The sequence below is a fragment of the Bidens hawaiensis genome, unplaced genomic scaffold, assembly GCF_021521415.1.
Source record: "Bidens hawaiensis isolate Kalapana, Puna unplaced genomic scaffold, B.hawaiensis_p1.1 tig00002186_1, whole genome shotgun sequence".
NCBI lineage: Eukaryota > Viridiplantae > Streptophyta > Magnoliopsida > Asterales > Asteraceae > Bidens > Bidens hawaiensis.
The window spans coordinates 2,785,286-2,857,374 of NW_027491117.1; the positions used below are offsets into that span (position 1 = coordinate 2,785,286).

At 36.5% G+C, this 72,089-nt stretch overlaps 5 protein-coding genes and 1 pseudogene across 6 annotated transcripts; 4 read left to right on the forward strand and 2 right to left on the reverse strand.

Annotated features, from left to right (window-relative positions):
* Positions 1-3,750: 3,750 nt before the first annotated feature.
* LOC143610520 (uncharacterized) lies at positions 3,751-7,790 on the reverse strand. Of its 2 annotated transcripts, none has more exons than XM_077084983.1 (7): positions 7,268-7,789; positions 7,032-7,197; positions 6,896-6,946; positions 6,632-6,814; positions 6,418-6,511; positions 4,491-5,104; positions 3,751-4,060 (listed from the first exon to the last, which is right to left on the reverse strand). In XM_077084983.1, the coding sequence occupies exons 1-7, from the start codon at positions 7,729-7,731 to the stop codon at positions 3,755-3,757; spliced, it is 1,878 nt and encodes a 625-aa protein (XP_076941098.1). In that variant the 5' UTR covers positions 7,732-7,789; the 3' UTR covers positions 3,751-3,754. The 2 variants fall into 2 exon arrangements, with proteins under 2 accessions (XP_076941098.1, XP_076941104.1); XM_077084989.1 differs by having other exon boundaries at positions 3,878-4,060; positions 4,658-5,104; positions 7,268-7,790.
* Positions 7,791-11,532: 3,742 nt separating this feature from the next.
* On the forward strand, positions 11,533-30,339 carry LOC143610299 (replication protein A 70 kDa DNA-binding subunit B-like; annotated as a pseudogene).
* A 1,447-nt stretch (positions 30,340-31,786) lies between these two features.
* LOC143610122 (small ribosomal subunit protein cS22-like) lies at positions 31,787-34,296 on the forward strand. The gene is made up of 4 exons (XM_077084694.1): positions 31,787-32,053; positions 32,803-32,904; positions 33,817-34,116; positions 34,227-34,296. The coding sequence occupies exons 1-4, from the start codon at positions 31,787-31,789 to the stop codon at positions 34,263-34,265; spliced, it is 708 nt and encodes a 235-aa protein (XP_076940809.1). The 3' UTR covers positions 34,266-34,296.
* Positions 34,297-36,784: 2,488 nt separating this feature from the next.
* Positions 36,785-37,984, forward strand: LOC143610133 (large ribosomal subunit protein eL6-like). The gene is made up of 4 exons (XM_077084698.1): positions 36,785-37,058; positions 37,144-37,250; positions 37,352-37,533; positions 37,698-37,984. The coding sequence occupies exons 1-4, from the start codon at positions 36,802-36,804 to the stop codon at positions 37,851-37,853; spliced, it is 702 nt and encodes a 233-aa protein (XP_076940813.1). The 5' UTR covers positions 36,785-36,801; the 3' UTR covers positions 37,854-37,984.
* A 732-nt stretch (positions 37,985-38,716) lies between these two features.
* LOC143610304 (chaperone protein dnaJ GFA2, mitochondrial-like) lies at positions 38,717-55,457 on the forward strand. The gene is made up of 18 exons (XM_077084825.1): positions 38,717-39,328; positions 50,754-50,802; positions 50,896-50,976; positions 51,655-51,740; positions 51,836-51,919; positions 52,149-52,187; positions 52,341-52,430; positions 53,289-53,339; positions 53,430-53,517; positions 53,598-53,662; positions 53,738-53,812; positions 53,928-54,000; positions 54,166-54,257; positions 54,439-54,510; positions 54,760-54,816; positions 54,906-54,954; positions 55,068-55,134; positions 55,247-55,457. The coding sequence occupies exons 1-18, from the start codon at positions 38,717-38,719 to the stop codon at positions 55,341-55,343; spliced, it is 1,827 nt and encodes a 608-aa protein (XP_076940940.1). The 3' UTR covers positions 55,344-55,457.
* Positions 55,458-57,180: 1,723 nt separating this feature from the next.
* On the reverse strand, positions 57,181-58,521 carry LOC143610139 (transcription factor bHLH130-like). Its single transcript, XM_077084706.1, has 5 exons — positions 58,342-58,521; positions 58,063-58,239; positions 57,881-57,946; positions 57,407-57,475; positions 57,181-57,320 (listed from the first exon to the last, which is right to left on the reverse strand). Exons 1-5 carry the CDS (start codon positions 58,513-58,515, stop codon positions 57,276-57,278), a joined length of 531 nt encoding a protein of 176 aa, XP_076940821.1. The 5' UTR covers positions 58,516-58,521; the 3' UTR covers positions 57,181-57,275.
* Between the last annotated feature and the right edge of the window lie 13,568 nt (positions 58,522-72,089).

Here is a 72,089-nt window from a genome sequence, read left to right on the forward strand (position 1 = left end):
ATCCTGGTTCAAGCCGGATACACCGGCCATTTCAGCCCTCTTCTTGCGGCGGGCAATATCTGCAATAGTACGCAACAAGCCAGCGTAAATACTCTCTAGAGTACCAGGCGGGGAACCCTCACTAGTCGAATCCTCACTAGAGGATTCATCACTAGAAGAAAGGACTATTGTCCCGTCCGGGCGCATAACACTAAGAGGTTGAGGGTTAAGAATATACACACCTTGAGCCACCGCGGAATCAGTGACCATCGGCTCTATGCGACCGCGGGTGGGAAAAAGGAAATTACCCTTGAAGTGATCAAGAATGGGCCCTTGATACATCTCTAAGGGCATCTGAAACATATTCCCCGCGACAGTAGGGATTAGAACCTCTAACAAAGAACACTCCCCTGCAAGGAAAGAAAGCAGACATAAGAGAAGTATAGAAAACGCCAACAGATGTAATGAGAACACTTACGATCGTCTTCACGAGAAAAGCATGGCTGCTCCGCAGGGAATGGCCAGAGGCGGCTCATCCCCAGCTGAACCAACGCAGACTCAGGAATCAGGCCCATAGGGGTAGGAGTCCGCGTCAATTGCTGAAACAACTCCTCACCCTCAGTGTTGGCAGCAGGAAGGGAGAACTTAGAGGTTAGCAAGCGGCGGGTCATGGCCAGTGGAATAACATCCGTGTTGATCCACAAAAATTTGTTTTTCCACTCGTGAGCACTCCTCGGAGACTCAGTACCTATCGCCCTTCCCTGGACGGCGAAGCTAAACCAGCTGCCGCGGGTCTGAACCTTATAGATCGCAAGAAAGCGATATATGGTAGGCTTTATTTCCATAGCCCTGCAGCAAAACTCGAAATGTCGGAGCCTCATTACCCCGAACGGGTGCAACTGGGAGACATGAATCACAGTTGCAACCAAGAAATCACCAAAAAACGTGGTGATAGGCAACCGGAAGTTACCTGTGGTGAAGGATTCACCATACAAGGCAATTTTTCCGGTAGGTGGCTGATCGGCAATGGAACCCGAAGAAGGGAGCTCCGACCCCCACTCCGGCGCTAACCCATACAGGTTAACGATATCCTCAAAGTCGGCGACCCTCCAGTTTATGCAAATATTCTCTACAAGCCCCTTAGAGGAGTCTTTCTTGCTTTCTCGACCTCTCTTCGTACCCTTTTTACTACCGGCCATGGTTAATCGAAACGATAAGTCATAATGAAGATGAAGAGAGAAGAAGATTAAGAGAAATTTTTGCAAGTAGTTTCAGAAAGTGGAACGTCTCCCCCTATATATACACACTGCAATTAATGCGAAGAAAGAGGGGTCCAGCTCACGTACTGAAACCATCCAATGACAAAGCGACACGTTAGGCGGGAATTGAACAAAATAATTTTGAATCAACCGCCTAAAAAACTTGTATAGCAACCTCGAGCACCACTCCTGACACGACTCAGACAGGAGACATCACATCGCAGACACTTAAATAGTACCCTAGTTCAAAAGCAACAGGAATACTAAAGAACTAGTAGTTGCAACCCGCGACAAAAGAAAGAAGTCCATAATTCCACTCGCGACATCGACTCTCGAAAGGAACAATGGACTGGGGGGACTTATAGAGGGAGGGTAGCAAAGCTACCCACGGATCCCTTATCCGACCCGCAGATCGTCAAAGACATCCGAGTCCCACGGATCCACCAACCAACCCGCGGATCGCCAAAAGACATCCGCACAAGGAATAAGTGGACTGGCAAGGCCATCTACAATCCAGCACACTTCGTGGAACTCCATCATAACCCGCGAATGGTCACACGAGCATCCGTGGAAGGAACCCACAAACAAACTCAAGGGACTCATCACACGTATGATCCCCCATGTGATATGGAAGAGCAGTTGTAAAGAACTACTTCTAGAAGATCCTCTCAAAACCTCCTGATAGCGACATCGGCCAATGGAAAGAAGACACCTGGACACGTAATGGCCATCCCACAACGTGCACAAATAATGGCTACACCATAAACGGGTCCAGGCTGTCACATTCAATAAACGCCCGACACGTGTCCGTTCAGGTAGAGAGGGAATAACTGGATAGTGACAACTCCACCAATCACCTTCCCTCCCCCTTCGGCTATAAACACGAAGACCATCTCTTCAAGGTATTCATTCACACTCTCAAGCCTTAAGCAAACTTTACTTTATTCCGATCAAAGTACGGTATTTATTCTCACGCCGGAGGTGGTTACGGGAAGAACCCCCACTCTGTACTTCCCGTAACGAGACTCAACGGTGTTCTGTTTTGCAGGCATCAGGTTGGATATGCTCTCATCATTTCAGTATACTCACATCTGGAGAATACCCGATTGGACTACCCGGTTCGACCTAGTGTTTCTTCAGCATTCAATAATACTCATGGAAGGTTTAAGTTGCCGTAAATACTATTTTGTTCGGCTGAAATGTGTCAATTCTCAATATTTTGTTTCATGACAAGATTCTGGATATTTAGGCAAACTTATTGGTTATTGATATAGGCGAGAAATTGACGGGTTTTGCATTTATTAGTATTTCTAATTGTTATGTGTTAATACAGATTGATTATGAGACAAATAAGTTGGGAATACTTACATAATGCAGTTGAGGCTGAAAGTAAATATACCATGCTATACTCTTGTTCAATTGTATTTGAAACTTTGTTAATCAACTAGTGTTATAATTCCGATATAACCTAATTGAGTGTTTAGAACCATCTTGATTGATCCTAGCATATTTTAAAGTATAAAGTCTTAGATTTTAATTATTAGTCTCTATGATAACAAATGATGATGATTTATATAAAACGAAGTTGGATTTTAAGTATATGGAAATGTTGTAATCAAGAGTTTTTACATGTAAAATGTCTCATCAATCATCAATAAACTAGTGTAGTAAGTGGATGTGAAGTGGCAAAGTGGCTTCTTAGGAAATTGCTTTCTTTTAACTAGTGGGTAGGTTTGATGACGTGGCAGGACGAAGACAACGGCACACTACATGAAATAATCCAAATCATATCAAGTATAAATACTCAACCCTACTAAGGTTTGATTCCATAACCTCATATACAATGCTCTTTCTCTGTTCAGCACCTTAATGTTGTCAACTGATACTCTTATCGCGTGCTTATGGTGACGAACCGTATCACATGTATATAGTGGTAAACCCAACCTTGTAATGTCACAGCATGTATATGTCATGACAATTTGGGTTATTAATGGGACTAACATTCAGTAATCAAAAATCAGAACACACGCCCTCGTCCTCTGTGTGACTCATTACTCACTCATCATTGTGTCCGCAGACATACCAGTGTGTATCCGGTGTACCATTTACATCTTATAAGATGTTAAAGTTACCCAAAACCCAATTTAAAATGTCAAATACTTAAAAGGTGTCTTTCTGACTCTGATTTCTAACTTCAATGTGCTATTGTAACATAATATTCGATCAAAAGGCTTCATGTTGAACCGATTAACTTATTTTCGGTTGTAAGGTCTAGTCGGTTTAATCGTTTACAAGCACCCAAAAAACTCGTTCACCATGACACAACATTTCAAAAGCTTGACGTTCTTCATAAAGCATATATTAATTTTTCAAAACAACCACAAAAACAAACGCTGACAAATCATACGCTAACGCGAGGTCAAAAGTTGGAATCCGTATACAAAGAACACACATCAGACAAACAAGCCCATAAATCTCCTCTTTTCCAACACGCAGTTCATATATGATATAACATCTTAAAAACCCGCCCATCCCGCAGGTTGAGAACTCGACCGACTTTCTTTCTTTTTGGAGTCATCGAAACCCTGAGGTGGACTCAAATGCACATTTACCTGAGAGCCGGGAGTAGGAACCGCTGTAAAGCTTTCTGCTTCAAAACCCCAACTGGTGGCTGCTGCCGCCACTTCAACAGGTGGCTTGTTGTTCTGGTGGCCATTTCTGGTTCTAACAGATTTAGGGTTGGTAGTTGTTACAGGTGGAGCCTCAGGAAACGCCTGCCATGAGTTTGGCTCAGACTTTGGAGGTGTATCATCAAACAGTCCCTTTTCATCAAACAAACATTAATCAAGAACATATACTGATTGAACAACACAGTATAAAGTTATTTGAATTATGTAAATATTAATTTGTTAAATATATGATTACAGAAACTACATTAAAAGGTATTAAAATTTAAATTACAGCTGCCGTCCTTTATGTTTCGGGTTTATATGCTGTTCGTGCCTGGCTTCAAAAGTAGGTCATGTGTTGTAGCGGTTTTTTGTTGTTTTAAAAGTTCTGTTATCTGGGCTATTAGATGGACCAATGTACCCTTTTCTAACTGACTTGTTAAAAGTTCACGTGTAGGTATTTTTTGTTTTTATTTATTTATTTATTTTCAAGTGGGTCCCACCAATCTTTTGTTTTCATATTAAATGGAGGGGCAATTTTGTCATTTAAAATTAATTTACCAAAACTTTTTAAGAAGTTTACCTGCTGAAAGGGAGACTGGTTTTGAGTTACAGGAGATGACTGGATTTTGGTGGCGGTTTTCTTTGTTGATGGGGTTGTAGAAGCAAGAGTTTGCTTCAAATCATGAAGCTCTTGTCTCTGTGAGCGACAAATAGCAGATAACTTTTCATATTTGGAACTTAACTCACTTTTCTCCATATTAACCTGCTTCAACTGTCCCTTCAATCTTTCCACCTCAGACTCTAACTGTTCCTCTTTGCCAGAGTCAACATTACTCCTAGAGTTGACTTTATTAGTATCAAACTCAGTTGCAAAGGCATTTGTACCATCCTGAAAAAAGTTCATTTCAAAGTCCTTTGAAGGGCCCGATTTGCCCAGGGCGGGCTTTTGTGAAGGACTATTTTTGTGCATAGAAAATCGCCTTTCAGGGAGACTTGGCTCTTCATCAAATGTAACTTTACCAAGATCTTCAGCAACAGCTGATTCCTTGCCATGCTGAGTTGACCAGAAAGCACCTATGGGCCCACCACTTCCCGCTGGTTGAGGTGTGGTCCGTGCTGACTCAGCAGTGATTGGAGGTGGTGGTGGACTTCTACGAGGCATTGGACTAGATTTGTTTGCAGACTTTGGAAGACCTATTAATCCACCTGCACCAGTAATATTAAATTGATTATCATAACAAAATCCTAATTCTTGAGATTAGGTAATAGTTTTGTGTTTTCGACCCGTTGACCATTGAACGGGTTGTATTATTGTGTATTATCTCAAACGGGCCAAATCAAGATAAAAGAACAGCTAAAAGTCAGGGAAAAGATTAAATTTGATGCATACAACCACATAAATCGTTTTACTCAAAGAACTAGATTAACATTGTAATTACATTTGTGAGTCAACCAGCCTACCTGCCCTGCTAAGCTTGTAAACGAGCACGAACGAAGCATGCTCGTGTTCGTTTAGCTTAATTGAACAAATGATCAAGAACACGAACAATTAAACGAACGAAGCGTTCTTGTTCGTGTCTGTTCGTTAAGAAAATGAATACGCTCGTTCGTTAACAGCAAAATGAACCGCACGAACAAGAACGAAGCATGTTTGTGATCATTCGTTTAACATAACTGAACAAAGGATTGAGCACGAACAATTAAACGAATGGGTTTTCTTGTTCGTGTTTGTTTGTGAAGAAAGTGAGTATGTGCGTTCTGTTAACAGTATAAACAAATGGTTCATGAGCGAACATAACTGAACATAAATTAACAAATATAACTGAGCTAAAACTAGCTAAAAGTAATGTGAAAAACAATGTGTTGGGCCTAAAAAGTTTTAAAACTAGACTTAATGGGCCAAAAATATCTTAAAAGAATATATTAACAAACATAAGCAGACAAACTTAAACATGAATGAACGCAAGCGAGCGGACATAAAAAATTAGATGAAATAACGTAAATGAACATTCATGAACATAAATGAGCGAACGAGGAATGTGTTCATGTTCGTTTGTTAACTAAATGAACAAAAACTTTTTGTTCAAGTTCGTCCAGTTATTGAATAAACAAACATTAACAAAATTCCCGCTGAATGTTTCACGGGCTACTGAACGTTCAGTTCGTTTAAAGACCTACCCCTGCTTTGACCAATACTAAAAAGCGGGTTGTTTAACCTGAACCTGTTATGAACCCCCTCTACTTTAAATGATATTAAAATAAAAAACTTAATAGCAAATAGCAGATACTCAAATTAAGCTAGATATACCTATTTTGGGGTTAAACAAATGTTATCTGGGCATCTGGCAATTCTTTGTGAATTGAGATTTAAAGTTTGAACTACTCTAATAAATAAGCCAGAGTTTTAATACGAATAAATCAAGCGTTCATGTCAATAAATGCACAATGCATTATGGTCAAAGTCAAACCACAATCAAGAAAGAATTCAATAAAATTTGGCGTCTTACCTTCAGTCATGTCAGTTTGAAGCATTTCAGGTGGTCTATCTGGCAACGACTTTTGTAATCCATCAGGTAGCAGACCATTAACACGAAACCACACCTGCATCAATCAAACAAAGTAGAATCAGTGATCATGGACATTTTATGTTCCATGAACATGTTCAATCTATAACTAACCTAAATTCATGGAGATGAATGTCCAATCAAGCAAAGCTCTTGCCTGCGTGATGTCTGGTCTGGAATCTGGTGAAGATTGCAGCATGTCCCTAATTAAATCTGTAATGGATGAGCCGTACTTTGGTTGTTCTGGAATCCGATAGTTTCCGTTTAAAACTTGAAGCTTCGATTCACCATCAAATGCAGACTTGAAATAACATATGCGAAATAGAAGACACCCGAGCGCCTGCATTAAATGAAGTTCCACGTCACTCAGCATGTTTGTTATCAACCCAAGCACATTTTACATAAAGACCAATAAACTTACCCAAATATCAACTTTCTCGCTTATAACTTCCCTAAGAAACAAGTCCCACATCTGAATCAAGAAGAAAAGTTAGAAATGACGAAAAAAAGCTCTGATTATTAATTACCATATGAAGCAAACAAGTCATTTATTAAACCTCAGGTGATCTATAGGCAGGGGTTGTGTGCTTCCGTATATTGTCTTCTTCAAGGCCCATTTCTTCTGGCCTCTCGAAACGTTTATGATTTGTTGAAGTACTACCAAAATCACATAACTTCCATAAACCATCAGGTCCAAGCAAAAGATTCTCTGCCTTTAAGTCACTACATTTGCAAATTCAAAATTGATTACTAAGCCATAAAGGCACAAATTGCAATATATGTAGTGATTTACCGGTGAGCAATGGGTGGTGACTGACAATGCATAGCAAAAACTGCATTACAGATATCCCTAAACATTAAAAGTATCTGTTTTTCCTCAAAGAAGCCAGCACCTCTGCTCTCAAGAACACTAACCAGAGACTTATCACAATACTCCATTACAAGGAGTGCTTCCTTTGTTCTCCCCATATCAAAAATAGAATGTGCACATAGCATAACAACATTCGGGTGTCCTTGAAGTGATTTCATCACAGATATTTCTTTCATCACTAATTCTAAAGATTCTTCATCATTACATATCATGTGTTTCAGTGCATACTGCTTTGAACCATTTAGAGCATCTTGAGCCAGGTAAACACACGAGAACCCGCCCTCGGCGATGACGTGGCGAACATGGATTTTCAGATTTCCAATGTCGATCACGCGACCTTCGAGTCCTGATTTCTCCTTAGGCATGAATTGCTTAATTCTCCACATATTTGGCAGCTAATGAAGAATCTGCGTAAAGTTGAAAATCAAGAATCATAAGCATTTGAGGTTAATATAGAGTTCACAATGCAAGGTGTGTAAAAAGATATCATAGAAGTTACAGTTTGTACTATAAAAAAATCTCAAAATCAGCTCATGAAAGGTGTAAAATTTAAACTATTAAGCTGCAAAGTAGTGGTTGAAAAACTCAAAATAAAACTATATTTTCAGCTTATGTTCAACAACACGTAACTTAAAAGCTTAAACTTGTAGATCATATTACTGTATAAGAAGACTAATTTGTGTTAAAAGCAAGGATCAAAAGCATTTGGTGTTTAAAAAGAGTTTATCATAATGCAGTAATGTGTGAGAGGATATCAAAGAAGTTGTAAAAACAAAACTGGAAATCAGCTCATAAAATGCGTAACACTTAAATGATTAAGCAATCAGCTCATAATGAAACTACATTGAGCTTAAGTTTGAATAAACTTATACTCTCAAATAAAAAGAAGACCAATCAAAACAAAGTGACATCACATGGTCAACTTTAAATCTTCATTGTTGCGTTACATGCTGCCCTAATTTATTATATATATATATATATAGTGTTCTGATTTGATTTCATAAGTCCAGCAGTAATTAGATCTATCTTGGACAAATTTCACATCAGCAAAACCCTACGTCTAAAATAAAATGAATAACCAAGTCAAATTATAAGACTAGGATTGAAACCTGACGAGAGACGATTGTTGTTGTATGAAGTGAAGATCGGGAGATCAAAAGAAAAGGTGTGGGGATGATTATTTTGGAACTGGATGATTTAGATCTGGATTAGACTTAGGAACAAGTTGAAATTGACATTTCAGAATATTATTATGTCCCCGTGTTACCTCAACTATTTACCCTTTACATATATCTTTTACCATCAAGTCTTATATGTATTTGTATTAGATTTTTTGTTTTTTTTTTTTTGTTTTTGGTCTTCTGTAAATGTGATTCTGTGGTTTTTTTTATCTAATTAGTATGTGCATAATGATGTCACTTCATAGTTTATAGCATATAAAATATTATGTCTCAAAAGATGCATCATTATTCACATGATGAACTCATCAAGTTGAAACTTGAATGTAAATGTTTGTGTGTTTATTTTATAACATGGATTGATAGGATTGGTTCATAATTGTTAGAGAATGGGGCTTGTTTTTCATCAAAATGGTGAAATAAACAGTGAAATAAAGTGATTGGTCATGTATACTTGTGTTAATTTCAACTTTGTTTTGATTGGTTCATGTTTGGGTCGGCTTTCAGGTTTAACAAAATTGAAAAAAATATAAACCATCAAAGAATGTTAAAACCCAAAGTGAAAGTTACACTAATCTTGACTGATAATGGTCCACTTATAATTGTAATTTAAGAATCCAAAATCAAATTTGGTTAGAAGTTTCGAACGGCTAATCTGATTCGTTTAAGTGTGTCCTTCCTCTATCATTTGTTAGACAAAAAAAATGGTATTTTGATACTCTTATATATATCATCCTGGTTTTACATCAAATGATGTCTCAAGTAGGATGGTCATAACATGGTGTTATGTATATGATGGTTTGCATCAATTTGTGTTTTCAAGTTATTGGTTTATATATTGCAAATGTTGATAATTGTTAACTCGCTACTCTGATTGATTGTTGCAGAGGAAGCAATTTGGTAGATGATGTTAAATAAGCTAAAATTGATAGAGAAAATGGTTGGTGTCTCATGCTGGATTATTATTAGTGCCATTAGGATATACTTTAGGAGATGGAGTTGCTTTGGCATCTAATTTTGTTGATAGTAAGCTTCACTTTTCTTATATTAACTGAAACACATATTATCTGCATTGTGGCTGTAAAACTTTTTGGTGCAAATTTGTTGTTTTAACACTTCTTAATTTTCATGAATTCGTAATTTGAATTTCTTTGAAATATAATGAACCAAGTTCTTTCAATAATCTGTCAAGATTTAAATAACAATTGAATTGGTTCACAACTTAAAACAATAATAGCACATCCAAACATCATCCCTTACAGCCCAACTTTTACATTTGTCATGTATTTTTTATTCATTCAATATCACATAATTGAAACTTTAACATGGGGAGAAAGTTTGTTATATTTATATTATAGAAATTGAGTGTATTTTTTATTTTTTTCTAGGTGTAGTGCTAAGGGAAGAGATTATGGAAAATCAAAGATTAAGTATCCTAATTATGTTGAGACAAGCTCAAGACTCAAATGAGATAGTTTTGTATTTTACTTTTGCTTTTTTGTAATGGAGCAACGAATGATAGTTTGGATGTGAGTCTTGAAAGTAATGGCGTGACACTAAATAATGAAATTTGAGGAAGTTAATATTTATTTTGTTAACCTTATTTGATTATTTATTTTGAGGTTATGCATAGATTGAGCCGACCAATTTTGACCTTAAGGTCACCATAAGCAACATACATAGTATCATGATGAAAGCATATTATTTCTCTCATACATTGACTTTTTAGTTGCAGGAGTAATGCTTGAAGAAACTTTGTGGTCTAAATTGCCGGATGCCTTTGAAATACAACTCAATAATGGAGTGAGCAAGCAGATGCAGCTTAATCTTGTTTGATGTTTAGGGGTTTCATTAACTTGTGGATGTATTAAATTATTTGTGTAGTGACTTGGTGAACTATTTTTAAGATCTATTTTGGTTTGTTATAACAAAAAGTTTATTTTAAGATGTATTCTGATTGGTTATAATAAAAGTTTGGGCATTCTGTATAGTTATTAAGAGTTCTGATCAAACAGATACATTTCATTCAGCACGAAATTGTTTCAGAGGGGTAAGATAGTTATTTTGCACAGCTATTCAGAGGTCCAACCAAACAGACTTAACTGATTCAACACTTACTGGTTCAGAGTCTCTTAATCATTCAGACCTCTTACTGGTTCAACACTTAATGATTCAGCAGTTGTCAAACAGCCCCTTAATTGCGGTCTGTGTCCTTGTGGGCAGGAACCATGCACGTCTTTCCTTTTTAAAATGAGCACCTTGTATTATTGATTTTGTATTTTGTATAATACTACTAATTATTATTATTTTAGAATCAAATATGTTTTCGAAGAAAAATTAACACAATTTTACTGAAGCGGCTGATTTTTAACTTTTAAGTGACCATATGTCGCTTTTTAGAATCAAAGTATTTAACTAAAATAGATGTTATAATTCAACTTAATCATGTTTTCTCTTAGGTATATACGTATCTTCGGACTCCTTAAGTGTGAGACATCAACCACATGGTGATTTTGTTGGAAAAGCCAATATAATGTGGTTTTATTACCGTTTAAATAATTATGATTAGCCAAATAACTTAACTGGACTCGTAACATATATACGCTATTTGATGGACGTACCCATATATATATTAGGGTTTCCCTTAGATGTCACATAACAATTACAGAGAATTAAGAACACACACACCAATAACTTTCTCTCCAAGATCTCCATCAATCAGTGGCATCATAACGGAATCGAATCAGGATTCATCATGGCATCATTATCCTTCTCTATGATCTCGATTTCTACAAATAAGTTATCTAAAACTTGATATCACTCTTTCTTTTGTCATACAATCTACTGGTTGAGGAAACTAAAGTGGTTGTTAACGAAGTAAGGACGCCAAGCAACGTTGAAGTCGATGTTGATCGTGGGTGGAGCCCTGGTGTAACGGTGCCTACCGTTATGGAGGATGTTTGAAATCTCAAAAGAGAACTCAATGATTCAACAAAATCATTAACAACAATGAGGCTTATTATTAAACCAACAACCAAACTGGTAGACAATGTTGGTGTAAGCGATTTGAGCAATGGTGCTGGTGTGGCTGTGTGGGCTGGTGGTGGTGTGCTTTTGCTAACGCAAGCCATTGAAGAGAGCGTAGAAGAAGGGGATAGTCCAAAAAGGGCACGAAGAGCTCGAAACTCAACTGCATGTCTGAGTATGTGTTACCAGGAGCGTATATGATTGAGCTAGAATGAATTAGATATAGTACCAATTTATGTGTATCTAGCGATAATGGAGAAACAAAAGAATATATAAAACTATTAAGGATCCACTTTTGAAACAATATTCTAAATAAACCTTAAGAAAAAAAATATACTTCTATGCATAGCCTTGTAGACACAAAAGAAGGTAAGTAATGAAAATGGCAAGCCCCACTAACACCCTACACACTACTAACATGCTTAACAAATACAACTCGAGAAAAATAGGAACCACTCCCATGTAGCCCACGTATGATGTAGAAACAATCTTGTCCTCTAAAAACATTCTTATCCTCAAAAGCAAAATTAGAATAAGTCAGAACATTGCAGCACTATATTGTTCTGAGTGAGATTAGAGAAGTCTCTGTCACACCTCAATCTAACGGCGAAACATGTTGGGCGTGACATAATTTGTATCATAGTTTAAAGACACTAATATAAATATAAAGTTTCAATATCTAATTTTATTTATTCAACAAAGTACACAAGAGTTTCACAAATCCAAAGTCATCCAAAACTATTACATCAAACTAAAAACAAATAAATTGTTCTTTATTTTAATAAAACCTAAAGTCCAACTAAGTCTTGCATCTCAAATCATCCCTAATAACACCCGTGATATGCGTAAAAATAGATATATATTTTGTCAATAATAATGTTGAGCAGGTAATCACAATTTGAGACATATATAATGATAAAAATGATAATTCCTTGCGATAATGTGCATTACATAAACTAGCATAACATGAAATAAAGTGTCTTTTCAACATGCCACCAGATTCGGGCATGTTTACTCGGACGGCATATGATCATACTATGAGGATGAGATACCAACCAACCATAAAAACTGTAAACACATAATCATGTAAAATTTAGCAACTAATCGAGCAATATCATAATTAAACGAATAGCGGAATTGTGTTTGAGTATATACTTGTATAAGAATTAAATAATAAATTTGTGGCATAAAGCCCCCAAAATGTAAAATAGTTAAAAGGGGAGTGTGATTGCTCACCTTAAAGTGGTAGGCGAGTTAAATAAGATGAAGATGCGAAAATAAGCGAGCTGAGCCGACTCAAGAAAATAAGCCTAAAATCTTGCAGATGATAATATAAAAAAACAATCATTTAGCAACTGGAATCACGTGAAAAATCCATACGGTTCTCAAGTTATGATAAAAACAAGATTTAAAAGGGCTGAGATGAATCAGAATCCAAACAGTGAATTCAGGTTTCGGGTTTTGGTCTGTCACATGTAAAACAGGAAAGCAAAACTAAAACTCTTCTGGAGCGAAAGCTAGTCTTGATCAGAAAGTATAGTAATTGAAAATCCCCAATTTTAGTACTTAAGAGCCCTAAACGGGTCAAAACGAAATTGAACCATTAAACCGTCTCAATCAATTAAATTGATTGAGCTGTTTTTGTTTAAAATGTGAAAACAAACAACTTTTATGTTTACAACTTACCTGTAAAGCATAAGGAAGACGATGATCAACCAAAACAGTTGACTTTTTAAGTCAAACCTTGAAGAACTTGTAAATTATAGCATTGCAACGCAATTGAAAGTGAAGCTAGGATGTAAACGAAAGAGCAAAAGAAAGGGCCGCTTATAAATGTTTGACAAACTTAGAGAACAAGTTGAAATCTTTTTAATTGAAAGATTTCGTTTTTTAACAAAAATAAACAAATTAACAAAATTAGCGATATCTTGTCCCTTACTCCAAGGAATCAAGGGAATATGCTTTGGCATGATGCCAAGACATATTCTAATTATTCTATATGGAAGATACACGAAATTGGGTTACCAAAATAAGCGAAACCGACACAAAATGAACCAAAAATGATTTGCTGATCTGCAGCCGGGTCGCGTATCGCGACCGGCTCAATGAATCCTCGCTGCGTAGCGCGAGGGTTGTCTATATCCAAAAGTTTATTTTATTATTATTATTTTTATATAATCAGCCTCTAGACTTTATTTAATTGAAATTATGGCATGAAATTGAGTCGGTAAAATATCCCAAAAATATAGATAAACACAATTTGATAAAATCAACGTAAACGAAACCGAATGAACATCCAAAAATTTAAATGGGTCGAGTTTTCGAGTTTGAAAAATAGCAAAAGTTACGGCCTCAGCAGAACACCATGGTGGACGACACTCGTGTTTCCAGGTTGCCTCTTATATCGGTGCTTTATTATTAAACTGTGAGTTTTTGTGACATTTATCATTTCTGGTTTGTCTTGTATTCGTTTTTGTATTGTAAACCCGATCCGTTTCGGTTTTCGAATCTTTGATTATTAATAAAATGATGGGTTTTATGTTGTAACCTTGTCTCATTCTTGTCAAGTGGTTATTGTATCTTAACGATTCCTAACTTGCTTATTACACCAAGAAAATCGGTTTTAAACGAGCCAGAATATCAAACCGACCAATGAAAATTTTTTTCGGAAAACCCCCCACGCCACGCCATGTGTGGGGGGGGGAGTGCCATGATGACCGCGTGATGCAGAGTGTCATTTGCAACATATCAGATCGTTTTCGCTCGTTTAAGATCCGTTCTCGTGTTTTAACCATCCAAACCGACTAAGACTCAACCATAATTATTCTAGAACCCTCCAAACATGATAGTATCCCTGAATATAATATTTTTAAATAAAAAATTATTTAAATAAAAGAATCAAAGTGTACCTATTTATCCACCGGGCAAATGTTTTATACAATCCTTCAAACCATAATCCTCCCCCATAAATACCCCACTATCTCAGCTATTTTCTGCTGTCATCCTCTTCTACTTCTCCCAAATTGCTTGAACTTGCATGTTATTTTAGCTAGTTTTTCTTAAGTTTGACTTTAAAAGTCAACGAACCGATTCTTGCATTTCAATCCGTTTCGGGTATATGTTTTTGATATTTATGTTTTCTAAGTTATTTTATATTAATAAACCATTTTTCATCTTTATTTAAGGCTTGTGGACATTTAACACTCATATACGTATTTTAGGCCAGCTTGGGTCGTTTTCGGGAAGTTTACTCGCCTAACTTTCTTATTTGAGTTTAGATCAGGAAATTTTACATTATTTTAGTTCCATGGTTTTGGACATGTGGTAACCATCCTCGGTCTCATACCGAGTCAAGGACCGAACCAAACCCAAACACCCGTTTAAGCACTTTAATCAACTTTTAAGAAACCATGTTGCATCAAACACTTTAGATCTAAGTTTTTCTTTATATTTTAGTTATTATATGTTTGCTATGGAAGTGTAGAACAAATCTTGGCTTAAACCCAAGTTTCGGTAAAAACCGATTAAAACCAAACACTTATTTTAACAGGTTAGTCAATGTTCAAACCACCAAAAGTTCAACCTATCTTTTTAGTTATATTTTACTTTACATGTATCATATCGCTTAAGATTTTGAAAGTGCTGGAACAAATCTTGACTTAAACCAAATTTTAGGTAAAAACCGAGTAAAAGTCGAACTACTCGTATTAACGAGCTAGTCACCGTTCAAATCACCAAAAATCTTTCATAAACCTTTTTAATTTATGTTTCAATTTAAATCATTTATATTTCTAAGATTATGGTATGTCGGAACCAAACTTGGTATTACACTAAAACCGACCCGACTTACACTCGCTTAAACCCAAGTTTAGGACTTTAATTAATAAAATTCTCAAATTTGTTTAAAGTACTGATTTTATTGAAGTAATTTATATATTTAAATAGTTTGGTAAGTTAGATTAGGACTTGGCACTTTATCAAGTCCCGAACCGATTAAACCAAACAACCCATTTAAAGTCGGATCTTGATGCTTACATTTGCGGGATCGTGCATACTAACACTAAACCAACTCCCATATGTAAAACTTAACAAAGGTTGAGTTATACTAAACATCAAAGACTCGGTTTCATATAAAACTCATTTTATTTTATACATACTTTATTAACCACATTTTGTAAAATATAACTTAAAATCTAAAAAAGGCAAGCCTTATTTTACGAACTATTATACCATTTGTATTCCATTTTCAATACTCAATATTGACTCAAGATCTTTCAATCTAGGACAAGCACGTTAAACCGTCTGGCTCGCTTTCTTGAAGGTTTTATACTAAGTTTACTTCATCGACGTCACTTTGTCCAAGTGAGTAATTTCATCCCCGTTTTTCGCTTTTATATTTTGGGGGAAGCTTGCATACTTACTTTAACAAAATGATTTAAGACTTGGATCCTCAACCCGCAAACTCTAGTTTATGTGTTACTTAGAATAATTGCTCGATTGTGTGTCATATGCCTCATATGATTAATTGCTAAATGTTTATTGCTTTTGTTGGTTGGCCTCATCCTTATCCTCAATAAGTATAATCATACGCTCCTCCTTGTAATATAGTAGGTTTTTTTTTTTTTTTTTTGTAATTTGGTAGTTTTTACCTATTAGAAAGGAGCCTAATTTATTTATGATTTTTATACCACAATTGTCGTTATTATTTGCAGTTTCACATAAGATTTGTGTATTTTGTCTCGTATTATATATACAAAAATTATGGAACTGCTCGCCAACATTCGTGTTAAGAAAATATCTTTTATGCAATGTTACAGGTTTAATTATTGGTTGATTGAAGATTTGAAGACGTTATTTTTATTTTGGACTGGTAAGTTACTAGTAAAATGAACTGTTTTTTTTTTGTACTTTGTTTTATTTATAATGAATAAGTTCTGTTGTGTTTTTGATGTTAAATGAAATGAATTAGTTGTTTAAATACTATCACTTTAATAGTGTCGTGTGCATTGAAACAATCACGTAGCGCCAGGGCATGTTCTACCACTTTTGGTCGGGGTTTGACAGATTGATTGGTGCATTGGAATGTTGCCGGGTGACTGATTTGTGTGGAAGAATTGGAGAGTAAGGATGACTTTAACACTGAAAGAAAGTGAGGAATCATGGAGGAAACTATTGACATCTGGGCAATGGTTGATGTAACACTTATATTGATTTTCAAGTGTACATACGAGTGTAATATAGTGTAATATGGTAAGGGCAAGAATCGGATATCAATCCATGGACACAACGACTCTCGGTACTACACCTTTGTAATTGATTGATTTAAAGTTGTAGTTTTAAAACTCAATTCTCATGCAAAGAGCAAAGCACCAACAATACAATAAAATATTCCAAACACTTAATTAAATAAGGCACTGTAACAATCCACTTACATATAAAAAATTTAAGGTGGAGAAAATGGTAATTTGGAAAATATAAGATGACGCTATTATATCACGGTGAGACACCATTAAACTTTAATTCAGTTAATCGCCGGCGTCCTTCCATCTGCCTGTAACCCCCAATCCTACAATTAAACCCTTTCTTCAATTGCACTCTATCTCCATCATCTTTCATCTGCCTGTAACCCCCAATTCTACTATTAAACCCTACCTTCAATTGCACTAACCCCTAACTCCAAATCCGTTGCCTATCCTCTCATAAAACCACCACAGTCAATTACAATTACCATGATTTATCCTACAAACTCTCATCCACTCATGCTTCATCTGACCTCCACAATTGCAAGAGACAATCTATCAAACCCACCGCGTACCAGGTAACATTTGGGTCTCCTATTGTTATTACTTCATCTGCAATTGCTTGTCGTTCATCTCCTATTGTTCAACCGCCTACATATTCATATGGTTTCTACCTCTGAAGAAACACTAATCGACCCCGGGCAGATTATGGACAATCTGGGGGTTAAGTAGATTTTTCCCACGAGGGGTTAGATCCGGCGAAGATGGTTCTTCTGATAACCTGCAAAACAGACACCGTGAGCTCGTCACTGAGAAGGGGGGGCACCTCCTTGTGACCACCCTCCGGTGTGAGAATCAGACTAGATTGCTCTTGAATATAAGTGTATATTAAGAGAATGACTAGAGCAGATATCAGGTAATATATCAAGATATGAGATATGAGATAAGATGATACCATTCCAAGGTGTTGGAGTATTTATAGCCAAAGGTAGGTTTCCAAGAAGGTACAGCCGGCTGAATAGTATTCCTGTTCTGCCAACTGTGGGCTACGCACGTGCCATGCTGGTGGTTGGTGGGTAAGCAGCGGCTGATAGTGACCAGGCCGGCTGTGTACTATTCCTTTTCCACCAACTGCAGGCTATGCACGTACTCCGACAGGTTGTGAGTAGGCAGCGGCTAATAGTGACATTAGGTACAAGAGCGTGCTGCTCGTTGTACTGTTGTCAGTGAGCTGTCGCAGCTTTGGTCAGATCTTTTGTCCATACCTCGTCAGGTACAGTACAAAAGATCCTCCAGTATCGTACGGACTGGCTCATTTGGGCGGGAGTTTTCCCGGCTTGCTCACTCCTTCTTCAGGTGACATTACTGAATTATTTAAGAGTTAAGTGCCTTGTGCGTGTAGCCTTGCTGCGCGGGTAGCCTTCCCTGATGGCTAGTATCCGTTGCTGCGGGAACAGGCGGAGTACGTCGACCATTGGGAGGCTTTTCCTGCGGGAACAGTTTGCGTACTGCGCGTAAGGACGTCACGTCTCTGAGCATGGTGGGTCCTGCGGATCCAGTTGGTTTCTGCGCAGACGTCTCTCTTCAAGGTGAGTTGTGAGTTTAGCCTTTGCGCAGACGTCCCTCTTGAAGGTGAGTCTTGCGGGTTCAACTGCGCAGACGTCCCTCTTTGAGGTGAGTCTTGCGGGTCCAACTGGGCTCTGCTGGGACCTACCTCTTCAAGTCCCCCCAGTCCAATGTTCTTCTCATGAATTGTTAATGAGGTGAACTTTTGGACTTAAGCAAAGGGTTTTGAAAAGGGTTTAGTTTTAAGGTTTTCCATGGGGATTCTTCCCGCGGAAGTCCTAATGTCACGTGCAGAAATTCCCGACTTTCCTGCTTGATCTTTGGGTATGATGCGGGTAGGTCTGTAACCTCCTCGCAAGTCAGGAGCGTTGAGTCCCACTTGTGTAGATTCTCCATGAGGTTTTGGTAGTTTTGAACATAGTGATCAATTATGTTAAAACAACCAATTCCATCTTGGAGCTTCAAACAATCTAGTTCTCGACGTTCCCGCTATGCGGGGATGTTATTCCCGTTTCCGCAAGCATGGCCCAGAAGATCCTTCTTGGTTTCAATTCCCTGCGGAGTGCTAGGTATGTGAAGGGTTTTGCCTTGACACTGTACCCGCGCTCGTCTTATAGTTACTTTACTTCCAAGGTATTCCTGGCTTCAATTCCCTGCGGGTGCTAAGTATGTGAAGGGTTTTGCCTTGACACTGTACCCGCACCCGTCTTATAGTTACTTGGTTGCCGAGGTATTCTTGGCTTCAATTCCCTGCAGGTGCTAAGTATGTGAAGGGTTTTGCCTTAACACTGTACTCGCACCTGTCTTATAGTTACTTGGTTGCCAAGGTAAGGGGTATAGTCCCGCTTACTTTTGAATCTTTGTGACTTGCGTTATAAACGTTACATGACTTGCGCATGTATATTTTAGTTTATTTTAGCAATTTTCCCAGTGTTTTGAATAAGTTAACCGTTCGACGCGCGGCTGTCAATAGGTTATTGTTCAGTTTCCTCTATCATGATTGTGCGGGTAGGACCGTCACTTTCATTTAGTGGGATGACCAATCTTCACCTATAACTGACCTGCGTGAAGGTTTGCCGTTTTTTGTGTTTATGCGGGTTTTGCCGCCGTCCACACGCAACGACTTCTTTCCATATTTATGCGGTGAATACCGGCATACCGTCCGAAAAGTTTATAAGTGTAAATGTAAAGCGATCAACACAATGTGAAAGGAGAATCATTTCCATTAGAAGTGGCTCCAGGCCGTTTCTTTATAAATTTGGAATTGATCTACATGTAACACTTGCGTAATTGAGCTCCATTCCATGTTCTTGGGATGGGGGTGCCATCGAGCCTTTCGAGCCGGTATGCGCCCCTTCCCAAAAACTTCTTTGATAATGTATGGCCCTTCCCAGACAGGGGCCAGCTTTCCTGGGCGTTCTTGGTTTTAAGCCTCGTTGTTACGCAGTATGTAGTCTCCGACATTGAAGTTGCAGAGTTTTACCCGCGTGTTGTAGTACTTTTGCATCTGTCGCTTGTAGTTCTCTTCACGCGCTGCGGCTAAGTCTCTGCGTTCCTCGGTTAGCATAAGGTCTAACCGTCTTTCCGCATCATTGTCCTCTGGTTGAATCAAGACCCTTGGTGAGGGTAGACCAATTTCGACCGGGACCATGGCTTCAGTGCCATAAGTGAGGCTGAACGGGGTTTCTCCCGTACTTGCCTTTTTCATTGTTCTGTGTGCCCAAAGGACGTGTGGAACTTCGTCCACCCAGCTGGATCTGTGTTCCAATAGTCTTTTCTTTATGCCGTCGACGATGCTCCTATTTGCTCTTTCCACCTCACCATTACCCTGCGGGTGCGCCACTGAGGTAAAGGTGTGGGTGATTTGAAGTTCTTTCAGCCACTGTTGTAGCTTCTTGTCAGCAAAGTTGGTGCCGTTATCGCTCACCAAATTCTGTGGAAGCCCGAAACGACAAATAATAAATTCCCAAATGAATTTTTTGATATGTTTTGCGGTCGTTTGGGCTAAGGGTTTTGCTTCTATCCACTTGGTGAAGTAGTCGATGGCGACCACTAGAAACTGGACGTTCCCTGCTGCTGTGGGAAATGGGCCTGTCACGTCGATGGCCCACTTCTGAAATGGCCATGAAGAGGTAACTGGAACAAGTTCGTTCTTCGGGTGATGCGTGTTAGGTGCGTAGAGTTGGCAAGACCTACACTTTCTGATGTATGCCAGTGCATCCGTATGCATCCCTGGCCAAAAGTATCCCGCGTTGTTTAGCTTAGCTACAACTGCGCGTGGACCTGCGTGTATCCCACAGATGCCTTCGTGCACTTCCCTTAGTAGGTAGTCGGCATCTTGGTCGTCAACGCATCTGAGGAGTGGGCCAAGAAAATCACGTCTGTAAAGGATGTCATCGATGAGTTGATAGTTCAGTGCTTTACAGCGTAGTTTTCTTGCTTGTGTTTTCGACTCTGGTAGTATACCCGCCGCAAGGTAATTTATTATTGGTGTCATCCACGTTTCCGTGCCGGTTTGGATGACACAGACTTCCTTGTGTGGGACTGATGGTGCTCCAAGGAGTTCAATGCGGATGTCCTTTCCCAAGTGGGTGAAAGCCAATGACGCAAGCTTGCTTAACGCATCCGCAGATTTGTTTTCGCTACGCTTGACGTGTATGACTTTACAATCATTAAAATCGCGCATGTGGGTTTTTGCTTGAGCGAGGTACAGGGCCATTGTGTCGTTCACGGCCGTGTACGTCCCGTTTATCTGATTGGCTACTAACATGGAATCCACATGGGCTTCCAAGTTCTTTACTCCCATCTTACGCGCAATCCTCAACCCGGCCAAGAATGCTTCATACTCAGCTTCGTTATTCGTACTTGGAAAATCTAGTCGAATAGCGTAAGTGTATTCTTGGCCTGCTAGGTTGGTTAGTTTTAACCCTGCGCCTGAGCCCTCGTTGCTGGCTGCTCCATCAGTGTAAAGTCGCCAGACATCATCGATGTCCTGTGCTAGAGAGGGTTGAGCCTCGTCCTGGCACTCTTTCTCCCGCGAGGCGGGGATTTCGGCAATAAAGTCGGCCAAGACCTGGCCTTTTATGGCTGGCCTTGGCTTGTACTTTATCGCGTATTCTCCCAATTCTATTGCCCATTTGGCTAGGCGTCCCAACAGTTCGGGTTTGCCTAAAACGTTTGCAAGTTTGAAGTTGGTGAGAATAGTGATTGGGTGACCTTGGAAATATCGTCTTAGCCTGCGTGAAGCCTGTACAAGTGCTAAGACTAATTTTTCCAGGGTAGAGTACCGAGTTTCGACGTCTGTTAGGAGACGGCTAACATAGTAGATTGGCATATGGATGCCTTTTCACTCGACTAGCAGGACGGCCCCGGTCGCTCTATCTGTGGCGGAGAGGTATAGGATTAATTCCTCTCCCGCTTCTGGTGCTGTGAGCGTTGGGAGTTCGATCAAGCGTGACCGAATTTCCTGAAAAGCTGCTTCCGCTTCTGGTGTCCAGCGGAAGTGCGTTTTCTTTAAACAGTTTCTCAGCGTCGACACAAATGGGAACGACCTATCCGCATGATTTGCCAAGAAGCGGTTAAGTGCAACTAGGCGTCCGTTCAGTGTCTGAGCTTGCTTGATGGTAGTAGGTGATTCCATTTTGATAATGGCTTCGAACTTTTCAGGGTTCGCTCTGAAGCCATCTTTTGTAACAATGACTCCTAAGAACTTCCCTTCTTCCATCCCAAAGGAACACTTGCTTGGGTTGAGCTTCATATTTATCCTTCTGAGTGTGTTGAATGTTTCTTCGATGTCTTTCAACATCGCTTCTGGGTCAAGGCTTTTGATGACCAGGTCATCCATGTAGACTTCCAAGTTCCTCCCAATTTGGGCATGAAACTCTTTGTCCATCAGGCGTTGGTATGTGGACCTGGCATTCTTAAGTCCGAATGGCATCATTTGATAACAGAATGTGCCATCGGGCGTCCGAAATGCGGTTTTGTCCTGATCGTCAACGGCCATGTAGATTTGATGGTACCCTTTATACGCATCAAGGAAGCATTTAAGGCGAAACGGTGCTAACGAATCTACCTTAAGATCAATTTCGGGTAACGGGTAACAATCTTTGGGGCATGCTTTGTTCAAGTCTTTGAAATCTATGCACATGCACCATTGCTTGTTAGACTTCGGTACCATAACGGGATTTGCAACCCAAGTTTGATATCTGCTAACGCGTACGATGCCCGCGTCAAGGAGTTCCTTGACTTGGGTTCTACATGCGTTAGCTTGTTCCGCCCCCATTACTCTACGCTTTTGTATGACCGGCGTAAAAGCCGGGTCACACTTGAGCTTATGCTCTGCCTTACTTCGAGGTACACCAGTCATGTCAGCTGGTTTCCATGCGAAGATGTCAGCGTTTTTCTGTAGTAAGCGTTTGAGTAAGGTGCGCGTAGGATCAGTGATTGTTGGGCCAATGGTAACCGCCTGGTCGGGGTATTTGCCATTGAAAGCCCATTCTTCTGGTTCGGTGATGGTGGGTTTAGCCATCTTTGGTTTGGGTGTTGATGAGACAGATGCGATGCATACCTGAGGAATACCGGTGACCATCGCCACGCCCTCAGCTGTTGGCCATCCCATCATGCCGTGGACTGAAGATACCACGGCATTGAATCTTGCCATCCCGTCTCTCCCGAAGAGAATGTCGTATGTGTGGTGTGGCTTCCTCATTACGACAAAGTCCACATCCTCTGTGCGGGAGTGTTTTCCGTCTGTGAGCGTGACGGGGAAAGATAGGATACCCAGAGGGGTGTTTGTGCTGCCGTCGAACCCTTCCATCGAGGCGTAGACCGTTTCCAGGTGTTCATTGTCTTCGTCATCTAGCTTGTCGAAGAACTGCCTGTACATAACCGTTGACGAGGCGCCGTTGTCAACAAGAGTGCGGGAAGTGATGTAGTGCCCCAGCTGGCTTTTGATGACGATAGGGCCTTCTTTGCTGGGTCCTCCTGGCACTCGCGGGAAGCGCACCTCAGCTTCCTTCCATGCGCATGGTTCTGTCGTCCGTCTTTTTCTTCCTCTGATGTTACTATGAACCATGTGGATGCTGATGTCAACGGGCTTTCGTCCGTTGCTTTTGTATCGGTTGTCATTCTTCCCCCCATTCTTGATTGATGCCACCAGGTGTGTAAGTTTGCCCTCCTTGACGAATGTTTCAATAATATTCCTCAAGGATGTACACTCCTCAGTGGTGTGACCCTTTGTTCCGTGGAAGTCACAGGATTTGCTCTGGTCCACGTTAGGTCGCTGCCGGACTGTTGGAGCTTTTGGCCATGGGAGTTTTTCGGTGGCAAATATCTCCGTGACGCTTTTGGTGAGTGGCGTCCACCTGGGGTGTCGGCTTGATGGGTGCGTGTTATCCCTTCCGCCTACTAGGGAGCGAGAGCTGGATGAGGTGTCAAAGTTTACCCTTGACTGCCACATGCCTAGCTTCCTCTTTTTGTTTTGCCAGGCGGTCCGGACGTTGTTTTCTCTAGTCCTCTGCGTGTAGAGATTTGTAGTCTGGGACAGATCCCCACCCAGTTGCTTCTCTGTTTCAGCAAAGCGCTTGGCCGCCGTCATGATGACATCCCATGTGGATGGCATGCCGTCCTTACCCGTCAACGTGCGGATAAGCTCTGGGTATTCGGCGCCCTGGATGAAAGCGGCGCGAACAAGGTCTTCGCTTATAACGCCCAAACTCAACTTTTTCGAGTTAAAGCGAATGATGAAGTCTAGTAAGGATTCATCCTCCTCTCTAACGCAGTTGAGGATCGTCCACTGCTCTTCAGTATATTTCCTCTGATGACTGAAGTGTTGGCTGAACTTGTGTTGGAAGTCCGCCCAATCGTAGATGTGGTGGACCGGTAGACGGTCAAACCACGCTCTAGCCGCTCCGACCAGCGTCATCTGGAACATATAACACCACGTGGGTTCCGTCCAGTTGCTGACGGTTGCCCCCACTATGAATCTGTTCAGGTGATCATCTGGGTCAGATATACCATCATAAGTGCCGATGTTGGGCATCTGCTTGGCACTTTTCGGGGCGATTGCTTCCGCAATGTCCCTTGCAAACTTGGATGTTCCCGCATTTGCAGCAGTGGGTCTGAAGGTTTTGGAGAAGTCACGTGGGTTTCCCCCCGCGTTCCGTTTGAAGGTTTCTCCAAAATTCCTTCTCGGTTGGAAGTCCGTTTCGTTACGCTTCCCTTTCGCCCTATGGCGAGGGTTTGCGTCACTGTCGGATTCCTCCCGATCATCGTCCGAGGACTCGCACTCATTGCTCATGTTGAGCTGTTGTCGAGTGCTTCCGAACTCGTCAGCCTGTTGGAGTGAACGTAAGCGTTCGTCCAACTCAGCTTGGAATTCCTTCTGACGTGCTTCCGCCCACGCTTTAACTTGATCAAGTGTTTGGTGGGGGAGCCTCGTCCGTTGTCTTTCCGCCTGGGCATTAATGAATCCCAGGGGATGATTGTTTACTGCACTTGCCCCGGCTTGGGTAACCGGGGTAGTGTTCGTAAAATTTACTGCACTTGCCCCGGCTTGGGTAACCGGGGTAGTGTTCGTAAAATTTGTGTACTCGCCGGTATTCCCCCCAGTCACTGGGGTTGTGGTTACCGGGGCTTCTTGGTCACTCGTTGATCTTGGCAACGGAGTAACCTTAACCATCTTTCCAGAAGTTTTGAAAAAACTGAAAAAGAATAAGTTCTAGCTTTTATGCACGGATGGCGCCAATGAAGAAACACTAATCGACCCCGGGCAGATTATGGACAATCTGGGGGTTAAGTAGATGTTTCCCACGAGGGGTTAGATCCGGCGAAGATGGTTCTTCTGATAACCTGCAAAACAGACACCGTGAGCTCGTCACTGAGAAGGGGGGGTACCTCCTTGTGACCACCCTCCGGTGTGAGAATCAGACTAGATTGCTCTTGAATATAAGTGTATATTAAGAGAATGACTAGAGCAGATATCAGGTAATATATCAAGATATGAGATATGAGATAAGATGATACCATTCCAAGGTGTTGGAGTATTTATAGCCGAAGGTAGGTTTCCAAAAAGGTGCAGCCGGCTGAATAGTATTCCTGTTCTGCCAACTGTGGGCTACGCACGTGCCATGCTGGTGGTTGGTGGGTAGGCAGCGGCTGATAGTGACCAGGCCGGATGTGTACTATTCCTTTTCCACCAACTGCAGGCTATGCACGTGCTCCGACAGGTTGTGAGTAGGCAGCGGCTAATAGTGACATTAGGTACAAGAGCGTGCTGCTCGTTGTACTGTTGTCAGTGAGCTGTCGCAGCTTTGGTCAGATCTTTTGTCCATACCTCGTCAGGTACAGTACAAAAGATCCTCCAGTATCGTACGGACTGGCTCATTTGGGCGGGAGTTTTCCCGGCTTGCTCACTCCTTCTTCAGGTGACATTACTGAATTATTTAAGAGTTAAGTGCCTTGTGCGTGTAGCCTTGCTGCGCGGGTAGCCTTCCCTGATGGCTAGTATCCGTTGCTGCGGGAACAGGCGGAGTACGTCGACCATTGGGAGGCTTTTCCTGCGGGAACAGCTTGCGTACTGCGCGTAAGGACGTCACGTCTCTGAGCATGGTGGGTCCTGCGGATCCAGTTGGTTTCTGCGCAGACGTCTCTCTTCAAGGTGAGTTGTGAGTTTAGCCTTTGCGCAGACGTCCCTCTTGAAGGTGAGTCTTGCGGGTTCAACTGCGCAGATGTCCCTCTTTAAGGTGAGTCTTGCAGGTCCAACTGGGCTCTGCTGGGACCTACCTCTTCAACCTCTTTGGGTGTTCTATTGTTTTCCCATTATCTGCACTTTAGTTACGACCAAAAAATCTGGAATATCTTGGGCTCTAGATTTACTATTGTTACTATTGGGTTCAACCAACAGCTTATATTTTTAGGGGATTTATGGGAAAAGATAAGTACCTGCATTTTGAATTTTTAGGGGGGTTGGGTTTACTATTGTTTATATAAGACCTGCTGATTTCGTTATCTTGATGTAATTTTTGGGAAAACAAACTACCTGGATTTTGAATTCTTTGGTATTTGACACCGCCCTAAATCTTTGGCATGAGTAAACACAGCAGCCCTACAAATTGAATGGTTAAAATAAAACAAATCATAATATGAAAAGCAGAAAAAAAAAACAACTGGAACTATTGATTAGCGCCAAATCTTTGGCACGAGTAAATGCAGCAGCCCTGCAACTTCAACGGTTAAAATAACACTAATCATAATATGAAAAACAGAAACAAAAACAAAAAAAACCCAACTGAAACTATTGATTAATCAACCCATCATATTAAACATTGTTCTCCAAGAAATGCAAAAAAAAAAAAAATTGTAAAAAAACCACCCTACACTGTAATTAGCAAAATGTAATTTTTTGACTGTTTTGAACTTCATTCTGGATTTCCATTCATTTTATAAAAATCCAAAACTCAACAATTTTAAATCTTGAATGATAAATCTACTGTTTATAAAACAAACACATATTTTCATCAACCACACAACTTGCACCCAAACATTGTCAACTGATACAACAGTAGCATCTTCTTCATAACATCCAAAAAAATAAAATTATAGATTCCGATCCTCTTGTTCTGTCTTCTGCAAGATTTATCAACTACTCGACCTGAAGTTAAATAATAAACTTAGACGGAACATACAATCATAATCCTAAAGCCCAAAAAACTGGAAAAAAAAACCAGACACGACTGACACAAAACAATACAGACCCCAAACGGAAACCAGCCCTATTCGGAAACCAACGCATTAATGCTAATGATCTCATATTGCTTACGAGTAGTAGATCCTGTTTGTATCTTGAACATCAGTGTGTATCTAAAAACGTAACAGCCTATTGACAACCAACTTCCCTTGTCACACCCCCCTCCCCCAAACAAATTAACTGAGCCCTGTTAAATAAATTATCACCTTCAGGCTTGTTAAACTGCATGTTTATAACTACTGATAGCAACGTGTCTATTTCAATTTTTCAATTTATATTGCAGGATAACGCCTACAACACATATGTCAAGTACTAGGCGTGTGCACCCCCTCGCTTCGTTAAATCCATATCAAGGAAACTGGACCATTAAAGTTCGTGTCAGGTCCAAAGGGCCAATGTGCTACTACAAGAATGCACGAGGCGAAGGGTGTCTTTTCAATGTTGAGCTAACTGACGAAGACGTAACCTCTCATCCACTTAACAAGCATGTTAATTATTATTTTACATGTCATTATTAACAACACAACAACATGAACATCTATATTACAGGGAAAACAAATTCAAGCAACCATGTTTAATGACGGTGCAAGGATGTTTCTTGACGTGTTTGAGCTGGGAAAGGTGTACTACATATCCAACGGCTCACTTAAACTGGCTAAAAAGGAATTCAAGACCGTACCGAACGACTATGAGATGACTTTGAATGAATATTCTAGAGTAGAGGAGGCAGTAGGCGAACCAGCTATCATTCCTGAAACCACCTTCAACTTTGTGCCAATCGATCAATTACGACAATATGTACAACATAAGGAAGTTATTGGTATGAATTTTTTTGTTACACACTTACACCCTACGGTTGATAAGTTTCACTATTAACTTCTGCTTCTTTTACTTTAATTAACTGCAGATGTTATTGGTGTCATCCTACATGGTCACCTACAAAGACCATCAAAAGGAGGCTGGACAACGACATGGTCCTGAAACGCGACATAACTATCGCGGATGACACGTACGCTCACTATATTTTCCACGATTAACAGTGAAACATTTCCTTTTCTAAATATTTGACCTCCAATTATGCATATCCCAGTAACAAATCGGTAGTGGTATCTTTCCCCTTGCGAATGATGTCGGTGACAAACTATCCGCCATGGCTGCTGACTCACCAATTGTGGCGATCAAATCATTGAGTATTGGATTTCCGAGGTAACCCAAAAAACGCTGATTATAACTATACTTTATATAAATATATAAACACACACACACACATATATATATAGATGTATGCATATGCATATAGATGTCTACATATACAAACACATCTGTATATATAGATGTATCTGTATATGTATGCATCTATATGTACATACACATACACACCCATATATTTTTATTACATTTTTGGTTATTTGGTCCTGCATATTCTTTAGGGGTATCATTGTCAACAATCACAAAGACCATAATACAAATAAACCCTACAACCCCTACTTCAGAGAAAGTAAAATCATGGTACGCTTCAGCGGACAAAGGCAACAAAATTGAATCTGTAGGCTACACTTCCAGCCCTCCAATTACAAATGACAACCAATCTATGTACTCTGACCGCGTGACACTAGACCATATAGCAAGCAACCCATTCATGGGTGACGAAAAGGTATTCATTTTTATTTTTACGTAAGGGAAACGTAATTCGGTATGCTTTTAGTTATGCATTCATTAAACAGAAAAAAATGAACCACAATAAACGCAAAGAAACTAAAAACAAGGATTTCTATTTACATTTTAGTACACACCATGGTTCAGTTCTTGTTTGTATCTACTTAAAAGAAAACCAAATAACCCAACCCAAAATAAACCCCACCTTGTTGTTTTAGGATTCTGTCAAAAACACATTTTTAGATCAGATTCAGATTTGGATCTGACTAAAACAGAATAGTCCCGTCCCAAATACAAATACTCTCCAAAAAACTTAATCACACAAACCACTCCACAATGAAACCAACGGTTTGGATTTATGTTTCACTAAAAACCTTGGTTTCGTTTCATTCTCATCTAAGTACAACTGAAACAATTGCATCTGATTAAACCAAAAAAAAAAAAAAACTCAACCCAAATTTTTATTTTCTCACTTTTTAAAAGGTTAAGTTATAAGATTTATGTAACTCGAACCGCACCGAAACCAAAACCAAATATTCCCATTTTAAGTTTTACTAAAAACCTTGGTTCAATTTCGGTTTGAATTGCATCTGATTAAAATAGAACCCCCCCCCCCTGAATACATATATTTAAAAACAAATCAACCGCGCCAACCTGAAACCAACGGTTTCGACTTACGTTTTCGTACAAACGTTGGTTTATTTTATGTTTCCATGTAACTAAAGTTGAACCAAACCAACCAAACCTAGACAAAAACCGACAATTTCATTTAACCCCTATGCAAAAACCAAATTTTCTTTCGGCTTCAATTTTGGGTCTGAATAAAACGGAAAAAGCTCGAGACTAATATGAAAATCCTCATTTTTTTAAGCGTTATATCATAAGAATAATGTCAGGATACTTAAACCTACATAAAAATTTCATCTAACGTGTTATATTAACAATCACATTATTGTAGCAGCCTGTGTATCATATGACATGTGTGTTTTTCTTAAGCCCAGTCAAAACATTTATTATCTTGAATGCAAAAGTTGCAACAAGAAAGTGGTTGATGAAAATGGTACCGGCTACTCCTGTCAATCATGCCAAAAAAACCCGACTGCGTGCAACTTGAGGTGTGCGGTGCTTCATTAATTAAACGTTGCTCATTATAATTATCATATTTTAATTTAAATTTTCATAAATGTAGATACATTATGACCTCAAAGATTACAGACGCAACTGGTGGAGCTTGGATTTCCGTTTTCGGTGAAGATGCCAAGAAAAAAATAGGATGCTCCGCTGATGACCTTGATAATATGAAGACACAGGTAGGCCTTAACGTACCTGTGTTTATATGTACCGATAGCATCTGGTTTTAACGGTTTGCCAACTTTACAATGTTTAAAGGGTGATGGAAGTTCTTATCAACCACAACTTAGGAAGGCAACATGGACTCCACACCTTCTTCGTTTGATGGTTGCACCACGAGAATACAATAATGAGAAAAAACAAAGAATTAACGCCAAGGCTGTTACTCCCCTTGATTACGCGGCGGAATCAAGGTTTTTACTGAACGAAATTTCTAAACTTGGATGTTGAATAACCGTTATGGGTATCATGTTTTTAATTACATTGATCTTAATCCTCAAGTACAATTGGTTTAGTATGGATAATTGTTTTAACACTAATATGCATATCCATCATATTTAGTTGCGTTTTAGACTACAGTCTCTAACATGTTCTTTAAACAAATGTTTATATCAACATACAACATCGTCCATACGGCTTCTCCAATTATATCATTCTTCCCTAATATAGTTGTCTAAAATGACAACACTTGGTATTGTAAACTAAACGGAAAGCTAATATTAACGTCCACAATGTCGGTAAAAAAACACCCTACGAACTAGATCATAATTGTGACCGCGCCGCAACGCGCGGGCACTCTTACTAGTCTCTAATAATGATGTTAATTAAAGGTTAAATGGGGTAAGTTTACCGATTAATGAACTATAATAGTCAATAACTAAAGAATACCTATTTCAAATGACATTTTGGAAAACTAGCATAAACCATCACATCCGACTTCATGGGTCTAGCTGTGTGATCCATATTGATACATGTTTTGTAAACATTTTAGAGTATAGGTTGCAAAGCGAAAATCTTTTTATAAAAATAATATTATATTCAAAATGTTAGGAATTAAACACCCGATAGTGTTACAAAAGAGTTTAGCTTGATAAAACATTACTTTACATCTTTTACATTATCAAAATTATCTGAGCCATCAAATCGTCTAATGGCTAAAACCACCATCCTCTAACCTCTATTCCACATAACCTGTAAACAGTTTATAAAATACGTCAGCAACACATGCTGGTGAACACACTGACTCTAAAACATTTTATATACTTAATTAAATCCTACGAGTATCTTGTGACCCAGCCTGTCATGGCTATGGAAATAATTAAGTTTCGAAATTATGAATTACTATTATAAACCGCTCAGCAAACACCACAGTGTTCGAGTACTTAGCAACTACCAATATGCACAGGATCATTCGCCATGCGGGTATAACTTAGGACCCAACCTGTCATGGAAGAGGAACAATCAAGCGTGGTGCAGTGTACCCTCCGACTGCCCACATATGTAATGGTCTAGACAACGTATATGATAGCCTGAGGGCCAACGACGACCTTTGTTTATAACTTTTGACTTTATGTAAATGACTCGTTTAAAGAGTTATAAAAGTTTGAGTGTATTCACCTTTCTGTTGATGATTAGTTTTCTGTAGGGATTTATGTTATGCGTTACGTTGGACATATAATACGAGAATAACTTTCTATAAATGTCTAGATCAGTGATATAGCTTTAGCTTGAGACTTGTTTACATCTCTATTAATCAAATAAAAATCTGAATTTTATTATGTTTTTTGTTGTATCCATACCATCCTGAGTGGATAATAAACCCAAATCCATCCTCATTCACCATCTTCATCATTTCTTGCTCAAACTGCCAATTAATTATCTCATTTCCAAACAAAATATGGCCACAATTTCAGCATCCGCACTATCCTTCAAACCCCAACTCCCCATCTCTTCAAAGTTAAACACAAATCTTTCTCAACCTTGTTTCAGATTCCAAATTTCAAACCCTAGACAACCCACAAGGCTTCTTTGTGTTGCCGCGGTGGCAATTGACCCCTCTTCGGAAGCCGCCAGGCGGCTGTATGTCGGTAACATTCCTCGTACAACAACCAATGATGAACTTCAGAAGCTTTTTCAAGAGCATGGCGCCATTGAGAAAGCAGAGGTTTTTAATTTCAGACTTAATTTATATATATATATATATATATATTATTATAAACTTTAGTTGTTAGGGGTGTGCATGGTTCGGTTATTAACCTATCCATTTTTCGGTTTAATAACCAAAATCAAACTTTGGCTAAATTTTTGCTTAGAAATACATACAATGAATGCATACATGAAATGAAGGTATAAATATATAAAATGGTGTAAATACATGAGATGGAGGTATACAAACTAGACATTATGTCGTTCGGTTCAGTTCAGTTCATTCGGTTTTCGGTTATTGCTCACCCCGACTTTTTGTTGATCAGTTGATGTAGAAAATTTGTGTTAATCATGCTTACAGTATATAGATTTTGACTTTTGAGGTCAAATCAATTGGACTTCAACTTAAGAATTAGTTTCATATATACACACTTCTTGGAAGATTGTGCAATTTCTAGAAGCATCTTTGAGGATTGGAATGATGAGCAAAAGTTAACAAATTTACAATTTTATAAATGTTTCTTGTGTTTGGTTTGTTTAAGCTGCTGTGAATAGCCCATAATTGTTATTAACTTGTTACAAAGTGTTTGATTTTGGACCTTCAGCTGTCTCTTGTGTACTTGGTGTATTGGGCTTGCCCGAGTTTTCTTGAATTGTTTGAAACAATTCGTCTTTTGTTTGTTTGAATTTTAAGGATGTTTGGACTTGTGTGTTTCATATCGAGTACTTTGACTTCAAGAATCATAATGAGCCAATTTTGTTTTGTAGGTAATGTATGATAAGTACTCGGGAAGGAGTCGAAGATTTGGATTTGTCACAATGAAGACCATTGAGGATGTAAATGCGGCCATTGAGAAGCTAAATGGCACGGTGAGGCTATATTTTAGTGTTTGTTTTCTTTCATCTCATGCAAGATTGCATAATGACCCGTTATCTATTCATATGCATCCACAAGAGTCTTCCTGTTTTTTTTTTCTTTTTCATTATTAGTGTATCTTAAAGACAAGCAAACTTAGGATTGTAAACAAACCGAATGAACAAGAATGGAGCATGTTTGTGTTTCTTTTGTTTAACGAACATGAACGATTAAACAAACAAGGTTTTATGGTTCATGTTTGTTTGTTAAGAAAATGAGCATGTTCGTGCTCATTCATTAACGGTTAAAGAACAAACATAGCTGAACATAGATGAGCGAGCATAACCGGGCTAAAACTAGTTATAACTAATGCGAAGAAAAATGTGTTGGGCCTAAAAGGTTATTAAAACTATACTAAGTTTTAATGGGCCAAAAAGTTTTAATGAATATATTAACGAACTGACTTACACAAACTTAAACCAATGAACATAAATGAACGTAAACGAACAAACATAAAAAGAATTTAAATGAACGAAGGTTCACAACATAAATGAACGAATCTGACGTGTTTATGTTCGTTCGTTTATTAAATACATGAACATAAACGAACTTCCTGCCGAATGGTTCACGAACTGTTCACTGAACGCTTGGTTTGTTTACAAGCCTAAGCAAACTAGATAATAAGTCATCTAACTTGTGTTCGGTTGAATCAGTTAAAGATATACTACTTGTAATTTTGATCAAAATGAGGATCTTACAAAAAATTTGATCAAAATTACAAATATTTATCAAAACAAGAAAAAAAGAATGTCGCTATCTCAAACGGAAATGACAGATAAGTCGGGCACCATTTTGTTGAATTTGCTCTTTTGACATATGACTAAACACATACATCAACAAGGGTAACATGGTAATTTCATTAACAGGAAATCGGAGGGCGTAAAATCAAAGTGAACGTCACAGAGAAGCCTCTGACTGGAGTCAGCTCTACACTTCTTCCATCAGAAGAAGCCCCATTTGTTGACAGCCCTTACAAGCTTTATGTGGGAAACCTTGCAAAAACCGTGACATCTGATTCGCTTAAGAGCTTTTTTGCAGAAAAAGGAAATGTTCTTGGTGCCAAAGTCTCTCGGGTTCCAGGAACTTCAAAGTCAAGTGGGTTCGGGTTTGTTTCGTTCTCGTCAGAAGAGGAGGTAGAAGCTGCCATTTCATCGTTTAATGATGCTGTAAGTTTCTACTTTGATTGTACTCTTGGACACCATCAAAATTCGATACTATGCTAATGCACTTTCAGTTTGATCGTTTTGGATATAACTTTTATCATATGTTGCTGCAGGTTCTTGAAGGCCAAAAGATTCGTGTAAATAAAGCTTAGTTGTCGTAGGAAACAAGTTTTCGGCTTTTTTGTTTCAGTTTATGTTGGGGAATATTTTTGTGGATTTTCATCTATGAGCTATCATATTATTAAGGTTGTGTATGATGATGGTATATGCATGCTGAATCATGGATGATTGTTTGATGGATCTCTAAATATAATGAAATTATAATTAAATGATTATAACAAAAGTTAAATAATTTGAAAGCTAGTTATAAGTTCAGTTTTGAACACTCAGGTGATGCCTCCGGTATTCGGAACTTAGTAGCATCTTGCTTCAGTAACACTACAGTAGTTTCAACTCAGAGAAGTCAATTATGACATAACATAATAAATCAAAAGCCTGCTATAAAGTAACCATGAGGATCTGTAATCGCATCCTCAAATAAAACCGATTACACCTTTCATCAAAAAGAGAGAACTCACATGTACAAGTTAAGCCAGAGAGATGATTCTTTACCACATATAGAAGACAGACTGACTCCAGAAAACCCACGGTTCGCCTATAAAAAGGAGTCTCGTGCACTTGGTAATGTTCATCCGATTTTCTTGCACTCTATACTTTTTAATACTTTATCATCTCTTTCGTTAATCACCTCTTGATCCGTATCTTATACGCCGAAGGCTGATCGCATAAGACCTCCTCCTGCGACGAGGCTAACGTTGTTTTTTGTTCTTAGCAGATTCAGGCAACTCTGAGCTAGGAATATCATAAACCCTTAGTAAGCCATATTCTAGTTGTAGCAACATGCCCAATGACTACTTGTAAAGTTTGTCAAGACAACATGTGGAGTTTGGAGAAATCAAATTGGAGTCTCCGTCTTTAAATTCTAAAATTTTGGAAATTTGTTTTCTATACGATTTTTCATCTTCATCTTTAAAATATAGAGATGTTACGATAGTAAATGCCTCACATCTTCAAAAACTAAGAAATGGTACATGACCTATTTTGGTTTGTACCTCTATCAGGAAAAGAAATAAAAATAAATAAAATAATATAAAGACATAAATTGAGAATAAGATATAAGAGATTAAACAAATTTTAAAAAACACATTTGAAGAAATGTGAGTTTTTAAAATAGAGATTTCAATGTAAATGTTATCTTAAAAAAAGTAATTTTAACACCCTGAGTTATATATTATATTGAATATGTTTATTGGATCTAATTGATCACAGTCATCATCTTTTACTCGTTATCATTACCAACTAAGGAAATGTTTGTTGTCGGTCCCAACTTTTGACCTATTATTTCCCAACGATCCAAAGCTAACGAAACTCTAATGTTGTTAGTATTTGATTATGTGGCATGCCTGCGTCCTCAAAAACTCGTTGGGAGAAATAGATTAATAGTTAGGACAGTCAGCAAACATTTCATTAGTTGAAACCGGCAGTGTCACAGCTGATAGTTGTGATTATTTAAATACAATAAACCTATTAAATATTATAGATAAGAAAACTATAAATATATTAAAAAACAATAACTTATTATTACTATTCAATTAGTTATGTCCTATTTAAAACACCAAATTAAAATAAAATATGAGATGGAATATAAATAAAATTAATCTATTAAACGTGTTAGCTTTGAACTAGACTAATTTCCGTTATGATGATAATTACTCTAGTTTGAATCATAAGCGATTACTTATTTCTTATTTCTGACTGTCTCATGAATCATAAAAAGTAAAAAATGGACTTGCTAGAATTCATTTAAGCTAGGGCTTACTACTTAAGTTTTACAATTATGCCCTTGCATACATTTTTACATATAAAGCAAGCAGGCTCTTAGGGTTTCATGCAGCCGACTGCTCTTCGCCGTATCGCAGGTTATTCCAGTTTTATTTGCTTAATCGGTTAATTGATTGATGGCATTTTGCTGGCTCTAATTTAAGTTAAAATAATCTCATTTGAGTTGGAGATTTTTGTTATTTTCAGTTTCTCTACTGTTGAATTGAAGTTTTCTTGTGAATTAAGTTGTTTAGATCAGTTAATTAATTTCGTTTTAGTTCAAGATTTATGTTAGTGCGAATCCGATTTTGCTTGATTATTGATAAAATGTATAATAGCAAATCTGCTGGTTAACTCTTAATATAATGAATTGATTATTATTGATTCATCAACTAATCAGTTATTATGTGCTAACCTATAATCTAGAACTAGGGGGGAGCTCGGACTGATAGAAAGCTTAGCTTTTTTGAGCTCGAGCCAAGCCTCAAATAAAAGCTTGTTTAGTTATTGAGCTTGAGCTTTCTATGGGAACATTGGGAAGATCGTTTAGGCTTGTTGAGTCTTAATGAGCTTTGTATATTTTTAAGTTTTAACTTGGACTTCTACGTATTAATGTTAAACTGCATACTGCATAGACCAGCTCGTCCAAGCTCATTTAAGGTTTTTCTTATAAATTAAACATATAAATGTAAAAGTAGTTGAAGATGTATATAAAATTTGTTAATAACTAATGAGCTCGCCCAAGCTCATTTATGCTTGCTAATGAATTTCTGTGTTTTTTTTATTGACAATTTCAGGTAAGAATCAATGGCACCACAGGCGAGGAAACCTCATGCATGCAGGAACCCTGATCTTATCAGAGGTGTAGGCAAGTATTCAAGGTCAAAGATGTACCACAAGAGGGGTCTGTGGGCCATCAAGGCCAAAAACGGTGGCACTTTTCCTAAACACGAGAAACAAGCCGTTGCAGCTGCTCCAGCAGAGAAGCCACCAAAGTTCTATCCAGCTGATGATGTCAAGAAACCACTTGTTAACAAACGCAAAGCCCGACCCACCAAACTCAGGCACATTCTTTGATGTGTTTTTATACAGGTTAATGCATATGCTTGGTTTGTATGTGTGTTGAATTGGTTTGCTATTTGTGTTCAGAGCTAGCATTACTCCTGGAACCGTGCTGATTATCTTGGCTGGAAGGTTTAAGGGGAAAAGAGTTGTTTTCTTGAAGCAACTTACCTCAGGATTGCTGCTGGTTACTGGTAATGTTCTTTTATTTCATATTGTAACATTCAAGTGATGATCTTGTTTCTTGTGTTACTATGTTTTTTATTCATTTATTGAAAGTGATTTCACTTTGTAGGTCCCTTTAAGATCAATGGTGTTCCTTTGAGGAGGGTGAACCAATCATATGTGATTGCCACATCAACCAAAGTCGACATCTCGGGTGTAAACGTTGAGAAGTTTGATGATAAGTACTTTGGAAAGAAGGTTGAAAAGAAGAAGAAGAAAGGAGAAGGCGAGTTTTTTGAAGTAGAAAAAGAGGTAACTGGTTTACTCGCATATACAGTTTCTTAGTTTTGTTAAATCGAGTATCCATTAACTCTTCGTTTAACTATAATATATATTTCTTAAACTCAAATTGACCCGTTTGAGATTGGGTTGACCCACGTACACAAACTGAAGTTATTGTTGTTAACCATGTATAGGAAAAGAGCGCGCTTCCGCAGGAGAAAAAGGATGACCAGAAATCTGTGGATGCAGCATTGATACAGTCCATTGAGGCTGTACCTGATCTGAAAAGCTATTTGGGTGCACGGTTTTCATTGAAAGCAGGCATGAAACCACACGAGCTTGTCTTTTAGAAGCATATTTTGAATCAGTTTTGTTTTCTAAATTATGTTTATTTCAACTCTAGATTTAGAGGATGCATTGTGTTTGGTTTTGATGGTGATCAACAATGAAGCTCTATTCTACTTTCTTATTCATCGTTTGCCATCGAGTTTTGGAATCTTTGTTTTTGGTCTATTATGCTGTGCAACCTGCTGGATTTGTGTGTTAATTGCTGGCTTTTGATGTGCCATTCTTGTTTTATATGCTCGCGTGTCGTTCTCTGCCTATGTGAGTGTTTTAATCTGTACCAAGTTATTGGTAGATGTAGAGATGGTGAATAGTGTTGTTAGTAAAGGGGAGTTTGCGCTGTATTGGCCGGTTTGATGAGAATATTTGAACTAAACCCCTAATTACAGGTTTAAGAAACAACAGTTTAAACCTAATACATGCTAGGTTTCACTCACCAACTAACGTGATTCTAAAGACAATAATTGTTACTAAAACCGACATATAATGGACCGTTTGTGTATGGTCTTTCGCCACGCTTTTTCAAGACCTGCATCTTATAGTTCGTCAAACAGATTATTATTATTTTTTTCAAAATATATGCACTAAGTTGTTTATATTGGAAACCAAGCCATGAACACGAGTACATAATTTGATCTTAACCAAGATATATTCTTTCTGTTTATTACAATTTTTGTCACACCAATTGTATACTTGTAAGTTGTACCCATCTATTTATGTTTTGAATAACTTTCAAAACATATTTAAAACTCCTATTTTGTAGACTTTCAAACTAAAAAGATATAGTTGGAAACTAATAAATAAAAGGTATTTGGAGCTGTATTGTTGATTTCGGTGGCCTTGTATGACAAAAGAGGCATGGCTGTGGATGGGAGCTCCAGTGTATCAGGTGGCACCGGGAAGAGGTAATACAAAGTGGGTAATGAAACAATCCTATATGCAGTCTGGGGTGTCGTATAAAGATGTAGTTGAGAAAGGTACAACTGGCGCATCGGATGCTCCCAAAAGAGAGATATCTTTGGAGTGTCCGAGTTTGAGCTACCCTACTCAGATTTTGGGGAGAGCGGTTATTGGGGTGGCAAAGGGTGTTCAGCCCGTGTGTGAGGCGAAGGGGATGCTAAAAGAGGCAGGGTTTGTAGATGTGGTTTTATCATATGTAGGTGGGTTGACAATCTTGGTCGTGTTCAAGAAACACGAACAAGCGAGTGATTTCTTGAAGTCGAAAGCTTGTATCTGGAAACGATATTTGTCGGAGGCGTCAATTTGGAATGGCCAAGAAATCCCGTTTGATCGTGTAGCTGGCCTTAAAGTGTTGGGCCTGCCGGTCATGCTTCGGGATAGTTCAGTTTTTGATAAAATTGGTGAATTGTTTGGATCGACTGTTTGTCCTTCGGAATTCTCTTGGCAAAAATCGGATAATTCCACTGGGGAATGCTTTGTGTTAACAAAGATTGAAAACACAATTGAAGAGGAGATTGTGGTAAAATGGAAAGGAAAGGGTTATTCGGTTTGGGTCGTTGAAGACTTGGATCCCGAAATTTTATGGAGATCCGTCTCCTGCTTGGTCGGAAGGTTCTTCGGATGGTGAAAGGAACTCGAAAAGCTTGTAATTGAGTTACATGTGGGCCCAAGAGTCTTTAGTTCTCAATTATTATTTAAATCCCTAAACTTTCACGCAACATTATTATTATTATTATTCAACTATTCCCTTCATCTTCTACAAAGTGGGGGCAGAATAAAAATCGATCATATTCTTCAAAGCGTAAAACTTATTCTCACTTTTACTTATATTTTGTTCATATTACATGCTTGCAATTGAGTTACATGTGGGCCCAAGAGTCATTAGTTCTTAATTGTTATTTAAATCCCTTAACCTTCACGTAGCGTTATTATTATTATTATTATTGTAACAACTCGGATTTTCCACGTATGAATTTATATCCGTTACTCGACTCGTTTTTTATTCGGGAAATTTTAATAATGAAAAATATCGCGGTTATCGAGAAATTATTTTACAATTTATATGTATTTATTATATTGATCTACCTATTCTAATAAAATAAAATAAATGTGGACACTTGTCATGTTTTTGTTCATTCTCACAATTTTTTTCCCTCCAAAACTAATATACCCTAATATATGTAATAAAGCAATAATGATTCACTTTCCTTTTACACTATATTTATATAATATCTATATATTTTTATAAATATAAATATTAACATATTATTTTACTATATATTTCAAAATACTTGGTGAATTTCAAAAATCAACAACAAATTATGTTTCTCAAGTGAAAATTGTTTCGGGTTTTTTGTGGAACTTAAATTTGATTTTATGGGTCAAAAGTTGATAAATAGATTGTTTGGTACAAGTTAACTGCATTTAGGTTAAAATTTGTAACGAGTCAAAAATAAAAATTTTGAGTATTTTTAAAAGTTTGAGAATGCAAAACAGATTTATCGTCAAATTTGTTATGGATTCAAAGTGTTGACTTTAAAATGTCAAAAGTATGAAAGTTAGAAGTTTAAACATGATTCGGGGTTCAAATTTATTTTTAAGGGCATTTTTTGAAATAATCAAAAGGTTCAGGATTTGGCGAACTGACTATTTTTCCCTCAACTATTAAAATATAAGAAAAGAATGCGAACACTTTCGACGTGCCACCCCCATGCCTAACAATACTTCTAACTTTTTCAAATTGGTTTATTTCCCAAATTGGTTCATAACCAAAAGTCTTTCAATTATACATATATGGCACCGAGAATGAATTTTTCAATAGAAAGAAGCATTCTCGGGTACGTTTTTGCGCGAACATTTTTTTTATTAAGTTCATCTAAAAAAATCATTTTGTGATATAAATAAAATCAATTAATGTACACATTGTATAGATACAAGTATAGATGTAATACATTTTTTTTTCATATACGCTATGTAATTTTTTTTACTTATAATTTCATAATTTGAATTACCTCGTGTTTGACACGGGCTCTAAAACTAGTTTAATATATATTTAAATTTGAAAGATATACGTTTTTTTAACCCGAACATAAACTTTTATCCACCATTGTTCCCACCTTCAATCTATAGGGACTAAAATACAATTTTTAACATTTCTTTATGACACATTTACCAGACCCGTACCCATGACCCGTGAACCCAATTTCGTGACCCGTTTAGTTACTTGAGCCTAAACTAACGATCTAAGTTAAGAATTGGATCTTGATTGTGATTATTCTTGCCATTCTCATCCTAATCGTCATACTTAATTAAGAAACAAGATCAAAGAATGATACGAATTGAGATATTGATGACCGACTTAACCTAAAACTAATTATATAATTTAGGGTTTATTAAAATTCAATTAAACGCGTTTGCACTTCCTTCATAACCCGAAGAACAGTAACCCTAACCCTAATTGCATTTATCTAGGCCGTAGTCCTCCTGTCTGGGTCTGTTCTTGCCGTTGGCGACCGGGTGGTCGTTCTCATTGGTTTCATCAATATTTAAGGTAATTGAAACATGCTTGTTGCTCGTTTAACATCGCATAACAAAAGCCCTAATACTAATTAAACGAACATTGAACAGATTGTTCGATTGCAGATCTAGGGTTTATAATCCAAATTGGGTTTTATTAATTACTGTATATATACATGCGTTTACAGATGTTAACCAGCTGACACCCTAGCTCAGTTGGCTAGGGTGTGTGTGTTCAATCTCGTGGGCCGGCTGCCACCCCGGTTCGAGTCCTAGTTTTGCCATTTTTTGATGTTTTTATTTTCTTTGTTGTTTTAACATATTTTAAGGATTATATTACACTATAATTGATATTAAATAAACCATATTTTGTTAAACCGACATCATAGAGTTGAACGTTTCGTGTCGATTGGTTTCGTTATAAGTTTTCGTGTATACACACACACACATATATATATATATGATCCGGTTCATTTTAGAAGTATTCTTAATGCGAGAAGTAGCTACAACCAATCATATTTTTTCCTTTTATTTTACTTTTAAATTAAATACAATGGTACATTGGTAATCTATTATAATCTTATATTTGGTAACTTTTAATTGCAAGATTGTTTCAAAAATTATTTTATTTGAAAAATATTATCTGTTTATCACCAATATCAACTGTTCAAAATTAAAAAAACATCGACACTCACAATCCTATATTTCTATCAACACAATTGCTAGTTCAGTATCCATTACAGATTTTTTGTGAACCAAAAATGTCTAATTCGATTATTATATTCACCAATCGACTATTTAGCCTAATTTTATTCTGTCCTAAATCGATTTAGATTTTGATGTTCATGAATTCAGTATGCGGCGATTCTCACAACAAGACAATACATCGAATCAATATCAGCAAATCAGGTTTCATTCAATTCTTTTATATCAACTTCAACTTCAAACATTCTTTCTGGATCAACAGGATAATAATATTCACATGTATATGTATATATATATATATGCTCCATTTTTAGTTTCTATGATTAGGTTTGAGTATAACAAATTGGATGTTGTTACAATACCTAATGTCGATTTTTATACGAGATTAGCAATTACTAGATATTTAGTGTGTATGCTATTATGCTTAGGGTTTATTTTTATTGAATTCCCATTGCTATAAGTATATGAGTATGTTATTAATTTTTTCTTAATAAAAGATCAAATTTGCTTAACTAAAAATGCCATAATTGGTTTAGTATCATTTTAAAACTCTTGATTTTCCTTCACACCTTATAACAACAACACTACACACCCCAGAAATGTATGCCCGGCACCTACACAATATGTACTTACGTAGTGTAGGTACTTACGTGTGTGTTTATACACACACATACAGTTACTTATGTATCTAGTGTAGCTTCGTACGTATTTATTGTTGCTACTTTTGTTTATCCAGTAACATTGTTACTCGATATTAAACGAAAAAAAATACAACTTTAAACGCACCCAAAACCCTCCCTGCACTATTCCCCCCCCCCCCCCCCCCGAAACTACCCCCAAAAAAAAGTGTAAGAAACCCATCGAACCATACAACCTAATAACTTACATGTAAAACTATTGGTACTTACTACCTCATAAATCCATATTTAATATTGAATTAGAAATACAACCTCTAATTGACTTAATTTTAACAGTAGATACAATTTTTTCTTACTATCCTACACATCTTTATTTAACATCATTTAAGTTAGATACAAGCACCTGACTTACCAGCACGACGATTCCAAGAAACTAACAATATGGGTACAAACTACTCCTTTTCGTCTCTGTATCATTTAATACCATCTATAAACATGTAACAACATTGGAGTTATGTATAGTCACAACTTCAATATCATGTTATTATCACCCAATTCCATATTGTCACAACTTCAATTTCATATTCAAGTGGGATACCTATTAACTGTTATTGTGTAGTTTAGTACATTTATTTTATCGTCAAGTTTATGCTATATTTACACCATTGATGTTATTTGAATATTATCTTTATGTTGTGTAGAGATATATATAAGTTGTGTCCATGTTTCTGTTATGCTCTGTAAACTTGTGTAGTTAGTTGTATTGTTTATGAGATTAAATACCATCTTGTGCAGGCTGTTTCATGCAAATGCATGTTTAAATCGCTATGTAGGAATTTTTGTTTATTGTGTATGTTCTTTGTGACTTTCAACCATATTAAGTAAGAAGATATGTAACTGGTTATTGTATTTTGTGTTGGATATATAACATATGCTATGGTTATATGTTTAGTTATACAGAGAAACTCAGTATATACAAGAATCGTTTCTTTTTCCTAATCATGTATTTGTTATATTATTTGAGTATGTAGTTTTATTATTCGTGAGAATAAATATTTATTTGTGGAGTCTATTTTCTAACAGATGTAAGTATTAATCTAGTAAATTGTGTATGTGTTTTTGTTCATTGTGTATGATGTCTAGCATTTTTAATCATTTTAACTAATATGCAATATATGGGTTATTGTATTTTGTGTAGGATTTGCGAAAGATTAAGGACAAAGTATATTAGAAGAAGATACTGAATGGACCAGCTTATAAGCAGTTAAATGCTATTCTAGATTTGCTTGGTTACTCTGAGCAAGAAACTATCACATTTGTTGCATCAAAAGGAATATAATATAAAGGTTTCGGTACTTGTCGTTGCACGATTGGCCAAGCAAAAAGGCTACACAGGGAAGCAGGAAATCAAAAATGTTGTGTCACAAATGCAATCAGTATACAAACAATCATTACTCTTGTAATTGCAACAAAAAAGAAAAGAGAAAAAATTGATTCTCCATCAGCATTACTATAGTTTTTCCTTTTCAAATTCATGTTACCATCAATTGCATTTAGGTTTTTTGTTTGAGTGCGCTTATGTCTTTTTAGTTTTGAGTATTGTTTGTTTCTAAAGACTTCACATTTATGCCATAATATGTTTTGTAGTATTTTTCAGTTTTAATTGAATTCATTGGTTGTATATGTTTAAATGTATACAAATCAAATAACAGACAAAGATCATAATGTCAAAGTTTATGGTCAAACTTTTGAAAGTTTAGGATGACATTGCAAGAACTATTAATTTGTTTAAGTAACCACTGAGAGTAATTTGGGTATTATTAAATTTAGGATAAAATGCAGAAATATGAGTAGGATATCTTATAAATAAATAATAATAAAAAAGATTATACCCTACACAGTCGAACACAAATTGCAGGGTAATTGGGTGTTGCAAGTTGTTGCAATAGGAATGATTTATTGAAGTGTAGGGATAATTTATTACACTATAGGGATACTTTGTTGCAGGAAAAGAACATACACTATCATTAATGCATTATTTTGGTGCATTAATAAGCATAACACATAGAAACAGACTTTACAATAATACCATGAATCCATCACATAAGAAAAATAATTTTTAAACAAAATGTAGAGTGCTAACTTTATCCAAGTTCTATAAACGGGCCATAAACACTTGACTAGGTAGTTTAGCTTAAAGAAAAACATAATTTAAATATAATAGGAATACAAAAGTATCAAATGTTCTTAGTTCCATTATGTTTTTATCACCATTCACCACGCGTGAAATCGTGTTTCTAACCAAAGCCTCCCCTCTGTGGTTTGGCATACTTGCAACGCCAAATGTCTTCAAATCTGGTTTTAAGGAAAAACAAAACAAATTAGTTCACTACACAACTTTTATAAAATAACCTACACATAAATACGACAATAACTGATAAAATACCCTACATAAACGACACCAATTATACACAATTGGATTTATCTCTTTGCAAGTATTTTTTAAAAGCTGAACAGAAACTGTATCGGCATACCACTGAAACAAAAATTGTTCCAATTCAACTATAATCCAAGCTAACCTACATCTCCAGATAAGCACATATACGATTCGTAGCGTTCCCCACATAGCTAACAATGACCTAAACCAAAGATAAATTAAATTATTAATATGTTTATATTATACAACAGACGAACATATTTTCCTACACAAATCAGAACTATTAGGAATCTACAAATCAAGCACACGACACCTACACATAGCATCATGTACCTACACAGTGCATCATACACAACCAACAAATTATTATACCACCCAAACAACTACACAACCAACTGTAATCTACATATACAACACCTACATAGGCAACTGTAATATACAACCAGCTGTCATCTACAAACGTAATATGTATAACAAATATGCAAACTTATAATTTACACGTATCTGAAGAACATAATAAATGAGTGATACCTCTAAATGTTGTTGAATTTGTACTATGTTAAAACTTGGATCATGTGTGTACCTAAAGAACATTTTAATATGACCCAACTCCAGAACATATTTGTGAAACAAGACAGAGGTTAGCTTACAAACATATAACAAGATAACAAATGAAAAAACTACATATTGTTAATTATGTTTACATTGCCGCTACTTGGTGATGAATGCATTCTCTTAAAATTGCACCATATCAAAATTGCAAGCTCCGAGTCTACACATCTAAATACTAAACATGTTAAGATTATCTTACACCAGATAACAAAAAAGACACATTATATAACAGAATGCTAACCCTGGAAGCAGCATAGGCAGTAGTGCTGTACCTACATCTGTACGCCGTACACTTCATAAAATGTATGTATGTAGGTACGTATGTCTACGCATGACTGCTCGTATGTCGGTATGCACGTGTGATGCTCATATGTAGGTACGTATGCACGCATACTTGTTCGTATGTAGGCATGTATGTTTGTCTGTACGTATATAGGGACACACACATGTGGGTACGTAGGCACATAGGGATGTATTCACGTGACACACACACACACACACACGTAGGTATGTCATTATCATTAATTATTATATAGTTTAACAAACACACACTTCTGCCTAATCCACAATTATTATTAGCTACACAATGCAAACCTATTTTTACACATAATTATCAATTATTATCAAATATACAAAACAACCAGATGCATAAACTTTGAAAATGACCTAAATCTTGGTATCCTACGGATACAGTAGCATCAACCTTAAGCATCCACCCAATTATTTACAAATTACTAACAACACATACGATTTAGATATATTAAATGTTTATAAATAAGTTTTTTACCTACTGTCACGGTATGGAAACCTTATATTATTATTATTATTATTATTATTATTATTAATATTAATATTATATGTAGGGCACTATTGTGAGATACAGATAAATTAAATCTTTGTGTATTCATTATTTAGTTTATATGATACTTTGATTCAAAACGAAAACATCCTATATACCTTGAATTTGTTGTGTAGGGTTCGATCACTGTAGCATATCAAAAAGCCCCAATTAAACCTCAAAACACACCGATAAACAACAAAGATGAACGATTGCTTCTTATACACACCCAACAGAATCAATCTACTTTAAACTCGTCGATTTTGTGTATCAATTTCATATGCTGATATGGATTTAGCGTGAGTAATGTGGAGCAGTTTTGGGAGTGAAAGCAGGGATTCCAAACGTTACTTAAGCCTATACAATATTGACGATTTTGCCCTTTTAAGCATAAAATATCTGTGCAAATATTCAAACTATTTACAAAATTGCCGTCATGTATCTTAAACCATTGATTTATATGATGAATGGTTGAGATTCACTTCTCGCACTTCTCGCTCTTATATTACTTCTCGCATGATCCATCCCCTATATATATATACATATATATATATACCTTATTAATAACAAATCATCATTATTTTATTAAAAACCGACACTAAGATTGATATTTCCCGTTGTTAAAAACGTCTTTATAAACTCGCACACACACACACACACACGGTGGGTGCTCGCGCGATGCAGCGGGAAACGGGGTTTAGTATCATCTGGTCTGAAATCGTGAAACCGTTCAAACATGTAACTGGTTTGATTTCACGGTTGATTTTTTTTCTTTAACTTCTGGCCAACCGATTTTCAATTTTCAAATGGTTGGTTTTTTGTTTCGAAGACAAGAAAACGTTAGTAACGATCTAGCTCACGGTTTAATTTAAAAACCATCAAAACCAGACCACAAATATCTCTACGTAAAATGTTGTTTTTTAACTGAAAAAACTATAGCAATATCATACTCAATTTAAAGATAATAAAATGCTTGTTTTTATGGTGCAATGTCTTTTAAAAAATATTAATATATGAAAACGTTATGGCCGTTTAAAAATAGTGGGGGGAAGTTAGGTTAAAAGTGAAAATAAAAAGAATATATAGATAAAAGATTAGGGTTAAAGTTGTAAGTATTGTTTATATTTAGAAAATATGATTAAAGTTAAGGGATCAAAATTGTAACTTTTTTTAACCAATTCTAATTGCACGTGATATTTATATGCTTTAAAGACTATATTGTCCTTCTTCATTATGCTTGGTTTGTTGTATCATGTATTATAATATTTGTAAATCCCTTAAATTTAAGTGTCTTAGTTTGCCCATGAGTTATATATTATATATAGTAGATATATATATATTAGTTCTTTTAAACAAAACTATAATAAACGTATTAAAGGTGTTATTAATATCGTTAGATCATTGTGAAAAATTTCAAGATATAAATTTTAAGATAATTATATATTTAAACGTATATTTTTATAGTAGATCTCGACTCATATTTATTTAAACTAATTATTTGTAAACCCGATTTTTATGACAAACAATGATTTTTATAATTAAATAATAATAATCCTAGAGAGCAATCGTTCAATCCATAACTTATTCCATCATAAATATAACTCAAATCATATCTAAATCGTAAGATCGTTATACGTATTGTATCATTTATAATTCACTCATCATATCATTTAATTAGGATTCTTGTCGGTAATTCTCGAAGAGCGTGATTTCCGCTTTCTTGACATAATTCATTCCCGTTTGGCTTATTCGATCAGGTGAGTTTTATCATTCCCCTATTTTACTCGATTTTCATAAACGTTTTGGGGACATATGCGTATATCATACTATACATACATATCTATATATACATATCAAAAATAGCAAACGTGTAATTGTGTGTGATTAATTAAATCTACTCATGTGCTTATTTGTCTTGGTATGCAATCGTTTGACATATCCCCTTGGAGAGGGTTCTCATTCTATTGACCACCGCCCGATTCGCTTAGCAACGGTCTTATTCTATTTATTTGCTCATAGTTGATTTACCGGCGCTCGATTCGCTTGGCAATGGTTTAATCGACAATCTATTTGTTTATGGTTTGACTTCATTACCGCATTTATTACGTTTTACTTATTTATCATATTAACATTATTTTGGTGTCAAAACTTGGTGGTAAACTCACTCAACATGTTTTTTGACAAAACTCCATTTTCTACGCATATGCATGTTGCCTGAGTTGAAGGATGGACACTTAGAAAGACCTTAGGATTATAATGAAGATATACATGGATTTAGACTTGTTGTATTTATTTATTTGAATTGTTTGGTTGTATTTGATTATTGTGTGTATTATTTGAACAAAATAATTAATTAGATATTGTCATTTATATTTATGATAGTATCTTCGAGCTGTGAGCAATCAAATCACGGCCCGGCATTTCCGCCTTAGGTTGGGGTGTGACAATTTTATTATTATTATTATTATTTTACTATTCCCTTCATCTTCTACAAAGTGGGGCAGAGTAAAAATCCACCATCTACTTCATATCGTAAAAGCTACTCTCAATTTTACTTATATGTTTTTCAACCTACATGCTTGTAATTGAGTTACATGTGAGCCCAGGAGTCATTAGTTCTCAGTTATTATATAAATCCCCAAACCTTCATGTAGCATTATTATTACTATTATACTATTCCCTTCATTTTCTACAAAGTGGAGGCAGAGTAAAAATCGATCATCTTCTTCAAAGCGTAAAACTTATCCTCACTTTTACTTATATTTTGTTCATATTACATGCTTGTAATTGAGTTACATGTGGGCCCATGTGTCATTAGTTCTCAATTATTATCTAAATCCCTAAACCTTCACGTAGCGTTATTATTATTATTATTATTCTACTATTCCCTTCGTCTTCTACAAAGTGGCGACAGAGTAAAAATCGATCATCTTTTTCAAAGCATAAAACTTATTCTCACTTTTACTCATATTTTGTTCATATTACATGCTGGTAATTGAGTTACACGTGGGCCCAAGATTCATTAGTTCTCAATTATTATTTAAATCCCTAAACCTTCACGTAACATTATTATTATTATTATTCTCTTCATCATCTACTAAGTGGGGGCAATATAAAAATCGATTATCTTCTTCAAAGCGTAAAACTTATTCTCACTTTTACTCATATTTTGTTCATATTACATGCTTGTAGTGGAGTAACATGTGGGCCCAGGAGTCATTAGTTCTCAATCATTATTTAAATCCCTTAACCTTCACGTAGCATTATTATTATTATTATTATTTTACTATTCCCTTCATCTTCTACAAAGTGGGGGCAGAGTAAAAATTGATCATCTTCTTCATAGCGTAAAAGTTATTCTCAGTTTTACTCATATTTTTTTTCATATTACATGCTTGTAATAGAGTTACATGTGGGCCCAGAAGTCATATCTCAGTTATTATATAAATCCCTAAACCTTCACATAGCATTATTATTATTATCGGATGATCTCAAATAACATCATATTAATTAATTAAAAGGTATGATATTTTATGTGCATAGATATTTTTTTTGTTGGTTTCATGGATACAATATCATTTATTAGAGTCGGAATGCACTTGAAGAACCTCTTTTGTCACACAGAAGAGTTATAAGCATACGTATTTGTTACATCATCAAGAGTTACAAGCAGACATGGACTAAAGATTTTGATTTTTGATAAACAGTGTATACTGATCAATACAATCACAAATGTAGTATACAAGAAAAGTTTTATTTATTTGCAACATATTTGTGTAATCTTAGTCATGTAACTTCTGTTATTTTGTTATTTTAATGTAAATTGTAATTTTATTAATATGATTCTTTTGTTGATTGATTTATGCAATTAGTTTATTTACCAAACAGCCCCTCCTTTAAAATTGGGGGAAACTTGAAGGCTATGGTGATACTGGCCCTAGAACCTTCTCTTGATCCTTTCAATTAAATTAGGGTTCCTGTTTCTAGGGTTTACAGAAGAACAACAGTTTCTTCTTTCTATTAATTAACAGACAGGCATCCAGCAAATGGTTCGTCCCAACGCCATTAGACTCTTCTCATGGATTGCTCGCCGCTCACTCCACAACAATCCCGTACGCACAATTATAATATATGTTCATTCGATTTGTATCTATTTGTTAGTCTTTCAATTGACGTTTGTTATGTGATTGCTGTGTAGTTGTATGATTCCTTGGTAAAAGGAGGAAGTTATAGGAATTACAGAAATGGTATATCTTTACTGCTCAAAATTAACTAATATTTTTATTATTTTGAGGTTGTATTGTATTTGTGTTTGATTTATGGCTGGTGTTTTGTTGCAGTGGTTAATTCGAGGTATGGACCGCGTATTGGAAGAGTTGGTGGATATTATTGTGGGAACACTAGATTCATTCATGCCACTTGTATGTTCACACACTCTCTGATTTTTTTTTAGTATTTAAAGTTACAATCCTTTTATGTTCTTCAATAGTTTATCTTATCTTGAATTTGAACTTCTATACAAACTGCTAGGGGTGTAAACGAGTTGAACCCCGACTTACGAGAGCGAGAGCTCAGCTTGTGAGTCCTTTTTCACGCTCAGGTTCCGCTCGGATCGGCTCGTTTGTTATTTGTTAATTATTAAACTATATGCGTTTTTAAGGAGAATCTTAACGAGCCTAAGCTCAGATCGAGCTTGTGTGCAGTACCTTAAAAGAGCCAGAGCTTGCCATTTGCAGTGTGAAATTAAAACATAGAAGTCTAAAAAGTTAAAAACTTAAAATTACACTTGGCTTGTTAAGGCTCGACGGGCCTAAATGATCTTCTCATACATGCCTTGTGCTCGATGAGGCTCGGCTCGTTTTGAGCTTTTTATCGATCCTATCTCAAGCTGCGGCTCAACTCGTACACTCCTACAAACTGCCCTTTGATGATGGAAACCATATATAGAGTGGGCCATTTGATTTTTTTTTTGGTGTTGAATTCTGGCTATAAAGAACATATTACAAGTCTCCAGAAAAATTCAAAAACTTTTAAACCTTGTTTTATGGGATTTTGTAAATTTTGTAGCTTACTTGACTTGCCTTTTTTATATTAACTAGCATACATGGCCGCGAAAGATTATTATGATACACTTGGAGTCAGTAAGAATGCAACAGCATCAGAAATCAAAAAAGCCTATTATGGGGTTTGTATCTTTCTCATAACCTTTTGCTTTGCATTTACATATGTTTTTACTATATATTTAATTTATTTATTTTTTGTGTTATTTGGAACTTGTAGCTAGCCAAAAAGTGGCATCCAGATGCAAATAAAGATGATCCCGAAGCAGAAAAGAAGTTTCAGGAAGTTTCAAAGGCATATGAGGTACTAAGGTGTTATTTAACTCTTGATATGCCTTTCTAGATTCTTATAGTTTGCAAATTTTGTTGTTTAAAATTGCGATTAAATGTGTTATATTGTATTAAGAATATTAATTTTCTTTATTTCATGAAACAAAATATGTTTATGACGTGTGCCTGACCTTTGAAACTAACAAGAATTTGTATGAGTTTATAAAGTGGACAAATCTCAAAGGTATCTTGTATTATTACAGGTTCTGAAAGATGAAGAGAAACGAGCTCAATATGACCAGGTTCAAATATCAGCTTTCTTTTATAATTTTATAACCGTTTTACCTGCTATTAGTTATTGAATTTCGACTTCTTAAAGTGTTGCTGTATAATATTCATTTAATCATGTATGCCATACTCATCGTCTTTTTCATTTGATTCACTGGTGTGTATAGCTTGGTCATGAAACTTTTGAAGCAACTGCTGGCGGTGAAGCGGGTCCAGATCCGGGTCATTGGCGCAATCCATTTCAGGACCTCAATGATGTGAGTTTTTGATACTTTATGTGAATAAGCTACTCTTTCTATTAATTATTTGTACGCCTAGTTAATATATGCAACAGACACCGTTTAGTTGTTTCTTTTTCACCCAAAAGCTGTTATGAGCAAAAATATCAAGTTTTATAGCAGAAAATATGAACACTGTACAGCTATTTGTGCTACTATCTGTACAGAGTATATGTTGCTGACAGTAATAGATATATGTATTTTAATTATCCCCTTTCTGTTAGGACTGTAAACGAGTCAAGCTGAAATGTTGAGCTTTGCTCGAATCATGAATCACTCCTGCCAGCCTGTTTATTTTTTGCATTTTTTTTTATATTTTACACATACTATTATATAGAAAATAAAAAGTAATATTTTACGTATTACATCTTGACTAAGCTTCTTTCCAATATCTTCAACTTCTTTTCTTCAAAAAGTCCATATTTTTAAACTTGTATAATAGGGCATAAAGTTGTAATTTTGGGTTATTTATATATTTGTGTGTATATATAAACTTATATTTATTTGTATGTGTGTGTATGTATATATACATATATGTGTGTGCGTGTGTATTTATATTTTAAAATTGGGCGAGCCAACAAGCCTGCTAGCGAGTCATGAGCCAAGCCAACCTTGTTTCGGGCTTGACACTTTACATACTGGGGCAGCTTGGCTTTAGTATAAAAGTTAATTATAGATGCAAATGCAGATCTTTTATTTATGTGTCAAACATGCTAATTTGAGCATGATCTATGTATGCTTTCTTCTCTAGTTTCATTCAATTTTATCTTAGAACTATACTCTTAGTCTCTTATTATTGGATTATAACTCTTCTTTTTGCGCATGTTGGTGGGACAGATATTCGGCTTTGGGTCGTTTAATAGGCACTTCACTGGCAAGGACGCAAAGGTCTTATTTTTATAATTTAAAATTTTCAGTATTGTTTATGCATTTTATTTTCTATCTGATGTGTTAATGTATTCTTCCATCATGCCACAGGTAGCCCTTGAACTTTCATTTATGGAGGCTGTTCAAGGATGTACAAAAAATATAGTCTTCCAGACCGAGTTGCCTTGTGAAACTTGCGGTATGATATATCATTTTAGCTCTTTATATTGTCCGTTATATTTTTGATTTATGCTCAATATTATTTATGACTTTTGACAGGTGGAACTGGTGTTCCTCCTGGAACAAAGCCCGAGACATGTAGGCGGTGCAAAGGAGCAGGCATGGTTGGTATTATACTATTTTATTTTTATCTTTTTTAATTTCTTATTCAGGCTAACATGTGTTCTGTACTATTGCAGACAATTAATCAAACTGGTCCATTTAGAATCCAGGTCACTTGCACTCAGTGTGGTGGAAGTGGTAGATATGTCAAGGTATGTGGCAAATATTTATTTCACAAATCCAAGTATCATGTTTTTACTTATCTTAACATAAACATATATGTTCTGAAATAATTGACTTTGACTTACAATATTGGTTGACTAACAGAGCTTATGCAAGTCATGCAATGGACAGAAGGTGGTGAGAGGACCAAAGTCTGTCAAAGTGAATATAATGCCAGGTAATTTTTATATTTCTTGAATAAAGTTGGTTTTTACATGAGTAAAGTAAATGCAACACTTGGAACAGAATCTGAACAACTTTTTTTTATTCATATTAAGGACACTTGTCTTATAGTTGCAGTTCATTTGTAAAAGCAGTCATATTTATTATTTGGAATTTGCAGGAGTGGATACTGACGAAGAATTAAGGATGCCTAGATTTGGTGGAGCAGATCCAGATGGCAACCAGCCTGGTGATCTTTTTGTTGTTATTAAGGTAACATCATGTTACATGACTTTTGGTTGAAGGATCCATTGCTTATGCTACATATGCATTTTTCTTAACATTTATGTACTTAACATGTATACATCCTGCGTCTTTTTTGTTTTTTTTTGCCTTGTGTGTATGTATGGTGCCTTAAATTGGAATTTATCTGTATACGTTGGTAATCTTTTAGGTACGAGAAGACCCTATATTCCGACGAGAAGGATCAAACATTCATGTCGATGCCGTACTGAATATCACTCAGGTAATTGTAACAAAAAAGAAACAGTAGCTAAGATTACAAACTTACTGCTATAAACTTTTCTTCAAGTCACATATCTAACAAGTAACAACAGGTTAGCTAGTTAACATTTAGGTAGTTTTATAGTATTCTTTCTATAAAGATCACAACTCTAATAAGGTATAAATAACACAAGTGCGGAAACATTCACCAAATTAACAGATCTTTTGCTTGTTTTTTTACAGCTTTGCTGTTTCTTTTATTAATTTGCAGGCAATTTTGGGAGGAACAATTCAGGTCCCGACATTAACGGGGGATGTTGTTCTCAAGGTACCAATCTCATTATTTCAAGAAAAATGGTTAATAACATTAAATTCAAGAAGTTACAATTCATCAAATTAATTTAATTTCATATGCAGGTTCGTCCGGGAACCCAACCTGGTCAAAAAGTAGTTTTAAAGGGGAAAGGTAAGCATTAATAATAACAATAATAATAATAATAATATTAGGTTACTATTATTTATTTTTAGTTTTCTTCTTTCTACGGGCCTATGAAACATTAATTTTTTGTTCTTTATTAGGAATTAAAACGAGAAACTCTTACTCGTATGGAGACCAATATGTACACTTCAACGTCAGCATGCCAACGTACAATCTTCTCGCATTTTTCATTTAGTTACTTTTAAGATATCTGTTCGGCTAGTTGAAACTTGAAATATGGGTTGTTATATGCGATTAATTGTTTGTTTTATTAACTCAGGAACTTAACTGAAAGACAACGTGAACTGATCGAGGAGTTTGCGAAAGAAGAACAAGGTGAAGATGATAAAGGTGCTGCGGCTGGCGCAACTAATTAAATACGGACACGTGGAAAACAGGTGTAGCAGAAAGCAGAGATTTTTTCAGTTATGCGCCTCTTGTATTTAAAGGGGTTCAAAGTTTTGATGGGAAAGCGATGGCGTTTAAGGGTTTAGTTTTACACATGTATGGCATGCAAAAGGGATATAAAGTGTACCCTACAACTTGTCTTGAAACATAGTTGCAGCTTTGGGTATTTTTGTCTTTTTTTACTTTGTAGTAAATAGGTGCTTTTAGTGTAAAATAAGAAGCCATTTGAGCTGCTAGAGCTTAGAAACTGTAAAATCTATTTATTTGAAAGAACTTTTTTTAAGCGGGCAACTACTAGGCTGTGTGGGCTTGACTGTCTTCAAATAGTTATTTATTTATATGATGATTAGTATATATTAATATTAATATTTGTTATAAATTTATATTTATAGAAGTATTCTTGCTGTGACAATAGGAGCGTGATTTGGTAATACGCCAATTTGTCCAGTATTAGTAGATAAAATGATTTCTTTCACATATGAATCATAAATAATTCGATTAGGGGTCAATACACAAAGATTTAAGTTATTTCTTCAAATTGCTCTCGTGTTTTTGGGTCACATGTACAGTAAAGCTTGGTATGTTAGTATATGAAGTCGTGCCTCAGCTCGTCTGTCAAATAAGTGAGCTTCAACTTTTGCTTTGAGGTTGTTTAGGCTACGCTTATGCTTTTGACAAGCTGATCTTTACAAGTGACTTGTCTCGTTTTCACCCTAGCATAAATCAATGTCATACCTCCCGACAACATTTGTGAGGGGTCAGCACATTGATTAAACACTACAGTGTTGACCGGTTGAACCAATAAGCTTCACTGAACAACCTGGTTAGACAAAAAAGTTGATAATGTATTAACTAAGTACTTAGTAGTTAGTCATGACATATGAATTCAACAACTGTATTTTTAAGCATGCTAATAGTGCTGAGTTAAATTAATGACTTGACAATGGCATGAACTAACTATGTTTCACCCACACCAATCTGCATCAATATATATATACATGAATACACATGTATCACGAAAGTGTTAAAATATCTCATCAAAACTATGGAAGATAAAACCAAGACAATGGCATCCCTTGTGGCGGTGGTGGTGGTGATCGGACTATTCGTTCAAGGAGCCGAGGCACATCCGTGTGGGAACACCTTTTTTTCAGCACTAGTGCAACTGTTACCCTGTCGTGCATCAGTTGCACCGTTTAGCCCCATTCCACCAAACGAGGCTTGTTGTAATGCAATTAGAGTTCTAGGTCAACCTTGTTTGTGTTCTGGTCAATGGTCCTCCCATTTCTGGTGTCGATCATAGCATGGCCATGCAACTTCCCGAGAAATGCAGTGTCAATTTCGATCCATGTACCCTATCTATGCATACATAGATACACACACACACACACTTACATTTGTGTATATGATTATATGTACATTAATTGTAAAGATGGTGGTTTAATGTTTGCATATGTGGTTGCAGGTGAACTTGTGAACAAGAAGGAGTGAAGAGTCGGGCCATCCTCATAGTTTGATTCAAGAAACAAAATAAACCGCCATTGATCTTATTATATCTCTAGTGTTCTTGTAATAGGTTGTTTCCCCGGTTAATGTTATATTATCAATAGAATCCGATTAAGTTTTTGACTTTTGAAGTCGTTTTTGAAATCATTACAATTTTTCTTCTTCTTGTGTTGTTTACAAAATACAAGAAAAACGAACATGGGACATGGCGAAGGGTGAGTAAAGGGAAATGAAAACAAAATCTTGATCATATAAACTCTCACAAACTCAAAAGGGCAAACTATATTGTCTACATACTTTTTTTACATTTTACAAAACTCAAGTATATGTCGGGTTTCTATATTTGACCCGTATGCTTTTACGGGCCACACAAAGCCAAGCAGTTTAGACCATAGTTATTTGCTTGAACACGTGCACCTTGCTCTAGCATCATTCAAAGTCTAAATTCCCCAAAACAAGAAAAAAATCATAAGGAACAAAATAAAAATACAAATAATATAAATATTAAATAAATTTGTTGGTATACCTGCAGTTCCTTTTGAAGGTTTTTGATGAACTCAACAGCCATATCTAACATATCTGCTGTATTGCTATTCTGCAGATTCCATATGTGATATTAGCAGCTACACATTTCTTAATTTCTTGACTTTTCCTATTTATTGCAATGGGTACAAATTATGGATCCCGTCTAATTACCTAAAATCGATTTCATACCCTGTTTACTCACATCGAAACTGAACTTATTATACAATCATAATATATATTATTTTGGTGGTTAGAAATACTTATTAGTTGTGTAGTAGAGTTCAGTACTTCAAGTCGGTTTTCAGGTGAGTTTAATATTCTGTTTCTAGTAAAGGAAACCTAAATGGATACATGTTAACAGCACAAGATCACAAATGGGTATACCTGATACCCGATGGGAAACCCATGATGGAACCACGTATGAATTTTACAATCAGGAAACAGAATTTAACAAAACAGAACACAGAAATTCTACCTTGTCTATATCAGGGAAAAGCTCTTGCAGCTTCTTGATTCTTTCACTAATTCGAGTTCTTCTAATCTGAAATTGAGCCCAAATGATGATTAACTAACAATAATGTAATAATGTTAGCCGACATTGATGATAAAAGATCAAGATTCAAGTTTCAAGATTCTGACCAAAAGAGAAGATCATACCCTCTCGGCAATGCTTCGTGGGTGCGTAGCGAATCCCCTTTTTGCACGTGTTTGCAAAGGAACTGTGGATTCCTGTTGGAACTGTAAGAAACTGTCAGCCATCACCATCTCGGAAGAAGTTTTTGGCAAGCTCATATGGTGAACCAAAGTATGAGTATGATTTCCAGTCTCTCCATTCTACAAACAAGTTCACATGAATCAAAATTCGACTGTAATGAACATTCAAAGAACTAAAGAAGCTTCAAAGAACTAAAGAAGCATTGTTGAATCTAGATGTACCTGTGGCATCTTCAAAGCACCATCACTGCCCCTCTTCAAGCTAGTGAACTTAGAATCATGCAACTTATTATTGTTTTCAGCTCTCTGAGGCAAGAATCCTGATGGAGATGAAGATAGCCCTGATGAGAAACTGATATGGTTATTCAATGTACTTGATGATGTTCCGTTTTTCATGCTAGCAAAACCTGAGTTTCAATATCAAAAGCAATCAGCCTCTTTCAATTATTATTTAAACCACTAAGGTAAGCAAATGATGTAATCTTCATAATCAGTAATCCGTATACTGAACATGGCATCCTATATATAGAACCCAAAATGATCAATAACAGAAGTATAACAATGTAACAGTAGCATAACCAACTCCAACTGCCTGAACTATATGCTAACTATAACTGTCAAATATTATACTCCAGAAGAAACAAATTTAACATGCTTAATAACAGCATTTTGTGAATCGAATAATCGATAACTATAAGTGCGCAACTTTCTTTAACAAATTAACAATTTAGTTGAGAAATGAAGTGATCCTCAATAACAATTAAAGATCTGTGAAGCATAAACCTAATTCCTAAATTGCACAAGCATAAAGTCAACTACATATAAATGTAATTTAACTTTTAACAAAAATGAATCAAACTGCAAGTTGAAATAAACTAACAAAAACCTTTTTTAACAAATTAAGAATTTTAATTTTAAGTGATCCTATTGTGAAGGTTAAACCTAAATCCTAAATTGAAAAGGCATAAAAGTCCACTACAAACAAATGATAAAGTTTGAACAATAGAGAACCAAATTGCAAGTGGAAATAAACTATCAAAAACTTTCTTAACAAATTAAGAATTTTAAGTCAGAAATGAAGTGATTCTTCAGTGAGCTTAAACCTAAATCAATGTTATTATCTGAATATGAATCAAACTGCAAGTTGAAAAAAACTATAAAAAAGTAAATAAATTTACAGCTTAATTCAGAAATCAACTGATCCTGGATGATAAAAATCCTAAATTGAAAAGGCATAAAAGTCAACTACAAATAAATGTTATATAGTTTGAACAATATAATGAATCAAACTGCAAACTGAAATAAACTAATAAAAACTTTCCAAGCAATTCTCCTTTCAAAAAAATAAAAAAATGAACAATTTAATTCAGATATTAAGTGATGCTGGATAGATATTAGATAATAATGAAAGGTGTATGAAGGTTAAACCTACCTAATTCCTAAATTGAAAACAAATAACTTTGAACATATGATATATATAAATCAAACTGGTATAATAATAATAATAATAAGGTAAGAAATATCTACCAGCAGGTAGAAATCGAGGCGGTGTAGTATTCTGGCTGAATCCAAATCACTTCCATTCACATAACAACTATTATTACTAGCCGCATCAACGAGGTCTCATCATCGGATGAGATTAGGTGTTTGATGTTGGCGTCGGACGGATGCTTGAAGGCTGATGATGAGTACAGCATGTCTCTGGAACCGCCGTACATGCTGAAAACCTAACCGATTGAAGAATGTGAAATTAGTATCAGATTCGTAATGGAAACAAAGGAAGGAAGAAAACAAGACTAGCAGAGTGTGGAGACGTAGATACAAAGAAAACAAAGCTGCTTATCTTTTTTCCCTTTTTTATCTTACTATTATTATTTATTTATTTATTTATATATGGCGTCTTCTTCTCAATAATATTATTGCCTTATCTAGAAACATCTTTTTTCATTTTAAAAACATAATAATACTCCAATAAAATAAGTTGAATTTGATGGGGTAAACCGACCCAAATCTTTTTCCTCCTCCTCCAAATATCTAACTTGCCTTGTGCCTCTTCATTGCTTGTATTATATATAGCACATAGGCTATTTACTTATTTTTATAATAATTATTATATATTTAATACTTATATTAGATCTAATAATATATATGCTATATAACAAAAACCAACTTTTCATTCACTCACAAAAGTCACTATTCATCAATTGTCTAAGTTTTATACACGTGATACAAGATGTTAATGCTTCTCTATTTTTTTGCACTTAGGTGGACACATGTTTAATGTCACACCCCGACTTAGGGCCTAGGTGCGACACCCGTTAGTTAGTATTTGTTTTGAAAATATATCAGAGTTGCGTGTTTGTTTTAAAGGAAATCTTTAAAATATAATATTCATTTATAAAATGTCGGGTCAGAATACCCGTTGAATATTTCAACTACCTGCCTTTTGAAAATATATTTCTTTATAATATTTAAATAAAATATCTGAGCCATCAAATCACCTCTAATAACTATGTCTTCAATCTTTTATCAATCTTGCCTGTCAGTTCTATTCTTTACAGTTCCCTGAAATGTGGGGGAAAAATACGTCAGCACACAACTGGTGAAACGTTGACTCAATAAAACAATTTATAACGGTCGTTAAATACAAACATAGTTTTTTGTTTCACAAGCTCAACAGGAACGCCTGTCATTCCTGGGATTTGGACCACCGCTCTACACATGCAATTCAAAGGTTCCCCGAGTACATTGCCCCTGTTCGGAGACATCATTCCCCTAGGCTATGTAACCCTGTTGGAGAACTGGTTATGACTGACTTGGTTTTGTATGCCAATTATTAGCAATGTTTGGATACAGACACATGTGTATTCGGTCCGAGTTGCTTTTTATTATCTAGTTTGTATTGTAATAATTTTAGAGACACGTAATCTCATGCAAACATTTATCAGATTTTTTGCAATAAACAACATGTTTACTACAAGAGTAAAATCAGTTCAGAAGGTTTAACGTATTCACCTGTTGTTGTCAGTTCGGTGACGTTTGAAAACCTTTCCTGTTAGTATGCTGTTAATCTATATTTGTAATAGGTTTGCATAAATATATTTTGATTAATCAGCAGACCTTAAGTCTGATCAGCAGACTTTAAATCTGATTTAACTCATCAGACTTTAAGTATGATTTTGTATAGCTTTAACCTTGACAAATCATTTGTTTGTATAAAACATTTAGACTTTTAGTCCTTTTGTTTATTTATCAGTTATATGCCAGGTTTCTTCTTCAGGAAGAAACATTACTTTATCTATAACCGTTGTATGAGAATGCTTACGTTTCTTAATCATGAATAAATAATTTGTCTATAACCTTTGCTTATGAAAAGTTATATTATGCTTATCAGTAATCAAGGTTTGGGGGCTATACCCCCGACTATGGTCTAAGCCATAATAATAAAATAATAAAATAATAACTTAATCAAAACCCTACCTCTCACGGGTATTCGGAGTTAAATGCCTATGATTGATCGAGCGGCACTTTTACTCTATATCGCGTACTAGAGCTTAAACCGTTAGAGCTTCGGAGCTTGGCATGTTCCACGAGACCGGCATGCAAACCGAGGCTAAGTGTGTGAAAATGTGTGTGATTTGGTGTGAGATGGGAATGCCGTACCCCTTCCCTTTTATAGTTGATTTTGGGTACCATCGCGTAGCGTGATGGCTTATTCCTTTGGGCATCGCGTAACACGATGTCAGAGAATGACACATGTTATGCTGACTCAGCCCTAGTGTCTGCCATGTGTCTCCCTGTCGCGACAAGTGTCTGATGATTCATACTACTCCATCGCGTAGTGCGATGGTCTTGTTCCTAGGCTCATTGCGTAGCGCAATGGGTTCTTGGAATCAGAATTTACACTTTTGGTCCCTTGTCTTTGATAACTTGTCAGCGGCCCTTATGCGGCGATGCGAACGTGCGGAGTGCAAAGTGCGCCATCAAAACGCCACATGACGCCCATCTCCTGAGTCCGAGTCCGTGCGCGTGCACATCGGGTGCTTCGCACCCTCCGCTAGGACTATGGAGAGTGATTAGCCACATAAGAATATTACTATGGAAACTCTCTTTCTTATAAAGAGCTTCTATTTCTTTCATTGTTTCCATGTGGGATGAGAGTTATCTTCCTTATTTATACCCATGTGAAATGCTTCCACTTTCTTCCATCTTTTCATGTGGGATAGGATTTCTTACTTTCTTAACATAAGATGTTTTATTTTTTTCCTTTTCCCATTTTTCCCATTTGAGATTTATTTTTAATCCTTCATCTTTAAAAGTTGAAATATTTAGCCCAAAATAAATATGAGTGTTTCCAAGATGTTACACTTAATCTTAACTAGGTTGAGACTGAAAAGGGCAATTGTGGCCATGTGGCCACCGTTAACCCTAAGGTCTAATTCCATCACCGTCTTAGGTGACACAATGGTCGAATTGTTGTCATTAAAAATAAATTATTATTTTTTCAAATTTGAATTATTAAAGTTTCATGCATTTACATCTTTGATTTATGACTTTTAGCATTTCAAGTTTAGTCACAAAATATTTACATTTTTTATAAATAGCACAAACGTACAACATATTTTTTTTACGGTGCTACAACGAATCAGGTCAATACCAACCGAGTTACTGTCGTATCCCCTCCGCAACGCGACGGTTAGGAATTTTTTTCAGATTTTCCAGCGAGGTAACTGGCGTAGACATTAGAGTTCATTCCCAATGCGCAGGATCTCCAACTTGTTATACTTATATAGAAACAATAGATTTTCTATACTTGCAATTCTACTTAAGCTTGGTATAAAAAGTTCAGGCTCAAAGTTGTGCTCATTTATCAAAGGGCACTGGTTTAGATCAAGCTTGTTTATCTTGTTGTTGATTTAAACTTCTAGGGAATTAAATTCAAGTAATTAATTAGATATATAGCTCGTTACACCTCTAAGACTCCTCGCTACGGGTTGTATGGGGGGCTTTATTGGGGCGGTTTTGGAACTTAACACCGTCGAGGGGTAGTATTGTATGCGCGCTAGAGGGAGTGGGGCAGCCTCACGAAGACCGGCGGTATGGGGGTGTTTTTTTGTGGGCCCTTCTATTCAACGGTAATATTACTGTTTGAGAATGAAAAATACATACATATAGACAACCTATTTAAACAAACAACTTTCTACAAATTCTCAACACTATCATTTTACTTAAACAAATTCTCAACACCATCATTTTACTCAAACAAATTCTCAACTTTCTACAACCATGAATCCGAGCTTAAATCCGAACCCGAACCCGAACCCAAACTCAAGCTTAAACCCGTGGGATCTGGCTCAATTATGGTGGGCTAGTTTGCTCTCAAACAACAATGACCATAATAACCCTTTCTTTGCCAACCAACAAGGTCATCAACCCGTAATGCCTTCACCCATGCAACCGTTCACCGATATCCGATATATTATTTCGACCGTCAATGCCGTATATATCTTCGCAAGTACTCGAAACCCAAATACTACCCATGTATCCAAACCGCAAGTATCTCGTAAACGAAGTCATAAAAAGAAATCTGACGGTCAAACATTTAGGGGAAATGGGCGAAAGATTAAAGTCGGAAACAGATGAGGAGATGGCGTTGGGACGTGCGTGGATTGACTCATCCGAATATTCAATTTAAGGTAAATTATAATTATGCCATGTTTATTTTTTTTGTTGAGTAATACTAGGTTTTTATTTTTTTCGAAGGTGACAGTAAACATACCGTTGAGTTTTGGGATGAAATACATGGTAAGTTCTTTGCTACAATGGGTCGAGGTTTATATCGCATTCCGTCTACAGAAAATGAAAGGCAATGTGTAAATAACCAACTTCTCTAACATTTACACTAGCGGTGCAACAATGGTAGAAAAAGCGGCATGAGCGATGCCAATGTGATGGAGTTTGCCTTAAAACAATACATGGCCAAATATAAAGGACATTTTAATATGTTGGAAGCTTGGAGACAATGCACGAGCTCAGCAAAGTGGGCACCGGCCCTATCATCTTCACCGCGACCGTCCAAACGGTCAAAGTCAACCTACGTCGGCCGATCAATCGCCATCTCAAGCCACGTCAGATGCTTGTTGTCATCCCGATTTTGTATTTGATGAAACAGATGAGTTACCATGTTCGGTAGGAAGAGATAAAGCCAAGGAGACGGTTAGGGGTGGAGGATCTTCGTCTAGAACGACATTCTCGATGAGTTCCTGAGTGAGCTCGCGTTTTGACAACTTGGCGCTTAAAGTATCTGAGATTGTCGATGTTAAAAAATACTCAAAAGATGAAATCACAAGAATACATGAAGAAAGAAAATTGATGCATGCGGAATACAAAGCGATGCGTGATGAAAGAAAAAAAGTTCAATTGAAGTGACAACAGGACAAGGATTTCAAGTTCCTCGCAAAGGATCTATCGCATCTAGATCCTGCCACGCAGACATTTTTGGAGAAAAAAACAAAGATAATGACCAAATATGCAAATGAGGACGACGACAAAGAGAACAACGACGAATATTAGTTATATGTTGGTTAATTTAAGTTGATATGTTTTCATTGTTTTTTATTTGTATGTTTATTTTTATTTTTATTTAAATTTTAAATTTTAGTATTATTATATTATTATTTTGTTTATATTCTTTTGTGCTTGTTAAAGAAATAAAAGTTAAATAAAAGCGTTAAAGCCCCTCAGAGCTTCAAGCCATAGAGGGGCATTATAGTTTGGGGCTTTAAAGCCCATGGTGCTTACGTGACGATGATGTGACACTGTGAAGGGGCTTTAAAGCCCCCCACCATAATAAATAGTCTACGGATAAGGGATATGCACCACTCAACACCATTCTTCTCATTCGCCATGTCAGCACCACAACAACTTTCCCCCTTCACTCAACATCACCCTCAACACCCTTCAACACTGGGGTATACACCATTCACATCATTCTCCATCATTCTTCATTTTATATTTTTTATTTAATACAATTTATATTTAAAGTATATAATAAATTAACATGCATGAATTAAAAAGTGGAAACGATTACATTAATTAAAAAAATACACAAATAATAAATTAAAATACTAGAAAAAAACTAATAAAAAGTAAAGCATAAATAACTAAAAAGTAAATCTAAAAAACTAGATAGTTATGTTATATTTTTGGACGATTTTTGGTTTCAATGCTAACGCCAAATTAAGCTCTTCTCCTTGTAAATGGCTAAGATCTTGCGTTAAGAGATCAAAATCTTTCCGCTTAGCTTCCATTAAACGAATTTTTTTCGTTCAATCTCGGCTGCCTCTTCACTTATTTTTTGCCTCATTTTTATCTTTTCAATTTGCAACTCCTTAAAACTTGCAAATTCATCCTTTATAAAAACCAAGTTTGGGTTGTCGGGGAAGACGATCCCGTTACCTTTCCCTTTGTCTTCGCCTTGCCCCTCCCAATCGGACGTTCCAGTTCAACCGGATCCTCATCGGTAAACTCAAAATTACGATCTTGGTTACAACGAGCATCCGAACCACCCGTGCTAAACTCTCCACTTTCTGAAGTTTTTGTCCGCTTCACCAACTCCACCTCATTCGGTACCGAATGCCACTTCGGACACAACCGAACAATTTCCCAAACTTGTGCATAGTAAAACACATTCTTATGTTTAGCAACATATCATTCGTTTGCCCACTTGTACTGATCAACGTCACTACCACCACTCTTTGGATTACTCTTGACGTTGAGGTAAATAGTGTTATACCATCCTACCTTTCTATTCATCTCCCTCCACTTTCCATTTAACTAACCATGTGTCTGATATGCCAGGATTTGTAAAATTTCATGATATTTCTTCGTGACGGCATTCCAAAGCTCGTTCCCGTTTGCGCGTTACCTAATACCATATTAATAAAATGTAAAACATAAACACGTTTAAACTGTTAAGATCGTTAAAAAGAATTATATATAAAAAATAATACCTTTGACGCATTCTCGTTTTCGCCAAGCTCTTGCCAAAGCGACCTCTTCGGTTGCATTCTATATGAGAACCTTTTCTCGGTGCAATGGTTCAAGGGGTTGGGCTACATTAGTGGCATGCTTTTTCGTCTTCTTCTTCTTCGCAGGTTCGGGTTCGATTTGGGTTTCTGGCACCACCTCTTGAACATCATCATCAGTGTGAAGGGTTTCACTTGAAATGCCTTGTTGTTGGAGGTATGCGTGATACTTGAGCCACTCATCGTAAGCTTGAACCGAACCTTGCGTTACCTGCAGGACTGTGTTAAAGTTGGGATCCGTTTTGGGTTGTGTAGAAATTTTGTAAATGGTTAAAATTTATAGATGAGAATAGTTGAAATTGGTTTGTTTATGGTTAAAATGGGTTTAGTATATATATTATTAAAAGAGAAAAAAATATTTTTTTTTTGAAAAGAGACCGTTCCCAACGATCATATGGACAACATGACGCGACTGATGGCCATCAGTGGCCTCACCTCATGCGTGAGCCCGTAGGGGGCGAGCTAGGGATGACAATGGGTCGGGTTTAGGTATTCTCAAACCCATACCCGGTTATAAAATTCCATCCCAAACTCGTCGGGTTTTAATCGGGTAATTATCCGTCGGGTTGCGGGCTTTCTATTGGGTTTTGACAAAATACCCGTCGGGTATACTCGGCTCAAAACCCATCGGGTTTCTACTGGGGTTTGACAAAATATAACTAATCAATTACAAAGATGGTTATCATAAAGGTAAAATATCTCAAATAATTGACATAAGCAAGTTTCGACAAATAATATATTTGGAATATAATATATACATAATATAATAAGCTATATCGGGTAAATGGGTCTATGTTATCGAGTAGCCGGGTCGGGTAATCGGGTATATTAGAAATCCCAAACCCATCCCAAACCCGCGAAAAATTTCAAAACTAATCCTAAACCAGTTGCAAACCCTAACGGGTCGGGTAATACTTGTCCCATTTAAGTCGGCTTTCGGATTTTCCCTAGGGCGAGCGGTGTTTACGGGTCTCACGCGAGTGAGCTGACATCCACGTAAGACCACATCAGGCCAGTGGGGGTTGCCCACTGGTGTATACCGCATAACCTAAGAGCCACTAACCATGCCCTATTATTTTATTTATTTAGAAATTTTAAAATATTCATTTAATCATCAATGTACAAATTATTTAGTTAAAACTAATTAATCCTTTTTTTATTAACGTAATTTTATTAAAATTTAGTTATCACATAGATTTTCTTTAGAAAAACGACTTTCTTTTTTGTAGTTAGGTTACCTTACTTTTCAATTTAGATAACCCCGTTGCCATAATCTGTCCAGACTATGTTGTCTTAACTGGGTTCACACTAGTTTCAGAGTTTGGTTTGGGCATTACCATGGGAGATCACACCGTGGCTGCCACTTGACAGTCATTGTGCCTTCACAGGAGCGTAACTCTCTGGCGTAACATACGGTGGGATGAAAACCCAATGGTGGGCTCGGGATCCGAACTAACAACCTTGCAATGCTATGTTCAAAAAAACTTTATGTTAATATCCACCTAAAGTGACATAAGTGAAAATCGAACTTAGTCTCTACTAAAGAAATCAAGTCTCTTTATCACTAAGCCATAAGTGGATGATGGTTATCAACTTATCATATAGATACATACGAATGTAAGGATACGCTATTTTGTTTGGGGTTTTCTACAGCCACCCCTTAATTTACTAAAAACCCGACTAATACGCCGCGTATAGAACTATACGCGGCGTACTAGTGGGTTTTCTAGGAAAACCCACTAGTTTGTCTTATTATGTTGTTTGTTTTTTTTTCTTTTTTCCTTCTTTTCTTTGTTTTTGTTATTTATTGTTATTTATAATAATAATTATTAATATTATTTTATTTATGAATAATATATTACTATTCAGAATTTGGCAAAGGGCGTTCAGTTGCAGGGCTTATATGGGAAAATTGACATCGTGAAACGAACTTTCAATTTATTGGCTGCTGTCGTTATGGACAACTTGAATTAGTTAAAGTGATTACCTTGGGAAAACTGACAGTGCCAAACGAACCCTTTCTTGGATGCTTTCGGTATCGACATCTCAAATCTAGCTCTTTGATTTCTTCAAACTCCAACTGTCTTGACCGTCGGCCACCACCACCAACCGTAGTTGTCTTCACTTCAACACATATCCGTTGTCACAAAGCTTAAGCTTAAGCTTATTATTATTTTTATGTTTAGATGGGGGTATTGTAAGTTGATCATCTTCTGTATATTAAAGAATTATCGGCTTATATATATATATATATATATATATATAAGCCGATAATTCTTTAATATACAGAAGATGATCAACTTACAATACCCCCATCTAAACATAAAAATAATAATAAGCTTAAGCTTAAGCTTTGTGACAACGGATATGTGTTGAAGTGAAGACAACTACGGTTGGTGGTGGTGGCCGACCAACCGTCGGCCACCACCACCACCACCACCACCACCACCACCACCACCACCACCAACCGTAGTTGTCTTCACTTCAGCACATATCCGTTGTCACAAAGCTTAAGCTTAAGCTTATTATTATTTTTATGTTTAGATGGGGGTATTGTAAGTTGATCATCTTCTGTATATTAAAGAATTATCGGCTTATATATATATATATATATATATATATATATATATAACTCTTATACTAACAATGGTGTTTTAATATTGTTGTGTAGTAGATGTGCAGTATAAGAATTCATTGCTCCAACATAACCAGCACTAGATCGAGATATTTGTTTGATGAGTTTGAATCTCCTAGATCTGTGGTATCTGCTAACGGCAACGATAACGAAAGTCTATAATTTGAACAGAGAAATGGAAATTCGTTCATTGCTCCAACATAACAAGCACCTGATTGAAATATTAGTTCGGACTTACCCGAACTGGTTAACACATTTGATGACGTGGATTTAGGTTCGGTGTTGATGCTGATATTAACACGTTTGCTTACAGCTTTCATTATCACCAGCATAATACACAATGAAAGCACAAACTCAAACAACAATCCATACAATAGCAATTCTCTCCATTCTTTTTCTCTTCTTCATAACGTGGATTTAGTACATGAAGAAGAGAAAAAGAATGGAGAGAATTGCTATTGTATGGATTGTTGTTTGAGTTTGTGCTTTCATTGTGTATTATGCCGGTGATAATGAAAGCTGTAAGCAAACGTGTTAATATCAGCATCAACATTGAACCTAAATCCACGTCATCAAACGTGTTAACTGGTTCAGGTAAGTCCGAACTAATATCTTAATCTGGTGCTCGTTATAAGCAATGACCAAATTTCTATTTCACTGTTCAAATTAAGGACTCTCGTTATCGCTGTCGTTAGAGAATACTGCGGATTCAAGAGATTCAAACTCATCAAACTAATATCTCGATCTGGTGCTGGTTATGTTGGAGCAATGAATTCTTATACCGCACATCAACTACACAAGAATATTAAAACACAATTGTTAGTATAAGATTTATATATATATATATATATATATATATATATATATATATATATATATATATATATATATGGTTAGGTTAGAATAAAAACCCACTAGAGTTGTGAAAGCTCTAGAAACTGATTCTCAACCACATGTTTTTAATTAAAGATTAAATCTTGTGGTTCACAATTAAAGTTAATAAAAAATGTAAAAGTTAATTTACATTTTTTCTCTCCTGAAAACATATATAAAAATTAGTAAAAAAATGTAAAAATGTAACGCCCGTTAATTTTCGGTTTAAAGCGTTAAAGCATGTAAAGTATGTATACTTCTCGGGAGTTGTCCGACATATTTCGTTGACCCTATCGTCATCCCGGTACGTTAAATCACTTAACTTTTCTTTCAAGTTGCCATATCTTTCAACTTGGAGGGGCTAGGATGAAACATTTTTAAATTATATCATAAAACACAAAACACTAACTCCCCCCCCCTTTCTTCTTTCCGATCGGTAGCAAGGAGTCACCCCCACACCTGCGATTTTCTTCTTTCCAGCCAAGGTTTGAGCGTAAAACATCAATTGAAGGTTAGTTCTATGAATCCCCAAGTCTTTTACACCTTAACTGATTATTATATCACGCGTATTGATCGTTAAATTGCGTGTTGTAGGCTTACCGGGTGGCTGTCAATTCTAACCTTTCCGGTACTGTTTTGATTGAGGTTTTTGCACCAAAATCCTCCTAGGTATGTCTAGTATATCATACTCAAAAATCATGTTCATTGGTGTTCGTTAGATTGGTCAACTAGTTGTAGTTTGATTGTTAGTGTTCGGTTGACTAGAATTGTAGTTTGATGCGTTTAACGCGAGGGTTGAAGTGATTAATGACCAATTCAGCTCGGGGGAACTTAGTTTGATGTACGGGCAGTTGAAAAATCATTTTTATAAGTAATGGGGCTGAATAGGTTGTCGGTTGCTCAAACGGGTGGGAACAACGCGCAATTGCGTTTATTGAATAGTTGGTGCGTTGTACTTGCGAGTTACTGACCCATTTGACTCGTGTAGCGTCATGTGGACTTGTTGGCTGTGATTTTATCATATTGGGTCCACACGGGGCTGAGTTGGATGTTAATGGCCTAAACGACTCTTAGACGCTCGTGTTAGTGTCACCTAGTGCTTCCGGGGGTAAATTGGGAATTCTTTATTCCCGGGAGTATCTAAGGGTCGTGTTGGTGAATGTAAGGCCCTGGGGGCTGTTATGATTGAGTTTGATGAGGTCGAGGCTCTAGGTAACTCGAACCTTGTTAGAACATCTCGTAGGATAAACGAGTCTTTTCGATGTAGTTTGTAATGTTTGTATGTAAACCGACAGGTGTTTGAGTTTTGGGATTACTTAGGGATTATCTAGCTCGTGGTGAATACGTGTCTTGTGTCAGGTGAGTTCTTGATGCCCCCTTTTTACTCTTTTAAGATTTTGGGCTAGCATGCACACCTAAGCGATTTTGCTTGATGAATTGTTTAAAATTATTTTGGATGGGCGTACTTGTATAGGGTAGGCCTTGAGATGATATTATCGTATGTATGTATGTATGTATGTATTATTGTATGGCCAATATTTGGCGATGTTAGTAGTCGTTATTGACTACGGATGTTACGTGTGCCTACTTTGTGTTTGCATACGTTGGATGAGATGTTACGTGTTTGGGTTGTACGTGTGCTCGACCCTGATGTTATTACTTGGATGTTATATATATATATATATATAGGGATGTACTTATAAATATATATATGGATGTTTATATATATATATATATAAGGATGATTATTTATTGATGATGATGGCCTAACTGATGTATCCCTTTTATATTTTAAAATCCTTGGAATGACTATTATGATTATTGCTATTGAGGTTATTTATTAAAACTTGAACTCACTCAGCTCAAGCTGACTTTGTGTGCATGTTAGTGTGCATTTCAGGTTAGGAGAAGGATGCCTTACCGCTTGGACGTGCATGAAGCTACTTGGACGGTGAAGGGCATACATGGATGGAAGATTTAAATATTAAACATTAAACATGGTTCGAGGGATCCGAGCATCACCGAATGCTCGGACTCGAACTGTAAGGGAAAGACTAGTATGCCCACCGCGAGTAGCTACACGCCAAGAGGTAACTTTAAATTGTTTAGTCGTTCATTTGAATTTTAAAGTTCCAGTATGTGATTAATTGTTTAAGTGTTAGATAGAATGCTAATGTGGTTAGGGGCGGGGGTGCTTAGGACGGGCCGGTGAAGTAAACGACTAATAACACTTGATCAACGTTATTAGCAGTTTACCCTTACCTTCCATGTTCTAATTACTACTTGTGTCTGACTATGTTAGAGTTTCGTCTTTGTAGGGATAGGATGTGGCTAACTCTCGAGTCGTTAGCATTAAAGTCCATCTCATTCCTTAA

What these genes read in the sequence shown, in the direction of transcription:
- LOC143610520 (XM_077084983.1), bottom strand. Translation starts at nt 7,731, where the DNA reads ATGTGGAGAATTAAGCAATTCATGCCTAAGGAGAAATCAGGACTCGAA. An exon ending in GCGAGAAAGTTGATATTTGG is followed by an intron (nt 6,815 to 6,895) that starts GTAAGTTTATTG and finishes CATTTAATGCAG; the next exon opens with GCGCTCGGGTGTCTTCTATT. An exon ending in ACCAGTCTCCCTTTCAGCAG is followed by an intron (nt 4,061 to 4,490) that starts GTAAACTTCTTA and finishes TTTGATGAAAAG; the next exon opens with GGACTGTTTGATGATACACC.
- LOC143610122 (XM_077084694.1), top strand. Translation starts at nt 31,787, where the DNA reads ATGGCCACAATTTCAGCATCCGCACTATCCTTCAAACCCCAACTCCCC. An exon ending in TTGAGAAGCTAAATGGCACG is followed by an intron (nt 32,905 to 33,816) that starts GTGAGGCTATAT and finishes TTTCATTAACAG; the next exon opens with GAAATCGGAGGGCGTAAAAT. An exon ending in TTTCATCGTTTAATGATGCT is followed by an intron (nt 34,117 to 34,226) that starts GTAAGTTTCTAC and finishes ATGTTGCTGCAG; the next exon opens with GTTCTTGAAGGCCAAAAGAT.
- LOC143610133 (XM_077084698.1), top strand. Translation starts at nt 36,802, where the DNA reads ATGGCACCACAGGCGAGGAAACCTCATGCATGCAGGAACCCTGATCTT. An exon ending in GCCCGACCCACCAAACTCAG is followed by an intron (nt 37,059 to 37,143) that starts GCACATTCTTTG and finishes ATTTGTGTTCAG; the next exon opens with AGCTAGCATTACTCCTGGAA. An exon ending in AGGATTGCTGCTGGTTACTG is followed by an intron (nt 37,251 to 37,351) that starts GTAATGTTCTTT and finishes TTCACTTTGTAG; the next exon opens with GTCCCTTTAAGATCAATGGT.
- LOC143610304 (XM_077084825.1), top strand. Translation starts at nt 38,717, where the DNA reads ATGGGAGCTCCAGTGTATCAGGTGGCACCGGGAAGAGGTAATACAAAG. An exon ending in GAAGTGGTAGATATGTCAAG is followed by an intron (nt 53,813 to 53,927) that starts GTATGTGGCAAA and finishes GTTGACTAACAG; the next exon opens with AGCTTATGCAAGTCATGCAA. An exon ending in ATCTTTTTGTTGTTATTAAG is followed by an intron (nt 54,258 to 54,438) that starts GTAACATCATGT and finishes GTAATCTTTTAG; the next exon opens with GTACGAGAAGACCCTATATT.
- LOC143610139 (XM_077084706.1), bottom strand. Translation starts at nt 58,515, where the DNA reads ATGAAAAACGGAACATCATCAAGTACATTGAATAACCATATCAGTTTC. An exon ending in TTTTCCCTGATATAGACAAG is followed by an intron (nt 57,476 to 57,880) that starts GTAGAATTTCTG and finishes TGGAATCTGCAG; the next exon opens with AATAGCAATACAGCAGATAT. An exon ending in ACCTTCAAAAGGAACTGCAG is followed by an intron (nt 57,321 to 57,406) that starts GTATACCAACAA and finishes TGGGGAATTTAG; the next exon opens with ACTTTGAATGATGCTAGAGC.